General features: G+C 33.8%; 2 protein-coding genes and 1 pseudogene across 6 annotated transcripts; all 3 read left to right on the top strand.

The window, feature by feature from the left end:
• Nucleotides 1-19,707: 19,707 nt before the first annotated feature.
• On the top strand, nucleotides 19,708-28,400 carry LOC142617776 (nudix hydrolase 7-like). Its single transcript, XM_075790732.1, has 9 exons — nucleotides 19,708-19,829; nucleotides 23,136-23,317; nucleotides 23,445-23,510; nucleotides 24,357-24,494; nucleotides 26,265-26,342; nucleotides 26,431-26,481; nucleotides 26,592-26,626; nucleotides 27,110-27,218; nucleotides 28,005-28,400. Exons 2-9 carry the CDS (start codon nucleotides 23,171-23,173, stop codon nucleotides 28,212-28,214), a joined length of 834 nt encoding a protein of 277 aa, XP_075646847.1. The 5' UTR covers nucleotides 19,708-19,829; nucleotides 23,136-23,170; the 3' UTR covers nucleotides 28,215-28,400.
• Nucleotides 28,401-34,210: 5,810 nt separating this feature from the next.
• LOC142617777 (nudix hydrolase 7-like) lies at nucleotides 34,211-42,439 on the top strand. Of its 5 annotated transcripts, none has more exons than XM_075790736.1 (10): nucleotides 34,211-34,518; nucleotides 34,622-34,639; nucleotides 36,656-36,844; nucleotides 36,964-37,029; nucleotides 38,780-38,917; nucleotides 40,574-40,651; nucleotides 40,740-40,790; nucleotides 40,901-40,935; nucleotides 41,189-41,297; nucleotides 42,051-42,439. In XM_075790736.1, the coding sequence occupies exons 3-10, from the start codon at nucleotides 36,698-36,700 to the stop codon at nucleotides 42,258-42,260; spliced, it is 834 nt and encodes a 277-aa protein (XP_075646851.1). In that variant the 5' UTR covers nucleotides 34,211-34,518; nucleotides 34,622-34,639; nucleotides 36,656-36,697; the 3' UTR covers nucleotides 42,261-42,439. The 5 variants fall into 5 exon arrangements, with proteins under 5 accessions (XP_075646851.1, XP_075646850.1, XP_075646852.1 ...); XM_075790735.1 differs by having other exon boundaries at nucleotides 34,606-34,639; XM_075790737.1 differs by lacking the exon at nucleotides 34,622-34,639.
• A 5,584-nt stretch (nucleotides 42,440-48,023) lies between these two features.
• Nucleotides 48,024-55,411, top strand: LOC142617468 (nudix hydrolase 2-like; annotated as a pseudogene).
• The last annotated feature ends 16,678 nt before the right edge of the window (nucleotides 55,412-72,089 follow it).

Below are 72,089 nucleotides of genomic sequence, written 5' to 3'. Positions count from 1 at the left end.
TTTTCTTAGCTATGACAAAACTCAAAAGGGGTATCGGTGTTATGATCCTGTTTCTCATCGTCTTCATATCTTCCGTAATGTTGTCTTTTAGAAACATCGCCTCTTTGTCGAGCTCTCTCACGTGTATAGTGTCATGGGCTTTAGGCCCAACTAGATTACTTGTATAATACACATTCTTGTACTATACCTTTACTTGTACTGCACTCCTATGCCTTCTATATAAAGGCATACATGTATATTCTTTAATTGAGAAATACAATACTATTGAATTCACTATTTCTAACAGTTGTTATTGTGGAAATTATTTGACTTGAATTGTTGTATATATATTGTTGGTGAAACTACATTATTAGTCTTTGAAGTTTATCTTATGTGCGCAATTGGTCCCTCAAGTTTCAAGTAAGCGCAATTAGTCATTCAAGTTTTCAAAATGAACAATATAAATCCTTTGACTAACTTTTGTTAGTGGTGTTGCTTACGTGACTAACGGAATAATGACTTTGCATTTTTTAAATGACGTGGCATTTATTTTTATTAAAAAATTCCAAAATTAAATTTAAAGAATCTAAACCCATTCCAATTCAAATATTTATCCTAACTGGTACAAAGAAATCTCCATTTGCAATCTGATTAACAAACCACAAGAGAGGGGAGAGACAATGAACAGATCCAAGGCCTAGCCGCTGGTGACGCCGCCACCCTCCGCTGGAGATGGTGGCCTATTGCTTCTCACATCCTTCTTCAACCGACAACTACTGATCCACCTCCCTCCTTCTCTCACACAACCACTGACCCACCTCCATGACTGATTCAATGATGGTTTCCTAAAACACGTCCTCTTCAACTTTAGTTTTCGTCCTAAGCAGCCTTGAGACTTCGAATTGAATCAAAAAGCCCATATTGTATGGTGGATGCTCTCATAGTTTGGACCGCTTTGAGCCTCGCAAATTGCTGCCCGTCTCTATCTTTAGTATAAAGCAGTATTCGTCATTAATGATTTTTTGTTTCTCCAATGCACATTGTATCCATAAATCAGTTGGTTGTGGCAGTGGCTCTTGGGTCCAAACCCACCTGAAAAACAAAAAATTTCATAATACAAGTGTTAACTTACAAGTCAAAACAATTCAAATGAATTTATGAATTTGTGCTTCCATTGAAAATCATCAATTTAGCTCTTTCACTATAAATGGAGATTTTTGCAGCAGTTAGGATAAAGATTTGAATTGGAATGGGTTTAGTTTCTTTCTTATCTATAAATTTAATTTTTTAATTTTTAATAAAAAGAAATATCACATCATTTAAGAAATGTCAAGTTATTATTCTATTAGTCACGTAAGCAACACCACTAATAGAAGTTACCCGAAGGACTATTATTGCTCATTTTAAACACTTGAGACACCAATTGCACTTGCTTGAAACTTGAGAGGCCAATTGCGCTTACTTAAGACTTGAGGGTCCAATTGCGCACACAGGATAAACTTCAGGGACTAATAGTGTAGTTTTACTTATATTGTTTTAATCTTGTGAAAGAATAAGGATTTTTTTTGCATGACTTTCTTTTTTTTTTTTCCTTTTTTTTACAAGAATATTGTAAACTTTATTAATAAGAAGATAAATTCAATAAGTCATGAGTAATAACTGACTCAATCAGTGGTCGATTTTCTTCTATTCAAGTTACGAAATTATTAGTATTGACTATCTCTTTGGCATATTTTGCCAAGACATGTGCTTGTTTATTCCCTTGCCATTTCACACAAGTGAAACTGGCTATCGGAAAAAATGAGACTAGCTAACGACACCAATAGAGTAAAATCAAGAGATTAGAGAAAACTTGTCAATGATAGAGAGAGCCAAGGTGTGGACTCAATCCACTGTTCTAAGAAGTGATTTCGCCCCACTAGATGCAATTATCTTTGGTGCAGAAATGGCTTCGGCGATCACCCCCAAGATTCAATGGCAAGCTATGGTTGTGTGCACTCACAAACCAAAGCTTTGAACTCATATTAATGCCCATAAAAGTAGAAAGGAAGAGTAAGACACACGATTATGTGTTAGAATGGCTTGAATTGTCAAATTTGGTGGATTGACATTAGCCAACAAATCATTAAATGCATTAGCCAACAAACCATCAGGAAGTATTTCATGCGTGAAGAAATGCAAGAAGTTGCATTTAATGTTGCAATGACTCATGGCCGAATATATTAACTTCTTTGATAGAAGTCTTGCATTGTTCTCTTCTGTTGGAACACTTGACATGCCATGCTTCATCTTTATGGTCAAAATGTATGACTCATTGGCATTCATGAATTATCAAGGAACTACACTTGAGCAAACCAATTTGTGCTAGCCGAAATGTGTGACTCCATTGGCAATAAATGCTAGCCATATTTGTTGACTTGATAAGTTTCATGATGGTGATATTTTGGCTGAAGTGTAGCTATGAATAGAGGTGGAGAAAATGAGTTCAGAGAGCATGTAAGTTACGGATTGCATAGAAAGTTAGTGTCTTGCAATTTTTCTAAATACAAGAGTTTGTTCTCTATTTATTTGTGAGAGAACCAAGGGTGTATTTAAAGTTTGAGTGGTGAGAAAGTGTCTTTCAAGCTGTTATTGTAATCTTTACAGTTATAGTGAAATTTATTCTGTCGTCTCCCGTGGACGTAAGCATATTGCCGAACTAAGTAAATTCCTTGGGTTATATTTTCTCTCTCTCTCCTTTTAACCTTGTGTAAACAAATTATTTCACCCAATTTTCACAACATTATGAATTTGATTGCTATTTCATATGTATTAAGAGACATCCTTGCCTTTAATTTTATAAGTGTATGAAAAGGTTGACTAACAGATCTTTGTAAATTTGCCGTGACAAACATCCCCCAAAAATTTCTCCTTTTAAACTTTCCTTCAGCATCTACAGAATTAAAGGTTGATTGTTGTGTATTCAGGATTGTGTTGAAGCAAAGGAAATAGCATGTTTTAAGATAAGAGGAATAGATGAGAGAAATCGGTGGATCAAATTACACTACAAAAAAACTGGCCTACTGCGGCGGGCCAAAACCGCCGCTAAAGCCCCAAAAACCGCCGCTATAGGTACATTTCACCTATTGCGGCGGGGGCTATTGCGGCGGTTCTAGCCGCCAGCCTTGTCGCGACGCAGTATCTCTATTGCGGCGGTACAAAAACCCGCCGCTGTAGATACACCTTTTAGCGGCGGTTTTGGTCTATTGCGGCGGGCATAAAACCGCCGCCATATGAGATTGCCATTCGGGTCAAGTGGCCTTTTAGTAGCGGGATAGGCCCGCCGCTATAGGTTGTCACCTATAGCGGCGGTCAATAAGCGCCGCTATAGGGCTTCATGTACAACATACCCTATGTATCTTTTAGCGGCGGTTTCGCCCGCCGCTCTAAGCCTTTTGTTTTTTTGGAATTTGGCTATAGTCGTGTTTTTATAAACGCGGCTATAGTTCTTTTTTATTTTTTATTTCCTGGCTAGATGGTAATGAAGAATCCCTAATACAAATTACCATTAGATTACTAGTGGCATCAAAAGGGTATCCAGATGGGAGAATGCTATATTGATTACATTATTTTCGTAACACCAACAAGAAGTAAACCAAACATAACTTAGTAGTGATTTCTTCTTAATTCTATATATTATATATATCTTTTCTTTTTTCTTTTTTCTTGCACGAAACAATGTTCAGTTTTTATAAATTAAAGTCAAAGTAATTGAAAGATGAAACTCAAGTTCAACATTGAACATGAATGAAAGAGGAAAAGCCACACATATAATAAGAAACTTCCTATTTTTATTTCTTAAGAGTTTCAGACGTACTAATATATTAGCACCATATTCTCTGGACTAGCCAAAATAAATTTATAATCTGCTCATGTTTGGGGAACAAACACATCTACCACATACCCAACTCTTGGCTTGAGAAAATCAAGTGTAAAATTTTCAATACCTTTGTATGATGGACCTCCCCATGGTGGTGCTAAAAACACTATGTCCCCCTAAAAAAAAGAAGAAGAAATAATTAGAATATTAAACTAAACAATATTAAAAGAATAATATTTTCCATCTCAAGTTAAATTATTAACTTTAATGCAACATTATCAAACATGTAATTATAGAAAGCCCCATTATTGTATCACAATATTTAATTGACTTAAGAAAGCCCCATTATTGTATCACAAAAATAACCTCGACTCTAGAAAATTGAATAAAAAAAATACTAATAACCTAATTAACTATTAAGACCTAAAATAAAATCAAGTGGAACAATAAAAAATATACAATTAACTTCTTAAGCTATATAATATAAATTAAAATAAAATTGGCAGATGAACATGACAAGTGGAAAAAAAATACTGTGTACCTACAAAGTTTCCCAAAAGCAAAAAATCATTGACGTAACCAGTCAATTCAATACCTTAAACACTCCCCAGTCCTATAAAACTTACTAACACTTACCCACCTTTGTTAGTGTCTGCAGATGGACATTCTCAAGCCCCTAATATATTCCGAAAAGGTCAACTGCTGAGAAAATGGGGTATATAACAAAAGGTAAACCTGCTTGCAAGCTTCAACATTATGAAAACATTTAAAAGTCAGGAAACCATGGAAGCACAATTTTCTATAATGAATATGATATACATGTCAGGCACAGGTAAAAAAAACATGTAACATTGTTTCTCATATAAATAGGCACCATTCACGTTTACAATTTTATCAATTAATTTTACTCAAATTTAAGACATCAATTTTCAATACCAAGATTTTTATGTTCATTGTATGAATGAGAACCTTTAGTGACAAGCCAATGAAAGTCAATATAATCATTATCAGTACCTAACTGATAACAAACCAATGAGGCAGGATGTTATAATATATTTTAGCACAAGTATAAGCAGACAGTCACACCCTTGTGCAGGTTTTAACATTACTTGGTTTCTAACTGATAATAAGATTTAATTTGACAATATAGTGAGTTCAAAAATACAAATGGGAAGAAAACTTGTGCATATTTTTTTTAGTGATTCATGAATTAAATATTATATCAAATCTAATAGTTAAATCATAAGTAGTGCCATGGTCGTAGGCCAATGCATACAACACCCTCAACTCACTCACTATCTAGACCAAAGTGTGCATATCCATTCAATTTCAAATACAGACCATCATGATCCATAGATTTATAAATAGCACATTACATCTTTAAAAATACCTTTCACATCTCTAATTCGACATTTTTTTTTAATAATCATATACATAACAGCCATCTTACCTCCAAACAAATAAAATTGAAAGTTAATAATATCCATGCTCCTCTGAGCAACAATGGGCATGATTATTTCTAAGCAATCTCCCAACTTGAAAACTCCCCCAGTAGCACTAGTCTCAAATTTTAACAATTTCGATTCCATCCAATGGGCATGCTAATTTTCATGCCAATCGGATGTAATTTACCATTTGATCTTAAAACTCATCTTTTATGCGTTATTTTAAACTACAAAAACTTGAATTTAAACAATTGATTGATGACTATTAATCTTTGATCACCTTAAAATTTTGCAAGCATGAAAAATATATGAAGATAATGTAATCTAACGGTAGATTTGTCAAAATTCACATTGAATTAAGAAATATAGGGTTGGGTTCAAGTTACACTTGATATAACTCTAAAAACTGTTACACCAACCAATAAGTTATTGTTGAATTCGTATTTTGAAAATCCAACCCTTGGATCACATTTTCTATATGTCCTTAACATGCATGCCAATTTTCATGCCAATCAGATGTAATTTACCATTTGATCTTTAAACTCATCTTTTATGCGTTATTTTAAACTACAAAAACTTGAATTTAAACTATATATTAATGACTATTAATCTTTGATCACCTTGAAAGTTTGTAAGCATGAAAAATATATGAAGATAATGTAATCTAACGGTAGATTTGTCAAAATTCACATTGAATTAAGAAATATAAGATTGGATTCAAGTTACACTTAATGTAACTCTAAAAAATGTTACACCAACCAATAAGTTATTGTTTAATTCATATTTTGAAAATCCAACCGTTGGATCACATTTTCTATATGTTCTTAACATGCATGCTAATTTTCATGCCAATCGGATGTAATTTACCATTTGATCTTAAAACTCATCTTTTATGCGTTATTTTAAACTACAAAAACTTGAATTTAAACAATTGATTGATGACTATTAATCTTTGATCACCTTAAAATTTTGCAAGCATGAAAAATATATGAAGATAATGTAATCTAACGGTAGATTTGTCAAAATTCACATTGAATTAAGAAATATAGGGTTGAGTTCAAGTTACACTTGATATAACTCTAAAAACTGTTACACCAACCAATAAGTTATTGTTGAATTCGTATTTTGAAAATCCAACCGTTGGATCACATTTTCTATATGTCCTTAACATGCATACCAATTTTCATGCCAATCGGATGTAATTTACCATTTGATCTTTAAACTCATCTTTTATGCGTTATTTTAAACTACAAAAACTTGAATTTAAACAATATATTAATGACTATTAATCTTTGATCACCTTGAAATTTTGTAAGCATGAAAAATATATGAAGATAATGTAATCTAACGGTAGATTTGTCAAAATTCACATTGAATTAAGAAATATAGGATTGGATTCAAGTTACACTTAATGTAACTCTAAAAAATGTTACACCAACCAATAAGTTATTTTTTAATTCATATTTTAAAAATCCAACCGTTGGATCACATTTTCTATATGTTCTTAACATGCATACTAATTTTTATGTCAATCGGATGTAATTTACCATTTGATCTTAAAACTCATCTTTTATGCGTTATTTTAAACTACAAAAACTTGAATTTAAACAATTGATTGATGACTATTAATCTTTGATCACCTTGAAATTTTGCAAGCATGAAAAATATATGAAGATAATGTAATCTAACGGTAGATTTGTCAAAATTAACATTGAATTAAGAAATATAGGGTTGGGTTCAAGTTACACTTGATGTAACTCTAAAAACTGTTACACCAACCAATAAGTTATTGTTGAATTCGTATTTTGAAAATCCAACCGTTGGATCACATTTTCTATATGTCCTTAACATACATGCCAATTTTCATACCAATCGGATGTAATTTACTGTTCGATCTCAAAACTCATCTTTTATGCGTTATTGTAAACTACAAAAACTTGATTTTATACAAAAGCCTTACCTATAGTGGCGGTCGCAAAAAACGCCGCAATAGATCTCATCTACAGCGGCGGGCCAAAAACATGCCGCAATAGGCGATATATAGCGGCAGCTTTTTGCACCCGCTGCAATAGGCCCACTGCAATTTCAGGGTCTATTGCGGCGGGTCATTGACCTGCCGCTATATCTTAGCCGAAGGCCGCTAAAGTAGGTCTATTACGGCGGATCACTGGCCCGCCACAATAGTACGCCGCAATAGACTAGATCTATTGCGGCGCGGCACTGGCTCGCCGCAATAGATCTCATGTATAGCGGTGGGCCAAAAATGCGCCGCAATAGGCGACTTATAGCGGCAGTTTTCGCACCCACTGCGATAGGCTTGCCGCAATAGGCCAGTTTTCTTGTAGTGTTAGTTTGATGACAAATGGGAGAGTTTACTTCTCACCTACCACCCTCACGTGAAGTCAACTTGGGTCTTAAATGACCTAGCTGTTAATCCTTCATTTTTTTTTCCTAATTTTAATTTGAAACCTTTCCAACACTGGTCACCCGAGAGACTTGGGGTTTCTGCCTTATCCCTTCCAAGATGTTTGAAATGGTAATCCGTGGAACACATCAACCCATGAGGGCATCAGCTACAATTTTCAAATCACATTACCTCACGTAAACCAACATCTATGACAAAGAAATCTCTTCCTACATAGATTTTGCTTCAATCTCCAACAACCATTCAATAGTAACAATACATATTGAATGCAAAAAGATGTGTATCGTATGGGTATCTCCTTTATGCTCATACATTGGTATATGTTGTAAGATTCGTATTATATCATGTGATTAATAATTATGTGAATTTATTTTGGGATAATGCAACTTTGTGAGATTGGCATCTTGTTAAGCCTAACAACTAAGAATATATAGCTTATTAAATTGTTTTCTTTTATTAGAAACTAGCATGTAACTCCATGCAAACACATAGATACATTTAAAATTAAACAAAATTTTTATTATAAAAATATAAATAATTAGTCAAATTTTTTTTAAAAGTATGTAACACATGCATTTATGCATACATATAGATAAATTTAAAATTAAACACAATTTTTATTATAATATATAGATAATTAGTCAATTTTTTAAAGTAAACGTAATTAGTCACATATTAAAATTTTTATCTAAATTTAATACTACTTATGATAATTTTTTTGTAATTTTTAATAAGATAAAGCATGTGGTGATTTTTGTTATGTGGTCATTTTTATTTTATTTATTTTTTGAGAAACATGTGATGATTTTCATTGAGTATATGTGATTTTAAAATTTTTTTTTAAATTTTATAGTTGTAGATGCTCATTTTTTAAGAAAGCCCAGTAGGAGGAAAGGCCAAAGACATGGGCAGAAGAGAGTGGGCTGAAGATGTCATTAAGTTAAGTGGTAGGAATAATGGATAATGGGTCCATAAAGCAAATAAATGGACCCTGAAGAAGTAAATGGGCCTAAAAAGGCTTGGAAGAAAGAAATAACAAACTCATGGGCTGTATGGATGTAGAAAAGTGAGAATGAGCCACGGTTGTTCCAACAGGCCCAAAGCAATGTAAGTAAAGAAAGTAAGGGACAATGAAGAACCCATAAGCCCCAAGAAAAAAAGTGAAAAGCACTTGGGCCAAGGAAGCCCAAGGAGTTAGTAAAAGCTCATGGGAAACATAGAATTAGAAAGGGCAGAAGATGCCCCAAGAAGGCAAATGGACCAAGGATGCTCAAAAGAAAGTAAGTGGGACGAGAGAGCCCGCAAGTAGTAAAGGGCCCAATGAGTTTATTGGGCCTTCAGAGAAAGAATGAATAAGAAAAGCCCGAAGAGGCCCAGCAGACTTAGGTCAAGCAAACCTTACGACAGGCATAGCAGAACGATGCAGCAGGAAACAAATAATAAGGGCTGGAAGCATAAGAACAACCCACAATCAAGCAAGGCCCAACCCCTAAGAGAAGCAAACCATAAATGAGAAATCAGGGAAAGCAGCCCACACCATAAGAAGCCAAAGATGAATGGTAGACAAGGCGAATTGGCATTTAGACCGCTACAGACACGTGAGTAGCGGGCAGAACTTGGATGAGCATGAGGCAAGACACGCGCAAGGCCTAGGCACCACCAGCTTGTACCTAGCCAATATAGGAAATTGTAAGGTCATGGGTCAGAGGTAAAGGGGTATGGTCTGGCGATAGAGAGGGGAAAAAACCCATTTTCGTGCTTCCTACTCAAGTCCTTTTAGAGACAATGTCCTGCTGGGATGACATACCACCCAAAAGAGGCAAAACTGAGTTAGAACCACTAGGTGCATGCCATGAGGGGTAGAGAAAAGGAGAGTATTTACACCGTGGTAGGTAAGAGTGCCACGATGAGCAAGCAAACAAAAAGAGTTTTCTTTGTCTGGTGAAGTAGAATAGCACGGCCAGTGCAGGTAAATGGCGTTGGCTAGGTGACTAACCAATCAGTAATGGTCAGCAAGAACACCCATGCCAGACGAAAAATGGTTAAGGGCTAAAATGGTAAAAACCTGCTACGGCTGGTCCCTATATAAGAGACCTTTACTGTGCATGGCAGGGGGACGGAACCTCTGGGATATGATCACTAGAATCAAAAAGACAATAGGAGTAAGAAAATGAGAAAAAAAGAAAGAAATAATCAGAAAGAATAAAAAAGAGAGGGAAAATGAAAAGAAAGGAAGGAAAGGATTAAGAAATAGAGAGAAGAAGAAAAAAAAAGCAGAGAGAACAGAGTGGTAGGCATGCACCGAATGGGTCAAGCTCCCTCTCCCTCTCCAATCCATGCTCTCTGATAACAAAAAAATACCTCCTTAAACACAAGTCATTCAGGCCTGCCCCTTCAAAGCAGTTAATTTCTCCTTCAGAGAGGTTAATCGCATTAAAGAGGTGATCCCCCTTCTTGACTGAGGTTTGACAATATAACTTGACGTGGCAGATTGACATTCATTCCCTTTTAAGCTTATTGTTATTCATTCAATACCTATTCTCTTGTTATTGTCTTCAAAACACAGGCATCCCTTATCAAAGCCCATTATTTGTTTCTGACTGAATCATAAAAGAATTTATTATTATTATCGTTATTATATCTGTCTGCCGTAATTAACGAAACAGTCCTGCCTACTATGGGCATGTAATCAAAGCCTGATTAATAAGGGCATTGTTTACGCACAAGCCGGACCAAGGAGGTTTGCTCTTGGACCGGTCCCAACTCCTTGATCCAGAAATCTTTGGGCCTAGTGTAGCGGCAGGCGGCTTAGCCCAACACTTCCAAAAAAGGCCCACACAATAGTTTATTAATATTAGATTCTTAGTATTTTGCACTTATTAACTCAGTTGATCACACAAAGATTAAAATACTAAAATAGACACATGGCACAAGCACAAGTGAAAAATTATGTTGTAGTTTTCACATAAATTTAGACACATGGCGCAAAATTGGATTATAATTTCAAATTCTAATTCAATTTTCTCTAAGCTTTACCTATTAATATATATATATATATATATATATATATATATATATATATATATATATATATAGATGACTTATAAATTTAAATTTTTTTTAGTTATATGATTATGTTTTTTATGATTTATTATATTGGACTCATCGTTTTTTACACTAAACTCATTAATTTGACACAAAAATTTAAAAATTTAGATTAAATGAGACACGTGGTACAAAATTAAACTCTAATTGAAATTCAATTTTTACATTAAATTAACTCGCTTGGTACAAAATTCTAAAATTTAGATTAGATGAGACAAGTGGCGCAAAATTAAACTCTAATTAAATTCCAATTTAGAACTTAATTAGATTTTCTTTCTATTTTACCTATTATTATATATAGATATGTTTGGAACTTGTGTATACCTTTCCTATATATGCTCTTTTTGTCCTTCTTCTATTCATGCCTTTTATTTGATTATTCTCTCTCTCTCTCTCTCTCTCTCTCTCTCTCTCTCTCTCTCTCTCTCTCTCTCTCTCTCTCTCTCTCTCTCTTGTTATTTATTCGTGAGAGTCTGAGTCATGAGACCACGACAATATAACTAAGGTATATATTGTTGTATAAGTAATGTTTTTATTTGAACACATGTAGATTCATCACAGGTCCATGCAAAAATAAATGATCTGTTTGGGTAATTTCAACCCCTTTCTTTCTTTGTTCATGTCTTTTTGAATCCTGTGGTTAATTTCAACTCTTATCCGATTATAACTTAAAGTTCTCCAAGTGGGTCAAACTCAAACCCAAGGTTTTGAAACCCAGATCGAACCGTACGGTCTGATCGGAAAAACCTTGAACTGCTTATTTTTGCGGTTCTTTTAGCCTCAGGAACCGCTGATGAGAAAAAAGAAGGGACCCGTGTGAACCATTGTCAAACCTCACGGTTCTGAGAACTATGAACGGTTCTTGCGGTTCTCATAGGTCCCTTTAAAAAATAAAAATAAATTAAAGCCTTAAATATCACCATACTGGAATATTTACTATTTTTGGTCGGAAAAAAAAATTCAAACAGAAAACGTAAAAAGAAATCAGAAAATGTCTGATCTAACCTAGAAAACGTCTGATCTTTGTTTCAGTCTCTTTGCTTCACTCTCAAAAAATGTCTCACAAAACACAAAATAAAATTCAATTCTTACAATAAAGTTGAATCAGAACAAGCAAATATGAAAAAAAAAAAAAAGAAAAAAGAAGAAGAAGAAGAAGAAGAACAAGCCAACCTGACCCAATCTGATAGTGGGGAGGAGGACCACTAGTGGTGGGCGAGGTAGTGCTGCATGGAGGAAGACCGACATGGGTAGCGGACGATCTCCACCGGTTGTCTTTTTGGCGACCTCGATCGTCACCGGCTTTTCAGATTCTCCCCTCTTATTAAGGATATATTTTATGTAGTTGGCTAATTTTTTGACAAAACGCACTTTACTTGTATTTGGATTGATCTAGGATGTGTTTAATACTTCAAAGAACATGTTATTCAAGTCTAGTATTAAAGCCATGAAGATTGGACCAAAAAACAAGTGAAGAAAATGTGTTTACTATTGCTGAACACCTGCGGATAGCTGCTGAACACCTACGGATAGCTGCTGGACACCTGCTCGACAGATAGCTATCTATCGAGGTTTAATGAGGCTCGACAGATGCTATCTATCGAGGTTACAGAAATCGGAATTTTCAGATCTAATTTTTGGGCCAGGCTTTTGTATTTGTGTAGGGTTTCTTTTTTCACAACCCTAGGCATATATAAGACTTATTTTAGAAGCCGTCACATAAGAGAATACAAGGAGAATATATGCAAAATGTGACCAAAGCCTTATTCTCTCTAATAGAAGCCACTGCGTCTTTGCGCCTTAGGGTTTTGTAACCAAATGCTTCTTGATCTTCATTATTGATGAAGTGAAGAATTTTGTAACCAACATCTTCTTCTCTAGTTGGTGATTGAAGTCGCGTACTAGGATTCGCGCAATTGGTTAGTCACATATTGAGATTCGTGCATCAAAGGGTAGCGTTCATATATTGAAGAGTTCAGAGGTTCTGGAGCAGTAGAAGGTTTCTACTGTGAGTTCATCTACGGAAATTGTAGAGTTTAGGGACAAAGGTTTTGTACTAGATTTGAAACTTCTCTTTACTATAGTGAATTACTTTTCAGGAAGGTTTCGCCCTAGGTTTTTTACTGTGAAACTGGTTAGTTTCATTGGTTTTCTTAGGTCATCATATCTAGTCTTATTTATTCTTCCGTTGCATATGATTTTGACATGATATTGATGTTTATTTTTTTTAACAAGTTTATGCATAATAAATCTAATTAACGACTTGGATTTAAAACTTGTTAATTCTATCAATCGGGGTCTAAATTTCTCAACAAGTGGTATCAGAGCAGGTACATTCCAATTAGATTAATTTTCTGAGTGTGATCCATTAACCCCTGTTTGTCATGGATAGAGGTCAGTCTTTTATTATACCTCCATATTGTTTGATGGCACTAATTATGCATACTGGAAAGTTCGTATGAAAGTGTTTTTGCAGGCTCTAGGTGAACAAGTATGGCAAGCTGTTGAAGTTGACTGGATTAAGCCAAAGAAAGCGCTAGTGGATTGAGATGATGCAACAATCACAGCTGCAAATTTCAACAATAGGGCATTGAATGCCTTGTTTTGTGGGGTGACCAATGAGGAATTCAAGAAAATATCATCCACGGAAGTTACCAAGGAAGCATGGATCATTCTTGAGACCACCTATAAAGGTACCATGGCAGTAAAGACTGTGAAGCTTCAAAAACTCATCAGCAGTTTGAAGAAATAAGGGTGGAGGAGGATGAGACCTTTGATGAGTTCTATGCTAAACTCATGAATATTGTGAATTCTGCCTTCAATCTTGGAGAATCTATTATGCAATCCAAAATTGTTAGGAAAATCCTTAGGTCCTTACTTGAAAGATTCCATGCCATGATCACTGCCATTGAAGAAGCAAATGACATTGATCAAATTCCTCTGACTGAGCTTGTAGGGAACCTTCAAACCTATGAGATGGGATTAGGCTCAATAGAAAAAGGTGGAAAGAGTAAAAACTTGGCTCTTAAGGGTATAGAGGAATAGATCGAGGACTTTGAAGATGAAGATGAAGATAAAGATGAGGATGAAGATCTAACCTTCATAACTAATGAGATAATCAAGCTTCTTCAGTTTAGGAAAAAGGATAAGGGCAAGCCTCCTAGGAAATCTAAATCCTTTAGGAAGGGTAAGAATGAGAAGCCCCCCATCCAATGCCATGAATGTAAGGGTTTTGGTCATATAAGGATAGAGTGCCCAAACTACCTTATGAGGGAAAATGCTAAGAAGTCAGAAGATAAATGGTTGGTTCCTACTTAGAGTGACACCAAGAATGACTCTTCTGATGAGTATGTGGATGAATGTAGTCACGTTATGGCCTTTGCTGCCTCAATTGATAAGGTAATTGTGGAGAGTGCTAGTGACAGTGATGATTCTTATGATGATGAAGTATCTAAGAAGTTGACCCTTCAGGAAGCCTATGATAAGCTATGCACTGAATTCATAAAATTTTAAAAGACTTCTCATCTTTGTAGAAAAGAGCTTAATGAGGTAAAAACTAAAAAAGCTGAACTGTTAGTCAAACTAGATGAGACTACAAGATTAGTTGAGACTCTTATTGTGGAGAACACCTCATTAGAAGAGAAGGTCAAGAATCTTGAGGTTGAGCTTAGTCAAGCTAGAACTCAAATAGAGAGGATGTCTAGTGTAAAGCTTGATGAGGTCTTGAGTGCTCAAAAGCTTAGTTCTGATAAGACTGGCTTAGGATATGCTTCTTCCTCCAACCCCTCCTTTTCCACGGCTTCTGGATCAAGGACTGTCTCTGTGCCTCAATCCGAGAAAGGTAATAAAGATATGAAATCCAAAATTGTTTTAGCTAATTCTAAATCTTTTGTTAGACCTCATGTTTGTCACCATTATGGTGTTTCTGGACACATTCGTCCTAATTACTTTAAGTTGTATCCTCAAAAGCAAGTGTCCAAAAGGTCACAGGTTTCCTCTCAAGGACCTACACTTTTGTTTGGAGAGTTATTAAAAGTTTTGAGCTTTTTAACTCAATTTCAGGAGAATCTTAATTCTTCTATATCCTTTAGTAGACATACTAGGACACGTGCCTTTTCATCTCCACGGCCAAAGACTCGTGCTATGTGGGTGAAAAAGGAGCCTAAGACTTAATTATCTTTTCTATTTGTCCTCTGCCTTAATTCTTTCTATCTAGAGTAGGACTCTCTTTGCTTGATTTCTTATCTGCTTTTGGAATCATGCTTTCATGCATTTTCACCATTCTATCATGCTTTCATGCATCTGCATCAATCTATCATGCTTTCATGCATATGCATCTTTCTTCCTGCTTTCATATTGTTTTCCTATTTTTGTTTGGTTGTTTAATTTTTATTTTGTTTTATTTTCAAAATATAAAATTGGAAATTCAGAAAAATACAAAAACAATGTGTGTTTGTGTACATCGGTTCTTGTGAACCTTAAAATGGCCATTGAAACAGAGTTTTTTAAATTTTGTATTCCTTGTAACTTAGATGAACATCTCTATGCACAACTAAGTAAGTGAGCTTTGTGACTCTTTGTTTGTGATGAGTAAGGTTAAGTGAACTCTTGAACTTAACACTCGTATCACTCTTTTTGACGGGTAGAACTAGAAAATCCTAAGAGAAAGGCATAAATAATCATCTCATCACTATTACCCGCCAATCATGAAATGGCATCTGTATGCTTCGGCATAGCAAAAGTGCAATGTCAATGACATCTGTATGCTTCGGCATAGCAAAAGTGTAATGTCAAAAGCTTAACATAATTCAGTATTTCTTCTCTCTTTTATATACCCATGCATGGTTTGCTTAATAAAAAGAAAATATGCAAAGAAAATAAAAGCAAAAAGAACAAAAATGCTTTAAATATGATTGCAAGCGTGTTTTCTAGGAAATGTGGGAGTTATAAGATGTACCTTAAAGGTAATAGTCCCCATCAAACAGTTATAATTGTGTATGAGTTAAAGTGATTTTCTCATATCTCAAATCGTCATAACTTTGAGACACTTAAGCAATCTTGCGATTTTTCTCACACACAACACGCAAAATGCTTTGCTACTCTTGATACATGTGCAGGTACAATGTGATTTGGCCATTACAAGGTTTACATGCATTGATGTATGCTCACTAAACTCTCTTAACTTGTTTTTGAAATATACAATTGGTTAGACTTGTTTAGTATGTGTGTGTTTTTGGGATCTCAAATGCTTAACTCTTTGTTGTTTAAGATATGTTTTGAGAGGTTAAAATGTTGGTTGGATCTTTGACTGAGTTGTATGTTTGATTGCATTCATATCTGTGTTTTTCCCTTCTTGAAAAACTGGTTTTAAGCCATCTCGACACCTCTTGCTACCTGGCTTATCTGTCAAGTTCTTTTGTTGCATCTTATCGCAATCTTGACACATCTCGATAGCTAGGTGGATCGATTGAAAAAGTTTTTGTCCCCTCGATAGTTCCTCGATAGCTCTCAATCCATCAAGATCCTCTGCATGCATTTTTTTCACATGTTTTGCATGTTTCTTTTATCTTATTATCCATAGCATCTTGTTTCATTACATTCATGCATTTATATGGATTCTTTGTACCCCCTTGATCCTTTTTTATCATCTTTATTTTTCTCGAGTGAAGCTTTCTAGCTTCTTGTACACATTGTCAATCGTGATAAAAATGGGGAGAAATTGGAGAATTTGTGATTTCTTTCTTTAAGATTCTACAAGTTGGGGGGAGAAATACATTCCTTTGTAAGGGGGAGATGTGTTTCATCTGGTTAGGGGGAGTGTTTACCTTCTTGTTGTTGTAAAAGCTTCTTTAGCTTCTTGTTCTCGTACCTTAGGTCTTGTGACCATGTTTACATACATTGTGCTTATCTTTGATATATATGTGATGATGTATGTTTTCTTCACCTATCTCTACATGTGTTGTTTCTTTTCTATCTTTATACACATGTTTATTTATTTTGTATGCAATCTATTATTTCTATCTCACACTAAGATGCCTTGATGAGTTTTGTTTAAAGTGTTTCAGAAATACAGGTTGTCAAAGTCTTCCATGCCATGAACTCTCTTCTTGCAAAGTTTTTCAAGAGTTTGTATTAGGGTAGATTTTATGGTATTCAACAAGTGAGTATGAGTTGAGTGATTAATGACTTCTCTCATATGTTCATTTGTTTGTTGTGGTTTTGTCATGGATTGCCAAATGGGGAGATTGTTAAGGACATCTTTTATGTAGTTGGCTAATCCTTTGAAAAAACGCACTTTACTTGTATTTGGATTGATCTAGGATGTGTTTATTACTTCAAAGAACATGTTGTTCAAGTCTAGTATTAAAGTTATGAAGATTGGACCAAGAAACAAGTGAAGAAAAGGTATTTACTATTGCTGGACACCTACGGATAGCTGCTGGAGAGCTGCTCGATGTATAGCTATTTATCGAGGTTTAATGAGGCTCGAAAGATGCTATCTATCAAGGTTACGGATATCAGAATTTTCAAATATGATTTTTGGGTCAGGCTTTTGTATTTGCGTAGGATTTCTTTTCTCATAACTATAGGCATATATAAGGCTTATTTTAAAGGTCGTCACATAAGAGAATACAAGGAGAACATATGCAAAAGGTGACCGAAGCCTTATTCTCTTTAATAGAAGCCACTGCGTCTTTGTGCCTTATGGTTTTGTAACCAAGTGCTTCTTGATCTTCATTGTTAATGAAGTGAAGAACTTTGCAACCAACATCTTCTTTTCTGGTTGGTGATTGAAGTCGCATACTAGGATCCACGCAATTGGTTAGTCACATATTGGGATTCATGCATCAAGGGGTGGCGTTCATATATTGAAGAGTTCAGAGGTTCTGGAGCAGTAGAAGGTTTCTGCTGTGAGTTCATCTACGAGGATTGTAGAGTCTGGGGACAAAGATTTTGTACTAGATCTGAAACTTCTCTTTACTATAGTAAATTGCTTTTCAGAAAAGTTTCCCCCCAGGTTTTTTACTGTGAAACTGGTTGGTTTCATTGGTTTTCCTGAGTTATCATATCTTGTCTTATTTATTCTTCCGCTACATATGATTTTGACATGATATTGGTGTTTATTTTTTTTAACAAGTTTATGCATAATAAATCTAATTAACAACTTGAATTTAAAATTTGTTAATTCTATCAATCGGGGTCTAAATTTTCCAACACCTCTCTCTCTCTCTCTCTCTCCCTCTCTCTCTCTCTCTCTCTCTCTCTGATGTGAATACTGACTTACGGAGTATGTGATAAATGTGAAGGTTGAGAGTAATAAATTGTTTTTTTGAGAATCAAGACTTGAAGATTAAGAGTAATAAATTGGGTATGAAAAATGTGTGGTGGATATTTATCACATACGTTGGTAGCTTTTCCCTTAGTGTGTGGTGATTATTCACATACTCAGTTATAAGATTTCGTCCTTATCCCTTAGCTTTTTTTTTAAATGTAATTGCATTGTTTTGTTTTTGATTCAAATGTGTGGTATTTAATATTAAGAGATGGCAATTAAGAAATGTTACCACAATATTTTCACAATAAATTTTAAGTAATAGATTGCTATTAGTTAATATTGGTGAGTAAAAAAATAATTTCAGTGGTGGGTTCAAATTAGAATTAGTAACAACTTTCCACATAAGATTTTGACGTGATTCTTGTGAAAATAATGCGAAAAATATTGTGGATATAATATTGCAAAAAATGTTGTTTGTATTGCTTTTTTATCTCTTCCTTTAATTTCATTCACTTTTGTTTTTAGTACATTTTTAGGTTTGTGAATGTGAGCTAGACAGTTGGTTACATGGGCATTGGAAAGTGGAAAATAGAAAGACAATCTAATGCCTTTAATTTTCTTTTTATAAAAAATGGTTATTATTATTATTATTGTTGGATAGATATTTCATCTTTGGGTTTGAGATGGATATATTAGACATAGTTAAAATATGGATTTATAGTTTTAATTGGACTATTTGAGTTAATTTTTATATTTTTTACTAATTTAATATTTTTATATATATTTAAAATAATTATTAAATTAATTATGACGTCATCACGGTTCGACACCGGTTCGATCTCAAAAACCTTGAACCTCTCCTTTTTACGGTTCAATGAATGGTCCGGGTCTAAAAGCCATGCTTAAACCTAACCTAAACCCATGTAATTGCAAAGTTGATACCAATTGCATGATTATCCTCTCAACTTCCCTCATACCTCTCTTCCAAAAAAATATAATAAAAGAATACTGTAAACATTTAGGACCAGTCTGGTGAAGCTTGTTGCCAAAGTTACCTTAAGACTTAAGAAAAACAAAAGGAACTTTTATGTTTCAAATGTGAAAACAAATTCTTTTTTTGATACAAAGTAGAATTTACTTGCTGCCAAAGTTACCTTAGGACGTAAGGAAAACAAAAGGAATTTTTATGTTTCAAATGTGAAAACATTTTTTTAAAAATTTTTTTTATACAAGATAGAATTTTTACTATTTCTTAATCTAAGTGTATATGTATGTGAAGCTCCCTCTTGGAGACTTTAATCTCGGCTCTTGCTCCCACACCCTATGAACATTTATATTTGTGGAGTGACTACCGCACTAAGAGTACACAATGGTGTGAAAAATTAAGACCGAGAAGAATATAGTCAGGAAGTGTGGCAATAAATACTTTTCAAACTCTTGGTCACTTTCTTGGAATTTGAAATTCAATTTAATCGAAATTTAACTACAATTGCCAACAAAAACCATTGAAAGTCCTAAACCAACAAAGCTGCCGCGCGCCGGGAAATTGTCATCCTGATTCTGAGTTACGACTCTATATAATCAGCTCTATATAATCAGCTATCAGTACGTCTTTCTAATTCATGTTGCTTTGATACCTTAAAAAACCTGTGTTTATATATCTATTAGCTCTACGAAGTTCAAATTAACATCTTCATTTGCGGCAGTCCCTCCCTTCCAAAGAGGCCTTGTCTCGACTTGGTATGTCATCTCATCTTTCTGATTCTTCAAATATTAGGACTCGGTTTGAGTTCAATGCATTCAACGCATTGAACTCATTGAAATAATGACATGTAGCAAAAAAATAAATGTGCCATTATTGTGACGGTTCAATATAACTATAGGATCCAATCAAAGCTTTGCCCATTCTTATATATTTTCTTTAATCTGTTTTATTCATGTGGATTTGTTTGGAATTGGAGGTACGTTGCCAAATATTATAATTACTTTGATTGTCATATTTCTTTTTTAATGTTTCATTATTTTCTAACTACTTTGTATTAGTTTCATATTCATTTGTGCAATTTTCATTTCAGTTTTATGTTAGTAATAACAAATTTATCCAAAAATTCTATTTAAAATTCAAGTAAATTTTCTATTCTTTTTTTTTTATATTAAGTTTTTATGTTTTCTAGTAGACATTTTCAATCTTAAAATATTTACAAACAAAGAAACAAATCTTCTTTCAAAAAAAAAAAAAGAAAAAGAAACAATATCTATAATATATAACTATAACATGAAAAAAAAAAATTTAAGCGTAAAACAATAAAATTTAACTTATCAAAGACTCTATTGCAATTTCACTTAACATTAGAATTACCTAATAACCTGAACATGCAAAAGAAAAAAAAGAATTCAATACATAACTCAATTAATTAATACTAGCCCGTTCAAGTTTAGTTTCATAAATAGAACTAGTTGTCATGGTTTAAGCATAAAATATACAATATATATATATATGTGTGTATATATATATATATATATTATTTTACAAAATTTTACTTTACCTTAAGGCAATTGAATGGTATTTCCCATTTTGATTTTGGGGAAAGGGAGAGGAATAGGGAGAGAGTGCTTAGTGTTTGATTGTGTCAAAGATTATGTCGTTAATGTAGACAATTTTTTAGCTTATAAAACTTAAAGTTTTCAAATTTTAGAGGAAATTGAAACTTAATGATGACTACATAAAGTGGCGAGCCTTGGAATATTTTTTAGACTAATTATTAAGAAACTTAAATTATAAAAGTTAACAAAAAGAAAACTTGAATATATCAACACCACTAAAAAGAAAAACCTTTTAATACATAAAGTTTAAAAATTCCCTTTACTAATAAAATTAAAAGACCAAAGGGGCTAATAAGAGATATAGTGAAAATAGAAATTGCTGATATGAGAGTTATAAAGTGAGAGAGAGATTGAAATGATGAGAGATAAGAGAGAGAGAGAGAGAGAGAGAGAGAGTTGAGCCAAGTCGTCAAGGAGAGTAGAGTTATTGACATCGTTGAAGAGAACTCATGACTAGATTATCTTTGCTGGTATAGTTTTTTAGGGAAAAAAATTTGAAATTATGATTTTTTTAATGTAATGGATTGAACAAGTCATGAATTTGAATGATTATTATTATTATTATTATTATTATTTTTTTTGAATAAGCTCTTTGTTGAATATTTTGTTCATTTGTTATTGTTTTGCCTAATCTTATTGTTGTTTGGGCTATATTTGTTGTTATTTGGGCCAATTTTTATTGTTGTTATTTTGACTTTTAATTTATTGTTTAAGGGGTTGAGGATTATAACATGTTTGGTAGGTTAAGACTATTTTGTGGTTAATGCTAAAAACACAACATTTTTACAATATTTTAAAATTAGTATTCCAAAAAAACTAAATTAAATTATAAAATGAAAACGAAATTAAATTAATGATTGTGGTGGGCCCATGTATTAGCTAGCATGTTAATTTAGAAATATTGTAAAATTGTTATGACATTTTGTTGTATTCAATATTTCTAGCATTACTTTTATTTTTGCTAAATTCAAATTCTTGGATTTTTCAAGTTAGAGTGTTCAATATTTTTTTAGGGTAGTCAAAATAATTATAATTCTGTACATAGAATTTTTTTATTCTTTATGCAAGTATATATATATATATATTTTTGACAAGTTAAGGTGTTGTGTGAAATATACATCCTGGCTTCAATGGCGCTTGAATTGATACATCCATAACATCGTGGTGACTCGTGACATGGTTAACACAATATTATTATTATTATTATTTTATTATTATGACGACAAAATAAACAATGCCCTTGAAGTACTTCAATGTTAAGCTCATTTAATGTTGTAACAAAAGTTGCAACCTAAATTTCAGCCACTAGTCATGCATCAACAACTTCATTAACTTCATTGAAATTGGGAGTGACTTACTTTCAATATTTTTTAATTAGATATACCATTTTATTTTAAATACACAATAATAAATGGTAATGAATTTTAACTTCAATTGTTTTTTAAAAATTAGTAGGTGATATTAAGAAAGAAGATTCCTTCTTCAGCATCAGCATTATAAACTCCATTGCCTTTTTAATTTTGATAATGAGATCTACTTTTATAGTGGGACGGGTGGCTGGCAATTTTTGAATAGTGGAGGAGGTCAATTTTCAAGCACAACCCAGTTGAATAATAAATCTAAAGAAAAAACTACCCAAAAAAAAAAAAAAAAAAAGTCTGATTCGATGGGTGACCTACGTTGAGGAGGTCATTTGTAAGAACGGTTCAATTTGCAAACTTATATTAGTTTTAGGTTAAAATGTAAAATTAACTCTTTAACTTTTTCAAATTTTATTTTAGCCTTTTAACTTTGCTTTTATTCATTTCAGTCCTCTAAGTTTCAAATTTATTCAATTACGGCATTTTCGTTAACTTTTGTTAACTTTTTTTGAAGAAAGAAATATGGAAATTAAATTTTTATTAATTTAAAAAATTAGAAGAAAAATTTATAAAATTAAAAAATTAATCATAACATATAACAAAAGTTGATGAAAAAACCTTAATTGAAAAATTTTAAAAGTTAAAAGATCGAAATGAAAAAAAAAAAAAATTAAAAGATTGAAATGAAATATGAAAAAATTTAAAAAGTCAACTTTACCCTAGTTTATCTAAATTTATCAACAATATTAGTTTTTTTTATTATTTATATCTACCATTAATAATCTGTTACGTAGTGAACAATTTTTTATGAAATTTTGTGTTTATAAATTTTTTTTAAAGATAATATATATTAAATGAGGTCAATGGGGCTCACATATCACCTACCCCGTTCATGATATGAATTTTCTATCGGTAATATCTGCGTTGAATCCTTCAAAAATAAAAAACTGCGTTGAATTTTCTATAGATAATATCTGTTCAATTTTCTATATATTTATGAAAGTTGTTTACTATTGGGTGAATTCTTCTGCTTAACTCGGTGCATAATTGCTTTTCTTTTTGTTATTCGTTCGGGAGATAGATTTTCATTCTTAATCAGAAGCAGAGAAGCAAGTCATGTCTGAAAATAGAGTTGAACAGGTTGAGCTACTAAGTTCAGATAATGATTCATATGGAGGAGTTGTAGTGAAGATCGATCATTCCATAGATTCTAAGATCTTTCCTTCTTTGCTTAGAGCTTCAATATCGCAATGGAGGCAACAGGTATATATATATATATAGTATCTTTTAATCTCATCAGTTTATCTTCGTGCGTCTAGTATCCACTTGATGTAGAATTTGTCGACAGTACCTCCTATTATATGTTATAAACTTGAGATGTAATTTGCAGGGGAAGAAAGGTGTTTGGATCAAATTGCCAATTGAACTTGCAAATCTTGTTGAAGCTACAGTTAAGGTAAACACACTTTTCCAGATTTATTATTATTATTTTACAACAAATTGGCTAATACTTAAAGGAGGTTTTTATTTATTTAATTTATATTTACTATTATTTTTTTAAAAAAATTTCAACTTATATATCCAATAGATAGATTTTAGTTTTGGCTAATATGACCTGTAGCTATCACTGATGCACTGTGCTTTTATTTCATAACAAGCTAACTTATTTCATCCTAAGAAGCTATGATACAACAATTCCTGAAAAACGACATCGTCCTCAGAAATATGCAAAAAAGGCATTAATATACCGTAGGACCCACGGGGCTTATGATAAGACTTGTTCAAACCAGGACCTTAACAATAGGGTCCGGCCACTGGACGACACGTCCTAACGGACACGTGTCAAGTCTTGGACCGTGTATATTGGGAATCACTTTCTGAAAAGGAAGCAAATTTTGTGACCCTTTTGCATACGCGCTATTGCAGAAACCGCAAATCCATGGGCCACAACCTTAGCCACTGAATCTAAATGGCGCATGCTACATATATTGCTTCAGAATCCAATCCTTACTCCCCTATAAATATCATAACCTGTGGAACACTAAAGGAATAAAAAAAAAAAAAGAGTAAATTTAGAGAGAGATAGGTTGAGGAAGAAAAGAGATAGAAGGTGGCTTCTCTAATAAAAAACTAATAAATTCATTGTGCTAAGTTAGATTTATAATTCTCATTCTTACCCACCGCATTACCAATAAGAAATTTAACCATCTATTTATTGGTTTCATATTAAAATGTACCGACAATCAATCGATGTATAGTCTTCCTAAATCAAGATTTATAATCTCGTATGTTGATTTTACAGGAAGGATTTCGGTATCACCATGCTGAACCAGATTACTTAATGCTTGTATGTTGGCTTCCTGAAACTGCTGATACTATTCCTCCAAATGCTTCACATCGAGTAGGTGTTGGTTCTTTCGTCATGAACAGTAAAAGAGAGGTATGTGTTTTGGATTAATTTCTGGCTTTCGCTTACCATGATTGGGGTCGGCCTTTAGGCTAGGCTATATGGGCCAACGCCTAAGGCCTAACAAGACCTCTTATTATTATTTTTACTCAAAATAATTATTAAATTTTTTTCATAAATAGGTTATTTATTCTTTTCTCTGCCCCAATATGACCACGATATTGATGACAAAAAGAAAATCTAACCCAATTGAAAATCTAAAATGTTTAGAAAGATATGTCGTAAATATGAATCATATGATGATGACGATGATGATGGTGTCATTATTTTCCGTTAACAAATTCAAGTTTGAACTTTTGTATAAAAAAAAAACTACCACATCATGCATCGCCTTATCCCAATTAAATGAAAAGTCATTAATTTAAAAGGAAAAAAAAATTTATGTTTGAACCATGACATCTGATTTTTAATATAAAATTTGTCTTGGTTTGATTGGTATTAATTGATTCATTGAGTTACATGATATATAAATTTGAGTGATTCTATGATCTAAAATCTATCTTTGTTTGAGTAGATTGATGTTGTTAGGTGATTCTACATTTTTAAAATTATTATTTTTTGTTATCTTCATACTATAATTTTATATTTTAGATATTTATTTTATTTATAAAATATTTTTTAATTACAAATTATTACTAATATCAATTTGGATATGAAAAACTTCTGAAAAAAATGAAAAAAGAATAAAAATTAATTGACTCCTAAAAAGGATCCTTGATAAAGCTGTTACTCTGGAAAAAAAAAAAAACATATAATAGAAAACTTATATAAAATCTCATATATCAATGAGAAATTCATAAAAACTACTTCAAAGATTATCTCATAGTATAAAGGAAATAACAATGAAAATAATCATAATGATGTTCAAACATGTAATATAATATGACAATTCTTGATTATCGAAAATAAAAAATTCCTTTCAAATGCATTTATCACTTTTACAATTTTATTAACAAAGCTTGTTACAGTTGTTTTTAAAACAAACAAACAAGAAAAATATCAAAATTAAAACTTACAAAATCACACCCAAAATGGGATATGTGATAAGAAGATTAAGTGGACTAATCATATTATTAATTGAAAAGTAGATGTTAATAGAACCTAAATAAACATACTTAGTAATTAATTTTGCATTTGAAACAGTAAGAAGAATAGATAATAATAATAATAATAATAATAATAATAACAATAATAATAGATTTTAAATATAAAAAAGCCCCACCAATAATGTCTCCTTAGGCCTAAAATGGTATTGTGCAGGCCTTGACCATGAAATCAAGGACGAAGCGGTAATTTGGAAATTCTGGTTTTGCTCTTGTTATTCCAAAAACATAAGCCATATATTGATAGTATAGTCCAAAAAAATTAGTCAAATTTCTTCAAAAAATAAAAAAAAATACTAGTCAAATTAAAATTAGTACTACTTGTAATCACTTATGCAACCTAGATCAACTTAATACATATCCAATGTGAGATTCAACACATGCCCACACAACCCACACTTATATCCAATCCAGTAAGAATTTAGGCAATCCAGTAATTGTGTCTGATCTTCTAAAAATTTATAAATCACATTGTACATGTTCATACTTCGTCTAGCTATTTCTATTAAGCAAAACAACTTGCTCTAGTGTATTTGACTTGACTATTTCAATACTTAAATACCAAAAATTGAATGGCCTTGTTATGATGGCTTAAAAAAACTAGTTACTACTTACTAAAATGGAATTTATCTTGTGGCAGGTGCTTGTAGTTCAGGAGATTAGTGGCAAATTCAAAGGAACAGGGGTGTGGAAGTTTCCTACCGGGGTTGTTAATGAAGTGAGTATGCCCCAAGTGCAATTGTTTACCAAATTCTTTAGAAAATTTTAGGAAGTGTTCACCCTGGATTGAAATTTTTCATACGTAGGGTGAGGATTTTTGTACAGCAGCGATTAGGGAAGTCAAAGAAGAGACAGGAGTAAGTGATAAAAATGCAATTTGTGGATTCAAATGAGTATGATATATACCTACATGTAGGTTTACACGTTTCAATGTAAATCTAAGACCATTACTTTTATTTTGTTTCAGATTGACACAGAGTTTGTGGAAGTTTTAGCATTCAGGTAAGAAAATTGCTTAGAGTCCGTTTGGATAGAATTTATTGCTGAAAACTGAAAACTGAAAACTGAAAACACTATACAAAAATAAATTTTTAATGTGTAAAAATTACTGTTCATCTCAAAAAGTACTGTTAATTGGCCTAAAATCACTGTTCATGGCCAATGAACAGTGACATATGCGCGTGGAAAAAAAAAAAAAAAAAAAAACGTGGACGCAGCTGGAAAACGCTGCATCCAAACGTATTCTTAATATTATCTAGTTCACATGCATTTGTAGATATTATTGTCTTAGATGTATGAATAAACAATAAATAGTCTTCACTGTAAAAGCAAGTTTACTAATGCTGCATTATGAAAAATTTGTAGCAACTTGTTACACAAAAACTAATATTATTATATTAATTGTTTTCAATATAGTTTACATGTTCCACAATCTCCTTTTGGTGTTTCATTCTAATCTCTCTCTCTCACACACACAATATACAGGCAAAGCCACAAGTCATTCTTTAGCAAATCAGATTTGCTCTTCATTTGCATGTTAAAACCACGAAACTTTGACATTGAGAAGCAGAACTTAGAGATTGAAGCAGCAAAGGTAATTTTTTTTTTATTTTATAGCAATACTACTACAAAGACTGCTTTTCTTTGCATCAACTTGTTTAGGGCTTTAAGAATAAAATTGCATTAGTTTTGTTAATCAAAATAATGTAGGAGTTGAGCAACCCTCAATGTGGAAATAGGCAAATATTTTTCAAACTTCTATCAATCATACTAGCTGCTTATATTCTTTCAATTAACTTTTCAAAATCATACTAGCTGGATGCAAGACCATAAGCCAATCTAATTCATATGTTGTAGACAGGTTCTAGTAAATAAGTCCTATTGGGAACTTTTTAAGCAGGTCCTATGGATTGATCTTTAGTACTTGTATGATGGTTGCATTTGTGCTTAATCTTAATTCAAAAGATATTTGTTGAAATCTTCATATCTATGGTACTGACTAGCATGAAGTATTTTGCATCTCCCATTCTTGAAATCCTCCTCTAATTCATATATCTTTAAGGCAATATGCCTTTACAATTTGAACTTGAAACGTATTCTGAGGAAAGAAAATGCATTTAGAGCCAATGTAAAACCATTAAAAAAATAAAAAAAATTAAAAAAAAAAAGCGAAAAATATCTACCTTTCAAGACCATTTGGTGGCAGAAGACATTAACTTATTATGTCCTATTTTCCCAGTTTGGCTTGGCATGGCATAACTTAATATTAAAGCAATGTCAAATTCAAGAATTTTGATTCATATTGGACCTTCTATAATTACCGAACTATGGCAACATGGTTTTCTTATGTACATTTTTTCTTTTCCAATTCTTAATTTAGTGGATGCCAATTGAGGACTATGCAGCGCAACCTTTTAACCAAAAACAAGGGCTCTTCAATCATGTTGCCAAAATATGCTTATCAAAGTCACAAAAGAATTATACTGGCTTTTCTCCACTGGCTTCAACTACAGGCTCTGGCAAAGTAAGCTACCTCTACTTCAACAATCAGGATAATAACCACCTTGTAACTTCTGATAATCAGCCATAGAAAGTCTGATGTGATGTTTAAAAAAACTATATAATATTTGCATGAGTTGTGATAATAAGAACTCTATGATAGAAACGCTTGAAGGGTTGGTCATACTGTATAGACGTACATTTCTTTTTTCTTTTTGAAGAATAGATGATGTACATTTCTTTACGGTGATATAATTCAAAATGTGGATTTCTTCTCAGTAGAGTGAGACAATATAGTTGTAATTTTCTTATTTTTTGGGGTGGAGGGGGGTTGGGGGCTAATAATAAAGATGTAATTTGATATTTATTTAATACAAAGTGTGATAATAAAGATTCAATTTCTTTCCGTTTTCCATAAATCTTGCAATGAACAAGAGTACAAAATACACTCAATTTTATGCCCCTATAAAAATAAAATAAAAATATAAACAATGTATATAATGTATTGATCAAGAATTTATGGTTTAGTAACATTATCCAATTCTTCTTATGAGAATAACTTGTAAGGGAAAAAAAAAGAAAAGACAAGAATCACTTGTGAAGCGCTTTTTTTTTTTTTTTTAATATAAATTTTACGATTCAATTATTCTAGACTTTTTAGTTTTTGTATTTAATAATTCACTTGGATAAATATTTATAATGTAGTCCTACATTTAATTTTAAAATTAAGAAATAAAACTCTTTAAGAATAAATAATTTAGGACACATGGCCCAAAATTGGAACTCTAATTTAGAATTCTAATTTGAGTTTCTCTCAACTTAACCAATTATTATTATTATTATTATTATTATTATTATTATATCAAACAAGCTAAACTAATGGTATTGGACCAGGCGCTATTGTACAACCCCACAACCCACAAGATATTATCAACTTTAAGTGAATGCTTGTGTGTGCATTAGGGGTGTCCAGTGTACCCGAAGACCTGCCGGACCCAATCAGCTCAACCGGACCGACACCTCCAACGGGTCGGTGACGGGTCCCAGTCTTCAGAACCCGACCCCAGCGGGTCGAGTGGCGGGTTTCATCCTCAAAAACCTGATCTACCCAACCCGCACAACAAAACCTCCAAAAGAAGCTGAAATTCGGTGACGTTTGGGCTTCTTAGCTCCGATCCGGCCACGTTTGGCCTTCCTTTACTCAAATCCGCTCAAATGCTCACTCATAGACACTTAAATCCGGTGAATCTAGCCCAGATCTACTCAAACCCTGTACCCACCTGCTCGACAAAACCTCAAAAAGAAGCTGAAATCCGGCGACGTTTGGGCTTCTCAGCTCCGATCCGGCCACGTTTGGCCTTCCTTTACTCAAATCTGCCCAAATTCTCACTCATAAATGCTTAAATCCGGCGAATCTAGCCTAGATCTACTGAAAATCCGGCGAAATCACTTCAACCCGAAACCGACCAATTTCAATCCAAAACCTGAAGAGACCCGACTCGATTGATCTGAAACTTCCCACGGGTCGGTTGCGGGTCGAAATCTTCCCCACCCGAGAAGGTCGGGTCGAGTCTGGGTTGGGCACAAACCCGACTCGTGGACACCCCTAGTGTGCATAATGGCATGCACTACTTCTAAGCAAAAAGGAAAATGACTATTCACATTTCTTTTTGGTTAGGTTCTCTTCCTTCAAGTTTTCATTTATATTTTTACCAAATATAGAAGAAGGAAGAACAATATTGTGTACATTTTACATATTTACAAAGGAGTAATACTACAAGCACAAACTATTTTACAACATTTTTACAAAATGTTGATGTGACCAACTTTTTATTAGTTTTCATCTAGTCCCACCATTAATATCACATTTTCATTTACTAATAATCACTCACTACATTAACAGTTTGTAAATTTTTTTGTATATCTAACATTATTCTTTAAAAAAAGTGGACAATGTTATAAATTTTACATTGCAATTACAATGTAAACTAATAATTTTCTTATATAAAATGGTCATATCTCACTCTATTACATGAGTAAAATAAAAAATGATGCAAACAGTTTGCGCCCATAGATATTAGATACCAGTCTCTGGTTTTGGCTATGGTGAATTGTTTTGAGTTAAATTATAATTTCTTTATATATGTGTCGTTATCTGTATCCTAAAATGAGATAAACTAAAAAAAGCATATCTTTTTAGATAAAGAAGAAATCAACAGAGGCACCAGCACAATTGTTTTCATATAAGAAAATAAATTTCTGGGGTAAAAACCTTAATTTCATTGTCATATTACAAGTACTTTTTTTTTTTCTTTGCTGAATATATTACAAGTACCTTTGATATCAAAGTCCAACTACACTTGATATTCACAAGGCAAGTCTAATACCATTTGTTCGGTTAAGATAGCTTGATCCCGGTTAATTAATTTGATTACCCAAATTGATTAATTAGGTCAAATTATATACAAATCAAAGAGCGCCAAAAAATCACAAAATAAACTAAATGCAGTGAAAATTAAATTGACACAGTGCGGTGATTTGTTGACAAATGAGGAAAACCTTTTGTAAGGCAAAATTCCCACTAGGTGAATTTAAGGTCACCATTCGTAAGAATCCACTAATCAATAATCAAACGGTTACAAGTATGAGAAATCTTACCATTACCTTGGCTTATCTCAAAATACCATCTTACAGTTGAACTTTCGCTCCAATACCCAATTAGACTTGATCTTATAGTAGCATTCTTTCCTTTGATGCACAAATCTCCAATTTGTGACTACTTCTTTTGCATGGATCCCAGTACGTGACTAACTCTAGCAACTTAAATGATTATTGTTGGCTGCAAAATTCTTCACTTATTGAATAATGAAGATTATGAAGCAATTAGTTAAAAAACACTAAGGCGTACAAACACAATAGTTTCTCACAGAGAAAATTAAGCTCTTGGTCTCTGGATCCGTATATGACGGCTTTTAAAATAAGCCTTATATAGATCTAAGGTTGTGAGAAAAAAACCCTAAACAAATACATCAACATGGGCCGAATTTCAGATCTGAAAATTCTAAAATCATAGTTCTCGATAGATCGAGCTTGTGTTGAGCTATGTCTCGAGCTTCCCATTAATTCTCGATAGCAATTATTTGTCAAGCTATTTGTTGAGCTTTAGTAAAACAACTTTTCTTCACTTGTTTTTTGGATCAATCTTTATGTCTTTAATACTTCCACTTGATATGTATCAAGCCCAACTTAGATCTAACCAATTTACAAGTGAAGTGTGTTTTGTTGAAGGATTAGCCATTTACATAGAAAATATGACCTAACAAGAATGATGCATGAGGCAATGAGAAGACAAATTTATTATATTTTATTTGATTTTAAGTATCAAGGGCAATTTTGTAATTTCATAATATTTGAATGGGCTATGCCAACTGTCCATTAGATCTTCTTTTAGGTTTTATTTAAGTTTGGTCATTTAGTTAGGCTTAGTAGTAAAAGCCTAAGGAGTCCAAGTCCAAGTTTTATTAGGGTTTTAAGAAATCCTAGTTCAATTAGGATTGGGTATTAGTCTTCTATTCAAAGAGTTGTAGTGCTTTCTATTGAGTTGATTATTAATGAATATTTTTAGAATTTAAGAGCTATGAAGCTTTCTTTTATGGTTTGTGTGATGCAATTTTCCCTGAGGTGTGATGCTAAGGAACCCTAGGTGTGATGCTTCGGAAGTCTAGGTGTGATTCCTAGAATTTATATATTTTCTTTAATTTTAGTATTCATGGTTACCGTTTACAGCAATCCAAATCTTGATTTTTCACCTTTGTTTTCATTCCCAAACCCTATTAATCCTTGTCCCCTTTGAAAACCCTATAATCCCTTTTATTTTCTAGCCTGTTCCCCACTAAAACCTAACCCTAATTCTTCAAAACCCAAGCTAAACCAGATCTGTCCTGGTGTTCTAAATCAGATTTTGTTGTTCCCCCTTGTCCTACGTCAATATGCTTAGACAAGTTCAAGTTGATATAAGTCCTATTGGAAACTTCTTAAGCAAGGCTGGTGAGTTGGATTTTAGTACTTTTATGATGGCTCCATTTGTGCTTAATCTTAATTCAAAAGATATTTAGTGAACTCTTTATATTTATATCCCTAACTAGCATGAACTATTTCACATCTCCAATTCTTGAAAAAACCTCCTTTTATTCATGTATCTTTCATGCAATATACTTTTTCAATTTAAACTTGAAACACATTTAGAGCCAATTAAAAACCATTAAAGATGAAATGACACAACACATGGTCTGACAATTTCATTACTCCCTCGGATACATTGACAAGAAAACTAGCATATTTTAGGTTGGGAGGGGGGGGGGGGGGTTAATAGGGTTGAAACTTTAAAGGATTTTTTTTTTTTTTTTTTTTTTTTTTTTTTTTTTTTGTGTGTGTGTGTGTGTGTGTGTGTGGGGGAACTTTAAAGGATTAGAAGCACTCTTTAGAACATCATAAACTAACTAAATATGTAAACTTTAGGGTATGTTTCCATTAGATATTGTTGTAAAAAGTGGAACTTTGATTTTAAACTATTTGCAATAGAGTTTTTTTATTTTTTATTTTTATTTTTTCCCTTTTTTATATAGAGCTTTAACTAAAAGTCAATTTAGTGTTTTAAGTAATTTGCAAATTATAGTGAACGGTATTTCCAGATTCTGAATTTAAAGCATGTACAATAAATTGTAGAGTTCCTCTAAAAATCTACATTTCAATTTCTTTTTATTAAAAATGATTTTCCCCAGTTTTACCAAACACCCTTTTGTTTGATTTTGTTTATTCTTTATTTGTTTTTTTTTTTCTTCCAAAAAGTGCAATAGATTAAAGCTCTCTTTTGCAAGCCATATATTACACAAATAGACTTGGCAAAATTGGACTTTGAACAAGTTAATTTGCTTGAACTTGAAGTAAAAAAAGAATATGTGTAGGGAGATTTCTGAACCGTGGAAAAACAAGTCAACTTGAAATCCGAATCAAGAAATTACAAGTTAAATATGTGTTTGACCTAGTGATTTGATAGGTTAAAACTTTTTTTTTTTTTGTAAACTTAAAATGTCAATTAGTCAAAGTATTTGTATGCGAATATTTAGAAAGATATGAGTATGGTTAGAGTGGTTTTTTGCCTTTGGTATAATGGTTGACTTGAAATCTGACTTAGGGAACTTGATAGGTTTTTTGAGAGATAATTACAACATATTGTTAACTCCGTAGCTCGAACTCTTTTCCCTCTAAATTCTTAAACACTTTGTACATAGGGAGGTGTCAATTCAACTACAAGGCCTTTGGCAGAGGTCTTTGGCAGGAAACTTGATAGGTTAAAACACAATTTTCTATAAAATTTTTAAAAAAAAATTAGTGGGCAAAAGTATTTTGTATGAGTGACATTTAGGAAAAATTGAGCATGAGTAGAGAGGTTTTTGGGTTGCAGAAAAAGTGGTCAACTTGAAATCTGACTTAGGAAAAACGAGCTAGATATATGTTTGATCCATTAACTTTATAGGTTAAAATGCAATTTTTTGTAAACTTAAAAAATCAATATACAATACGATCTGCATTTTAATAGCAATATTTTCGCAGATATTTAAGACAATCTTTTTATTTTGGTTGTAATACGAGTTAAAATTATTTGATTTAAATGGTCATGAGCCATTCTAATTTTGGGATAAACAGCCTACTAACTCAAATATTTGATGTTTTATTATTTTCTTATTATATATTAATTGATTAATTAATTAAATTTTAATGTTTTTATCTGAACACATGTAGACTCATCACGGGTCCAAAAATAATGATCTGTTTAAATTTGGGTAATTTTAAAGTGTTTTTTATTTTTATTTATTTTTCATTTCTTTTTGAATCCTGAGGGTAATTTCAACTTTTATCCGATTATAACGCCTAAAGTTACCCAAGTGGATCAAACTCATACCTAACCTAAACCCAACGAATTGCCAAGTTTATATAATCAAGTTCATACCTACTGTTGACTCTTCTCAAAAGTTCATACCTACTGCATGATTATCCTCTCAACTTCCCTCATATCTCTCTTTCAAAAAAAAAAAAATTTAGGACTGGTTTTTGCAGCTTGCTTCCAAAGTTACCTTAATACTTCAGGCAAAACAAAGAAGGAATGTTTCCATTTCAAACGTGGAAACAAAAGCGCTGAGAATTGAGGAAGCGTGGCAAGAAATACTTTTTAAAGTATTGGTTGGTTTTAGAGGTGGTCAATGGTCACTTTGTTGGGAATTTCAATTCAATTTAATGGATCTTTCAATGCAATTTCCAACAAAATCCATAAAAAGTCCCAAACCAGCAAGCCGCCTGGAAATCGTCATCCGGTTTCTGAGTTACGACTCTATCAGGTAAAAGAGTTATATATATAATCAGCTATCAGTACGTCTTTCTAATTCAGTAGCCCTTCAAAGTTCAAACTTCTTCATTTGCTGCAGCCCCTCCCTCCCAAAGAGGCCTTGTCTCGACTTGGTATGTCATCTCATCTTTCTGATTCTTCAAATACTAAGATTTGGGTTGGATTCAATGCATCTAGTGTTAATCTCATTAAGATAATGACATGTGACAAAAAAATGAATGTGTTATCATCTTGACGATTCACTGTAACTAGACATTAAATTCAAAACTTTGCCCATTCGTATATATGTTCTTTAATCTGTTTCATTCATATGGGTCTTTTTTGGAATTGATGGTACGTTGCCAAATATTATAATGACTTGGATTGTCATCTTTCTTTTATAATATTTCACTATTTTGTAACTACTTTGTATTAGTTTCATATTCATTTGTGAAATTTTCATTTCAGTTTTATGTTATATCTTTTATATTTCTAGTATTTATAAATTTATCCAAAAATTCTATTTAAAATTATTCAAGTAAATTTTCTATTCTATTTTTTTAAAAATTTTTTATGTTTTCTTGAAGACATTTTCAATCTTAAAATATTTACAAACAAAGAAAAAATATATATAATATATATCTATAATATGGAAAAAATAAAATAAAATTTAAAGCGTAAAACAACAAAATTTAACTTATCAAAGATACTATTGCAATTTCACTCAACATTAGAATTACCTTCTTTTTTTTTTCTTTTTTTTTTTTGAGAAGGAACATTAGAACTACCTAATAACCTTAATATGCAAAAGAAATAAAATGAATTCAATACATAACTCAATTAATTAATACTAGCCCATTCAAGTTTAGTTACATAAATAGAACCAGTTATAATGGTTTAAGCATAAAATAACCACCGTGCACTCTTGGTGCGTTAATCACTCCACAAGTATAAGTGCTTGTGGGGTGTGAGGGGTAAGGGTCGAGGTTCAAGTCTTCAGGAGGGAGTTTCACACACATATATATTTAGATTAGTCCCGAGTAGAATTTCTATCTTATATAAAAAAAAAAATATATATACAAATATATATATATATATATATATTATTTTACAAGATTTTACTTCACTTTAAGTAAGGCAAGTGAATGGTATTTCCCATTTTGATTTTGGGAGAGGGAGAGGAATAGGGAATGGTATTTCCCATTAGAGCATTTAGTGTCTAATCGTGTCAAAGATTACATTGTTAATGTAGACAATTTTTTAGCTTACAAAAATTAAAGTCTTTCATATTTTAGAGGAAATTGAAACTTAATGATGACTTCATATAGTAGTGAGCCTAGGAATATTTTCTAACATTATTATTAAGATATTTAAATTATAAAAGTTAATAAAAAGAAAAGTTGAATATATCAACATCACTAAAAAAAATACCCTTTAATACATGAAGTTTTACAATTCCCTTTACTAATAAAATTAAAAGACCATAGTGAGAACGAAAATTGCTGAGATGAGGGTAATAAAGTGAGAGAGAGAGAGAGAGAGAGAGAGAGAGAGAGAGAGACATATAATACATGTTGCGAATATGAGTTGAGCCATCAAGGACAGTATAGCTGCCGACATCATTGAAGAGAACTCACAACCAGATTATCTCTCGGTACAATTTTTTAGAAAAAAAAATGAAATTATGAATTTTTTTTTATTGTAATGGGTTGAACAAGTTATGAATCCGAATTATTAGGGGATTTTTTTTAATGAGCTTTTTGTTGAATATTTTGTTCATTTGTTATTGTTTGGCTTAATCTTATTGTTGTTTGGGCTATGTTCGTTGTTATTTGGCTAGCAAATTTTTATTGTTGTTATTTTGAGTTTTAATTTATTGTTTAAGGGGTTGATGATTATGTTTGGTGGGCTAAGATTATTTGTGTAGTTGCCAAATCCCATATATTGCTCCGTTTCTCTATTAAAGTAATAAGTCTACCCAATATGAATTTTCAAATACTATGTAACATCTTTCGCAAAAAAAAAAAATACTAGGTAACATCTGTAGAATTTTCTATCGTTTTTTTCTTATATGTAAAAGCTGTTTACTACTGGATGAATTCTTCAGCTTAACTCGGTGCATAATTGCTTTCTTTTTGTTATTCGTTCAGGAGATAGATTTTCATTCTTAATCAGAAGCAGAGAAGCAAGTCATGTCCGAAAATAGAGTTGAACAGGTTGAGCTACTAAGTTCTGATAATGATTCATATGGAGGAGTTGTAGTGAAGATAGAGCAGCCCATAGATTCTAAGATCTTTCCTTCTTTGCTTAGAGCTTCAATATCGCAATGGAGGCAACAGGTATATATATGGTATCTTTTAATCTTATCAGTTTATCTTCCTACGTCTAGTATCCATTTGATGTAGAAGTTGCTACTAGTACCTCCCATTATGTTACAAATTTGGGATGTAATTTGCAGGGGAAGAATGGTGTTTGGATCAAATTGCCTATCGAACATGCAAATCTTGTTGAAGCTACAGTTAAGGTAAACACAGGTTTCCAGATTTATTATTATTATTTTACAACAAATTGGCTAATACTTAAAAGGAGGTGTTTATTTATTTATTTTTTAACATTTTAAAAAAATTCAACTTATAAATCCAATAGATAGAGTTTTGTTTTGACACATATACCTGGTAGTTATAACTGCGCTTTTATTTCATAATTAGCTAACCTATTCATCCTAAAAGGCATGGGTACACAATGATACAACAATTTCTGAAAAAGTAAGATACAATACAAGAGGACATGTTCTAATTTCACAAACATGGTATTTTTTTTTTTAGTTAAAATCCAAAACTAATCCTTTAAGTTTTCTAAGTTTCAAATTTTGTCAATTAAGTATTCCGTTAGGCTTTTGTTAACTCTTTCGGTTTATTAACCAAAACAACTTCATCTTAGGTTTTTTTTTTTTTTTAATTCAATTTTGTAATTAAGGAAAACGAAAAACTTAAAAAATTAAAAAAAAATAGGGGCAGAAAAGGGGAACGCGGCCGTTTATTGCCAATGAAAAAAAAATCACAATACAATTGGGCCCTACCTGAGGAATTGAGGGAGAAAGAAATGGGGAAGGAGAAAGGGTTAGTTTTTTTTTAGTTGTAAATTGTTTTTGCTATTTTAAAATTTAAAAAGCTTTTCTATTTTTATTTTTTGTGAACTATATTAGTTGCTTGTAGTTGTAGATCTGTGTTTTTGCGCTATTGAGCTATATTTATTATTTGAATTTGTGTGCTGTGCTACTTTGAACTTTGAATTTTACACAGGGATCCATATCGTAATTTTTTGTTCTGTTTTCAGGGGCAGGGTCATTCCCCTTAGCTGCCTTTTTTTTTTTGTTTTTTTTCAATAACAGTTTTTCATTTTTATTAATTACGAAATTTTTTTAAAAAAAACCCCAAAACGGTGTCATTTTGGTGAGTAAACGGAAAGAGTTAATAGAAGCCTAATGGAATACTTAAATGACAAAATTTGCAACTTAGAGAACTGAAATGACAAAACTAAAATTTAGAGGACGGATATGACAAAATGTGAAATTTAAAGGGTTAGTTTTGAATTTTAGCTTTTTTTTTTTTTTTTTTTCATGGTGTAGTATGTAAGGAAATGACTTAAGGAGACTCATAAGATTCAATTGGCAGTACCCTAATATTTTTTATAATTTTCATTTTTTGATGAAATTGAAATATATATGTGTGTGTGTGTGTATTTCTAAGATTCAACTTAGTTTAAACACTTAGGATTTCTAAAATCAATTCTCAGGACTTACTAAACACTGAAATTTCATTTCTCATGAATTCAAACAACCAATAATTTATACTCATAAGAATCTTAAATTCTTAGTAATCAAAAATCATGTTAACCGAGCACTACCTACCTTATAGTTGCTAGTTATAATTACGAGAATTTCTAATGTAAAATGAAGCTAATTAGATTGGGACGTGTAATTCGCTTTCTCTTTGAGAAAATTTAAGCACTTTGCGGTTGGAAAATCCCATAAACTGGTTATTGCATGTCCTCTCATCAGAATTGTAAACCTTGGGCTTTTCCTAAAGGTGGCCTCTCTAATAAAAATAACAAATTCATTGTGCTAAGTTAGATCCTTAATTCTCATTCTTACCCACCACAGTACCAATAAGAAATTTAACCATCTATTTATTGGTTTCATATTAAAATGTACCAACAATCGATGTATAGTCTTTCTAAATTGTGATTTATAATATTGTTTGTTGATTTTACAGGAAGGATTTCGGTATCACCATGCTGAACCAGATTACTTAATGCTTGTATGTTGGCTTCCTGAAACTACTGATACTATTCCTCGAAATGCTTCACATCGAATAGGTGTTGGTTCTTTTGTCATGAACAATAAGAGAGAGGTATGTGTTTTGGATTAATTTCTGGCTTTCCCTTACCATGACTGGGGTCGGCCTTTAGGCTAGGCTATTCGGGCCAATGCCTAAGGCCCTATTATAAAAAGACCTCTTATTATTATTTTAATAATTATTATTTTTACTAAAAAGAATTATTAAAAAAATTTCATAGATAGGTTGTTTATTCTTTTCTCCACCCCAATATGACCACGATATGGATGACAAAAAGAAAATCTAACCCAATTGAAAATCTAAAATGTTTAGAAAGATATGTCGTAAATATGATGATGATGATGATGGTGTCATTATTTTCCTATAACAATTTCAAGTTTGAACTTTTGTGATAAAAAAGAAAAAAAAAATCTACTGCATCATGGATCGCCTTATCCAAATTAAATGAAAAGTCATTAATTTAAAATACAAAATATAATAGATTTTATGTTTGAAACATGATATCTGATTTTTAATATAAAATTTGTCTTGGTTTGATTAGTATTGATTCATTGAGTTACATGATAGATAAATTCGAGTGATTCTATGCTCTAAAATCTATCTTTGATTGAATAGATTGATGTTGTTAGGTGATTTTACATTTTTAAATTTATTTTTTGTTATCGTCATATTATAACTTTATATTGTAGATATTTATTTTATTTATAAAATATTTATTAATTACAAATTATTACTAATATTAATTTAAATATGAAAAACTTATAAAAAAATGAAAAAATAATAAAAATTGATTTACGCCATATTACTCGAAAAAATGAAACATATAATAGAAAACTTAGATAATATCTCATAGATCAATGAGAAATTCATAAAAAAAATACTCCGAAGATTATGTCATGGTATAAAGGAAATAACAATAAAAATAATCATAATGATGTTCAAACATGTAATATAATTTTACAATTCTCGATTATAGAAAAGAATAAATTCCTTTCAAATGCATTTATCTCTTATACAATTTTATTAACAAAAATTGTTACATTTGTTTCTAAAATAAACAAACAAAATATTAGAATTAAAGCCTACAAAATCATACCTTATCAATTGAAAAGTAGATGTTAACAAAACCTAAATAAACAAACTTAGTAAGTAATTTTAAATTTTAAATAGTAAGAAGAATGGATTTTAAATTAAAAATGATAAAGATAATATATTTTAAATAAAAAAAAGCCCCACCAATAATGTCTCCTTAGGCCTAAAATTGTATTATGCAAGCCTTGACCACGAAATCAAGGACGAAGAAGTAATTTGGAAATTCTGGTTTTGCTCTTGTTATTCCAAAAACATTAGCCATATATTGATAGTATACTCCAAAAAGACTAGTCGAATTAAAATTAGTACTACTCATAATCACTTATGCAACCTAGATCAACTTAATACATATCTAATGTGAGATTCAACACATGCCCACACAACCCACACTTATATCCAATCCAATAACAATTTAGACAATCCATTATTTGTGTTTGATCTAATTCTTAAAATTTATCAGTCACTTTGTTCATACTTCAGCAATTTCTATTAAGCAAAACAACTTGCTCTAGTGTATTTGACTTGACTAATTCAATACTTAAATGCCAAAAATTGAATGGCCTTGTTATGATGGCATAATAAATCTAGCTACTAAAATGGAATTTTACCTTATGGCAGGTGCTTGTAGTTCAGGAGATTAGTGGAAAATTCAAAGGAACAGGGGTGTGGAAGTTTCCTACCGGGGTTGTTAATGAAGTGAGTATGCCCCAAGTGCAATTGTTTATCAAATTCGTTAGAAAATTTTGGAAAATGTTCACCCTGGATTGAAATTTTTCATACGCAGGGTGAGGATATTTGTACAGCTGCAATCAGGGAAGTCAAAGAAGAGACAGGAGTAAGTGATAAAAATGCAATTGGTGGATTCAAATGAGTATGATATTTACCTACATGAAGGTTTACACGTTTCAATGTAAATCTAAGACCATTACTTTTATTTTGTTTCAGATTGACACAGAGTTTGTGGAAGTTTTAGCATTCAGGTAAGAAAATTGCTTAATATTATCTAGTTCACATGCATTTGTAGATATTATTGTCTTAGATGTATGAATAAACAATAAATAGTCTTCCCTGTAAAAGCAAGTTTACTAATGTTGCATTATGAAAATTTTATAGCAACTTGTTACACTAAAACTAATATTATTATATTAATTGATTTCAATATAGTTTACATGTTCCTCAATCTCCTTTTGGTGTTTCATTCTAATCTCTCTCTCTCACATACACAATATACAGGCAAAGCCACAAGTCATTCTTTAGCAAATCAGATTTGCTCTTCATTTGCATGTTAAAACCACGAAACTTTGACATTGAGAAGCAGAATTTAGAGATTGAAGCAGCAAAGGTAATTTTTTTTATAGCAATACTACTACAAAGACTGCTTTTCTTTGCATCAACTTGTTTAGGGCTTTAAGAATAAAATTGCATTAGTTTTGTTAATCAAAATAATGTTGGAGTTGAGCAACCCTCAATATGGAAATAGGCACATATTTTTCAAAATTCTATCAATCATACTAGCTGCTTATATTCTTTCAATTAACTTTTCAAAATCATACTAGCTGGACGCAAGACCATAAGCCAATCTAATTCATATGTTGTAGTCAGGTTCTAGTAAATAAGTCCTATTGGGAACTTTTTAAGCAGAGGTCCTATGGATTGATCTTTAGTACTTGTATGATGGTTGCATTTGTGCTTAATCTTAATTCAAAAGATATTTTTTGAAATCTTTATATCTATGGTACTGACTAGAATGAATTATTTTGCGTCTCCCATTCTTGAAATCCTCCTCTAACTCATATATCTTTAAGGCAATATGCCTTTTCAATTTGAACTTGAAACGTATTCTGAGGAGAGAAAATGCATTTAGAGCCAATTTAAAAACATAAAAAGGCCAAAAATATCTACCTTTCAAGACCATTTGGTGGCAGAAGGCATTAACTTATTATGTCCTATTTTCCCATTTTGGCTTGGCATGGCATAACTTAATATTAAAGCAATGTAAAATTCAAGAGTTTTGATTCATATTGGACCTTCTATAATTACCGAACTATGGCAACATGGTTTTCTTATGTTCATTTTTTCTTTTCCAATTCTTTAGTGGATGCCAATTGAGGACTATGCAGCGCAACCTTTTAACCAAAAACAAGAGCTCTTCAATTATGTTGCCAAAATATGCTTATCAAAGTCACAAAAGAATTATACTGGCTTTTCTCCACTGGCTACAACTACAGGCTCTGGCAAAGTAAGCTACCTCTACTTCAACAATCAGGATAATAACCACCTTGTAACTTCTGATAATCAGCCATAGAAAGTCTGATGTGATGTTTAAAAAAACTATATACTATTTGCATGAGTTGTGATAATAAGAACTCTATGATAGAAACGCTTGAAGGGTTGGTCATACTGTATAGATGTACATTTCTTCTCATTAGAGTGAGTCAATAAAGTTGTAATTTTCTTATGTTTTTTGGGTGGAGGGGGTTTGGGGGCTCATAATAAAGATGTAATTTGATATTTATTTAATACAAAGTGTGATAATAAAGATTCAATTTCTTTCCGTTTTCCATAAATCTTGCAATGAACAAGAGTACAAAATACACTCAATTTTATGCCCCTATAAAAAAAAATAAATAAATAAAAACAATGTATATAATGTATTGATCAAGAATCTTATGGTTCAGTAACATTATCCAATTCTTCTTATGAGAATCACTTGTAAGGGAAAAAAAGAAGAAAAGACAAGAATCACTTGTGAAGCACCCTTTCTTTTTCTTTTCTTTTTTTCTTTCTTTTTTTTACGATTCAATTATTTTAGACTCTTTGATTTTTGTATTTAATAACTCACTTGGATGAATATTTATAATGTAGTCCCACATTTGATTCTAAAATTAAGAAATAAAACTCTTTAAGAATAAATAATTTAGGATACATGGCGCAAAATTGAAACTCTAATTTAGAATTCTAATTTGAGTTTCTCTCAACTTAACCTACTACTACTATTATTATTATTATTATTATTATTATTATTATAATTATATATATATATATATATATAGATGATATCCCGGCAAACAAGCTAAACTAATGGTACTGGACCAGGTGCTATTGTACAACCCCACAACCCACAAGATATTATCAACTTTAAGTGAATGCATAATGGCATGCACTACTTCTAAGCAAAAAGAAAAATGATTATTCACATTTCTTTTTGGTTAGGTTCTCTTCCTTCAAGTTTTCATTTATATTTTTACCAAGCATAGAAGAAGGGAGAACAATATTGTGTACATTTTACATATTTACAAAAGAGTAATGCTACAAGCACAAACTATTTTACAACATATTACAAAATGTTGATGTGGCCAACTTTTTATTAGTTTTCATCTAGTCCCACCATTAATATTACATTTTCATTTACTAATAATCACTCACCACATTAGCAGTTTATAAATTTTTTTTATAAAATAATTTGTATCTCTAACATTATTCTTTACAAAAAGTGAACAATGTTATAAATTTTACATTGCAATTACAATGTAAACTAATAATTTTCTTAAATAAAATGGTCATATCTCACTCTATTACATGAGTAAAATAAAAAATGATGCAAACAGTTTGCGCCCATAGATATTAGATACCAGTCTCTGGTTTTGGCTATAGTGAACTGTTTTGACTTAAATTATAATTTCTTTATATATGTGTCGTTATCTATATCCTAAAATGAGATAAACTAAAAAAAGCATCTCTTGTTAGATAAAGAAGAAATCAACAGATGCACCAGCACAATTGTTTTTATATAAGAACATAAATTTCTGGGGTAGGTAATACCGAGCAAAGATTGAGTTTGATATTATAAAAACCTTAGTTTCATGGCCATATTACAAGTACTTTTTTTTTTTTTTTGCTGAATATATTACAAGTACCTTTGATGTCAGAGTCCAACAACACTTGATATTCGCCAGGCAAATTTAATACTACTTGTTGGGTTAAGATAGCTTGATCCCGGTTAATTAATTTGATTACCCAAATTGATTAATTAGGTCAAATTATATACAAATCATGGAGGCGCCAAAAAATCACCAAATAAACTAAATGCAGTGGAAATTAAATTGACACAGTGCGGTGATTTGTTGACAAATGAGGAAAACCTTTCGCAAGGTAAAATTCTCACTAGGTGAATTTAAGGTCACCATTCCCAATAATCCACTAATCAATAATCAAACGGTTACAAGTATGAGAAATCTTACCATTACCTTGGCTTATCCCAAAATACCATCTTACAGTTGAACCTTCGCTCCAATACCCAATTAGACTTGATCTTATAATAGCATTCTTTCCTTTGGTGCACAAATCTCCAATTTATGACTAATTCTTTTGCACGGATCTCAGTACGTGACTAACTCTAGCAACTTAAATAATTATTGTCGGCTGCAAAATTCTTCACTTTTTGAATAACGAAGATTAGGAAGCAATTAGTTAAAAAACACTAAGGCGTACAAACAGAATAATCTCTCACAGAGAAAGTTAAGCTTTTGGTTTCTGTATCCGTATATGATGGCTTTTAAAATAAGCCTTATATAGGTCTAGGGTTGTCAGAAAAAAAAAAAAAAAAATCAACATGGGCCGAATTTCAGAGTTGGAAATTTCAAAATCATAGTTCTCGATAGATCGAGCTTGTGTTGAGCTATGTCTCGAGCTTCCCATTAATTCTCAATAGCAATTATTTGTCAAGCTATCTATTGAGCTTTAGTAAAACAACTTTTCTTCACTTGTTTCTTGGATCAATCTTCATGTTTTTAATACTTCCACTTGATATGTATCAAATCCAACTTAGATCTAACCAATTTACAAGTGAAGTGCGTTTTGTTGAAGGATTAGCTATTTACATAAAAAATATGACCTAACAAGAATGATGCATGAGGCAATGAGAAGACAAATTTATTATATTTTATTTGATTTTAAGTATCAAGGGCAATTTTGTAATTTCATAATACTTGAATGGGCTATGCCAACTGTCCATTAGATCTTCTTTTAGTTTTTATTTAAGTTTGGTTATTTAGTTGGGCTTAGTGGTAAAAGCCTAAGGAGTCTAAGTCCAAGTCTTATTAGGGTTTTAAGAAATCCTAATTCAATTAGTATTAGGTATTAGTCTTCTATTCAAAGAGTTGCAGTACTTTCTATTGAGTTGATTATTAATGAATATTTTTAGAATTTAAGAGCTATGAAGCTTTCTTTTATGGTTTGTGTGATGCAATTTTTCCTGAGGTGTGATGCTTAGGAAGTCTAGGTGTGATTCTTAGAATTTATCTATTTTCTTTAATTTTACTATTCATGGTTATCGTTCACAGCAATCCAAATCTTGATTTTTCACCTTTGTTTTCATTCCCAAACCCTATTAATCCTTGTCCCCTTTGAAAACCCTACAATCCCTTTTATTTTCTAGTCTATTCCCCACCAAAACCTAACCCTAATTCTTCAAAACCCAAGCTAAACCAAGTCTTATTAGGGTTTTAAGAAATCCTAATTCAATTAGTATTAAGTATTAGTCTTCTATTCAAAGAGTTGCAGTATTTTCTATTGAGTTGATTATTAATGAATATTTTTAGAATTTAAGAGCTATGAAGCTTTCTTTTATGGTTTGTGTGATGCAATTTTCCCTGAGGTGTGATGCTAAGCAACCCTAGGTGTGATGCTTAGGAAGTCTAGGTATGATTCTTAAAATTTATCTATTTTCTTTAATTTTACTATTCATGGTTACCGTTCACAGCAATCCAAATCTTGATTTTTCACCTTTGTTTTCATTCCCAAACTCTATTAATCCTTGTCCCCTTTGAAAACCCTTCCCTTTTATTTTCTAGTCTATTCCCCACCAAAACCTAACCCTAATTCTTCAAAACCCAAGCTAAACCAAATCTGCCCTGGTGTTCTAAATCAGATTTTGTTGTTCCCCCTTGTCCTACGTCAATATGCTTAGACAAGTTCTAGTTAATATAAGTCCTATTGGAAACTTCTTAAGCAAGGCTGGCGAGTTGGATTTTAGTACTTTTATGATGGCTCCATTTGTGCTTAATCTTAATTCACAAGATATTTAGTGAACTCTTTATATTTATATCCCTAACTAGCATGAACTATTTCACATCTCCAGTTCTTGAAAAAACCTCCTCTTATTCATATATCTTTGATGCAATATACTTTTTCAATTTAAACTTGAAACACATTTAGAGCCAATTAAAAACCATTAAAGATGAAATGACATAGCGCATGGTCCGACAATTTCATTACTCCCTCAAATACATTGACAAGAAAACTAACATATTTTAGATTGGGGGGGGGGGGGCGCTAATAGGCACTCATGTTTTAAACTTTAAAGTTTTTTTTTTGTTTTTTTGAGGGGAAACTTTAAAGGATTAGAAGCACTCTTTAGAACATCATAAACTAACTAAATATGTAAACTTTAGGGTATGTTTCCATTAGATATTGTTGTAAAAAGTGGAACTTTGATTTTAAACTATTTGCAATAGAGTTTTTTTATTTTTTTCCCTTTTTTATATAGAGCTTTAACTAAAATTCAATTTAGTGTTTTAAGTAATTTGCAAATTATAGTGAACGGTATTTCAAGATTGAATTTAAAGCATGTACAATAAATTGTAGAGTTCCTCTAAAAATCTATATTTCAATTTCTTTTTATTAAAAATGATTTTCCCCAGTTTTAGCAAACACCCTTTTGTTTGATTTTGTTTATTCTTTATTTGTTTTTTCCAAAAAGTGCAATAGATTAATGCTCTCTTTTGCAAGCCATATCTTACACAAATAGACTTGGCAAAATTGGACTTTAAACAAGTTAGTTTGCTTGAACCTGAAGTAAAAAAAGAATATGCGTAGGGAGATTTCTGAACCGTGGAAAAACAGGTCAACTTGAAATCCGAATCAAGTAATTACAAGTTAAATTTGTGTTTGACCCAGTGATTTAATAGGTTAAAACTTTTTTTTTTTTTTTTGCAAAACTTAAAAAATCAGTTAGTCAAAGTATTTGTATGAAATGTTTAGAAAGATATGAGTATGGTTAGAGTGGTTTTTTGCCTTTGGTATAATGGTTAACTTGAAATCTGACTTAGGGAACTTGATAGGTTTTTTGAGAGATAATTACAACATGTTGTTAAGCCCGCAGTTCGAACCCTTTCCCCTTAAACTCCCAAGCACTTTGTACATAGGGAGGTGTCAATTCAACTATAAGGCCTTTGGCAGAGGCCTTTGGCAGGAAACTTGATAGGTTAAAACACAATTTTCTATAAAATTAAAATAAATAAAAAATTAGTGGGCAAAAGTATTTTGTATGAGTGATATTTTGGAAAAATTGAGTATGAGTAGAGAGGTTTTTGGGTTGCAGAAAAAGAGGTCAACATGAAAATTGAAATCTGACTTAGGAAAAACGAGCTAGATATATGTTTGATCCATTAACTTTATAGGTTAAAATGCAATTTTTTGTAAACTTAAAAAATCAATATACAATACGATTTCCATTTTAATAGCAATATTTTCGCAAATATTTAAGACAATCTTTTTATTTTGGTTGTAATACGAGTTAAAATTATTTGATTTAAATGGTCATAAGCCATTCTAATTTTGGGATAAACAGCCTACTAACTCAAATATTTGATGTTTTATTATTTTCTTATTATATATTAATTGATTAATTAATTAACTTTTAATGTTTTTATCTGAACACATGTAGACTCATCACGGGTCCAAAAATAATGATCTGTTTAAATTTGGGTAATTTTAAAGTGTTTTTTTATTTTTATTTAATTTTCATTTCTTTTTGAATCCTGAGGGTAATTTCAACTTTTATCCAATTATAACCTAAAGTTACCCAAGTAGATCAAACTCATACCTGACCTAAATCCAACGAATTGCCAAGTTTATATAATCAAGTTCATTCCTACTGTTGACTCTTCTCAAAAGTTCATACCTACAACATGATTATCCTCTCAAATTCCCTCATATCTCTCTTTCAAAAAAATAAAAATTTAGGACTGGTTTTTGCAGCTTGTTTCCAAAGTTACCTTAATACTTAAGGCAAAACAAAGAAGGAATGTTTGCGTTTCAAACGAGGAAACAAAAGTGCTGAGAATTGAGGAAGCTTGGCAAGAAATACTTTTTAAAGTATTGGTTGGTTTTAGAGGTGGTCAATGGTCACTTTGTTGGGAATTTCAATTCAATTTAATGGATCTTTCAATGCAATTTCCAACAAAATCCATAAAAAGTCCCAAACCAGCAAGCCGCCTGGAAATCGTCATCCGGTTTCTGAGTTACGACTCTATGAGGTAAAAGAGTTATATATATATATATAATCAGCTATCAGTACGTCTTTCTAATTCATTAGCCCTTCAAAGTTCAAACTTCTTCATTTGCTGCAGCCCCTCCCTCCCAAAGAGGCCTTGTCTCGACGTGGTATGTCATCTCATCTTTCTGATTCTTCAAATACTAGGATTTGGGTTGGATTCAATGCATCTAGTGTTAATCCCATTGAGATAATGATATGTGACAAAAAAATGAATGTGTTATCATCTTGACGATTCAGTGTAACTAGACATTAAATCCAAAACTTTGCCCATTCGTATGTATGTTCTCTAATCTGTATCATTCATATGGGTTTGTTTGAAATTGATGGTACGTTGCCAAATATTATGATGACTTTGATTGTCATCTTTCTTTTATAATATTTCACTATTTTCTAACTACTTTGTATTTGTTTCATATTCATTTGTGAAATTTTCATTTCAGTTTTATGTTATATCTTTTATACTTCTACTAATTATAAATTTATCCAAAATTTCTATTTAAAATTATTCAAGTAAATTTTCTATTCTATTTTTAAAAAAAGTTTTTATGTTTTCTAGAAGACATTTTCAATCTTAAAATATTTACAAACAAAGAAAAAATATATATAATATATAACTATAATATGGAAAAAAAAAATTTAACTTATCAAAGGTACTATAGCAATTTCACTTAACATTAGAATTACCTTTTTTTTTTCTTTTTTTTGAGAAGGAACATTAGAACTACCTAATAACCTTAACATGCAAAAGAAAAAAAAAGAATTCAATACATAACTCAATTAATTAATACTAGCCCATTTAAGTTTAGTTACATAAATAGAACCAGTTGTAATGGTTTAAGCATAAAATAACCACCGTGCACCCTTAGTGTGGTAATCACTCCACAAGTATAAGTGCTTGTAGGGTATGGGGTGTGGGGGGTAAAGGCCGAAGTTCAAGTCTTTAAGAAAGAGTTTTACATTTGATGAATTTTCTATCATTTTTTTTTTAAATGTAAAAGCTGTTTACTACTGGATGAATTCTTCAGCTTAACTCGGTGCATAATTGCTTTCTTTTTGTTATTCGTTCAGGCGATATATTTTCATTCTTAATCAGAAGCAGAGAAGCAAGTCATGTCCGCAAAAGGAGTTGAACAGGTTGAGCTACTAAGTTCAGATAATGATTCATATGGAGGAGTTGTAGTGAAGATAGAGCAGCCCATAGATTCTAAGATCTTTCCTTCTTTGCTTTGAGCTTCAATATCGCAATGGAGGCAACAGGTATATATATATATAGTATCTTTTAATCTTATTAGTTTATCTTCCTACGTCTAGTATCCATTTGATGTAGAAGTTGCCACTAGTACCTCCTATTCTGTTACAAATTTGGGATGTAATTGGCAGGGGAAGAATGGTGTTTGGATCAAATTGCCTATCGAACATGCAAATCTTGTTGAAGCTACAGTTAAGGTAAACACAGGTTTCCAGATTTATTATTATTATTTTACAACAAATTGTCTAATACTTAAAAGGAGGTGTTTATTTATTTATTTTTTAACATTTAAAAAAGAATTCAACTTATAAATCCAATAGATAGAGTTTTGTTTTGACACATATACCTGGTAGTTATTATAACTGCGCTTTTATTTCATAATAAGCTAACCTATTTCATCCTAAAAAGCATGGGTACACAATGATACAACAATTTCTGAAAAAAGTAAGATACAATATGAGAGGACATGTTCTAATTTCACAAACATGGCATTTTTTTTTTTTAAGTTAAAATCCAAAAGTAACCCTTTAAGTTTTACCTTTTGTTATTTCAATCCTCTAAGTTTCAAATTTTGTCAATTAAGTATTCCGTTAAACTTTTGTTAACTCTTTCGGTTTACTAACCAAAACAACTTCATTTTGGGTTTTTTTTTATTCAATTTGTAATTAAGAAAAATGAAAAACTTAAAAAAAAAAAAAAATAGGGGCGGCGAAGGGGAACGCCGTCGTTTCTTGCCCCTGAAAACAAAACAAAAATATTACGATTGGGCCCTACCTCAAGAATTGAGGGAGAAAGAAAGGGGGAAGGAGAAAGAGTTAGTCTTTTTTTTTTTTTTGTAAAATTTTTTTGCTATTTTAAAATTTAAAAAGCTTTTCTATTTTTATTTTTTGTGAAGTATATTTGTTGCTTGTAGTTGTAGATCTGTGTTTTTGTGCTTGTGAGCTATAGTTATTATTTGAATTGTGTGTTGTGCTACTTTGAACTTTGGATTTTATACAGCAATCCATATCGTGATTTTTTGTTTTGTTTTCAAGGGCAGGGTCGTTCCCCTTAGCTGCCTCTTTTTGTTTTGTTTTTTTTTTTTTTTCAATAACAGTTTTTCATTTTTATTAATTATGATTTTTTTTTTTTTAAAAACCCAAAACGGTGTCGTTTTGGTTAGTAAACAGAAAGAGTTAACAGAAGCCTAACAGAATACTTAATTGACAAAATTTGCAACTTAGATAACTGAAATGACAAAACTAAAACTTAAAGGACTGATATGACAAAAGGTGAAACTTAAAGGGTCAGTTTTGAATTTTAGCCTTTTTTTTTTTTTCATGGTGTAGTATGTAAGGAAATGACTTAATGAGACTCATAAGATTCAATTGGCACCCTAATATTTTTTATAATTTTTTGATGAAATTGAAATATATATATATATATATATATATATATATATATTTCTAAGATTCAACTTAGTTTAAACACTTTGGATTTCTAAAATCAATTCTCAGGACTTACTAAACACTGAAATTTCATTTCTCATGAATTCAAACACCCAATAATTTATACTCATAAGAATCTTAAATTCTCAGTAATCAAAAATCATGTTAACCGAGCACTACCTACCTTATAGTTGCTAGTTATAATTACGAGAATTTCTAATGTAAAATGAAGCTGATTAAATTGGGACGTGAAATTCGCTTTCTCTTTGAGAAAATTTAGGCACTTTGCGGTTGGAAAATCCCATAAACTGGTTATTGCATGTCCTCTCATCAGAATTGTAAACTTTGGGCTTTTCCTAAAGGTGGCTTCTCTATTAAAAATAATAAATTCATTGTGCTAAGTTAGATCCTTAATTCTCATTCTTACCCACCACAGTACCAATAAGAAACTTAACCATCTATTTATTGGTTTCATATTAAAATGTACCAACAATCGATGTATAGTCTTTCTAAATTGTGATTTATAATCTTGTTTGTTGATTTTACAGGAAGGATTTCGGTATCACTATGCTGAACCAGATTACTTAATGCTTGTATGTTGGCTTCCTGAAACTACTGATACTATTCCTCGAAATGCTTCACATCGAGTAGGTGTTGGTTCTTTTGTCATGAATAATAAGAGAGAGGTATGTGTTTTGGATTAATTTCTGGCTTTCCCTTACCATGACTGGGGTCGGCCTTTAGGCTAGGCTATTCGGGCCAATGCCTAAGGCCCTATTATAACAAGACCTCTTATTATTATTTTAATAATTATTATTTTTACTAAAAACAATTATTAAAAAAAATTTCATAAATAGGTTTTTTATTCTTTTCTCCACCCCAATATGACCACGATATTGATGACAAAAAGAAAATCTAACCCAATTGAAAATCTAAAATGTTTTGAAAGATATGTTGTAAATATGATGATGATGATGATGATGATGTCATTATTTTCTTATAATAATTTCAAGTTTGAACTTTTGTAATAAAAATAAAAATAAAAATCGACTGCATCATACATCGCCTTATCCAAATTAAATGAAAAGTCATTAATTTAAAAAAAAAAAAACATAATAGATTTTATGGTTGAAACATGATATCTGATTTTTAATATAAAATTTGTCTTGGTTTGATTAGTATTGATTCATTGAGTTACATGATAGATAAATTCGAGTGATTCTATGCTCTAAAATCTATCTTTGATTGAGTAGATTGGTGTTGTTAGGTGATTGTAAATTTTTAAATTTATTTTTTGTTATCGTCATATTATAACTTTATATTGTAGATATTTATTTTATTTATAAAATATTTTTTAATTACAAATTATTACTAATATCAATTTAAATATGAAAAACTTATAAAAAAAATGAGAAAAGAATAAAAATTAATTGACTCCCTATTACTCGAAAAAAAAAATGAAACATATAATAGAAAACTTAGATAAAATCTCATAGATCAATGAGAAATTCATAAAAAAATACTTCAAAGATTATGTCATAGTATAAAGGAAATAACAATGAAAATAATCATAATGATGTTCAAACATGTAATATAATATTACAATTCTCAATTATAGAAAAGAATAAATTCCTTTCAAATGCATTTATCTGTTATACAATTTTATTAACACAACTTGTTACAGTTGTTTCTAAAATAAACAAACAAAATATCAGAATTAAAGATTAAAAAATCATACCTTATCAATTGAAAAGTAGATGTTAACAGAACCTAAATAAACAAGTAACTAATTTTAAATAGTAAGAAGAATAGATTTTAAATTAAAAATGATAATAACAATATATTTTAAATATAAAAAAGCCCCACCAATAATGTCTCCTTTGGCCTAAAATTGTATTGTGCAAACCTTGACCATGAAATCAAGGACGAAGAAGTAATTTGGAAATTCTGGTTTTGCTCTTGTTATTACAAAAACATTAGCCAAATATTGATAGTATACCCCAAAAAGACTAGTTGAATTAAAATTAGTACTACTCGTAATCACTTATGCAACCTAGATCAACTTCATACATATCTAATATGAGATTCAACACATGCCCACACAGCCCACACTTATATCCAATCCAATAACAATTTAGACAATCCATTATTTATGTTTGATCCTCTTAAAATTTATAGGTCACTTTGTTCATACTTCAGCAATTTCTATTAAGATCCAAAAAAAAAAGAAAAAAGAAAAAAAGAAGCAATTTCTATTAAGCAAAACAACTTGCTCTAGTGTATTTGAATGGCCTTCTATCCAAAAAAAAAAAAAAAAATTTTGAATGGCCTCCTATCAAAAAAAATGAATGGCCTTGTTATGATGGCTTAATAAATCTAGCTGCTAAAATGGAATTTATCTTATGGCAGGTGCTTGTAGTTCAGGAGATTAGTGGAAAATTCAAAGGAACAGGGGTGTGGAAGTTTCCTACCGGGGTTGTTAATGAAGTGAGTATGCCTTAAGTGCAATTGTTTATCAAATTCTTTAGAAAACTATAGAAAATGTTCACCCTGGATTGAAATTTTTCATACGCAGGGTGAGGATATTTGTACAGCTGCAATTAGGGAAGTCAAAGAAGAGACAGGAGTAGGTGATAAAAATGCAATTTGTGGATTCAAATGAGTATGATATTTACCTACATGTAGGTTTACACATTACAATGTAAATCTAAGACCATTAATTTTATTTTGTTTCAGATCGACACAGAGTTTGTGGAAGTTTTAGCATTTAGGTAAGAAAATTGCCTAATATTATCCAGTTCACATGCATTTGTAGATATTATTGTTTTAGATGTATGAATAAACAATAAATAGTCTTCCCTGTAAAGCAAGTTTACTAATGTTGCATTATTAAAAATTTACTGCAACTTGTTACACTAACAAAACTAATATTATTATATTAATTGTTTTCAATATAGTTTACATGTTCCTCAATCTCCTTTTGGTGTTTCATTCTAATCTCTCTCTCACACACACACAATATACAGGCAAAGCCACAAGTCATTCTTTAGCAAATCAGATTTGCTCTTCATTTGCATGTTAAAACCACTTAACTTTGACATTGAGAAGCAGAATTCAGAGATTGAAGGAGCACAGGTAATTTTTTTTTACCGCAATACTACTACAAAGACTGTTTTTCTTTGCATCAACTTGTTTAGGGCTTTAAGAATAAAATTGCATTAGTTTTGTTAATCAAAATAATGTTGGAGTTGAGCAATCCTCTGTGGAAATAGGCATTTATTTTTAAAACGTCTATCAATCAAACTAGCTGCTTATATTCTTTGAATTAACTTTTCAAAATCATACTAGCTGGATGCAAGACCATAAGCCAATTTAATTCATGTTCTTGTTTGATAAAAGAAAAGACTTTACATAGAGAATAATCAATTATGTCTACAAGGCTCGTGTCCGGATTGGAGCATCAGAATACAATGTTTTTTTTAGCATATGTTGTAGTGAGGTTCTAGTAAATAAGTCCTGATTCTCAAAAAAAAAAAAAAAAAGTAAATAAGTCCAATTGGGAACTTTTTAAGCAGATCCTATGGATTGATTTTTAGTACTTGTATGATGGTTGCATTTGTGCTTAATCTTAATTCAAAAGATATTTGTTGAAATCTTTATATCTACGGTACTGACTAGTGTGAATTATTTGGCATCTCCCATTCTTGAAATCCTCCTCTAATTCATATATCTTTAAGGCAATATGCATTTTCAATTTGAATTTGAAACGTATTCTGAGGAAAGAAAATGCATTTAGAGCCAATGTAAAACCATAAAAAGGCGAAAAATATCTACCTTTCATGACCATTTGGTGGCAGAAGACATTAACTTATTATGTCCTATTTTCCCATTTTGGCTTGGCATGGCATAACTTAATATTAAAGCAATGTAAAATTCAAGAATTTTGATTCATATTGGACCTTCTATAATTACTGAATAATGGCATCATGGTTTTCTTATGTTCGTCTTTCCTTTTCCAATTCTTTAGTGGATGCCAATTGAGGACTATGCAGCGCAACCTTTTAACCAAAAACAAGAGCTCTTCAATTATGTTGCCAAAATATGCTTATCAAAGTCACAAAAGAATTATAATGGCTTCTCTCCACTGGCTACAACTACAGGCTCTGGCAAAGTAAGCTACCTCTACTTCAACAATCAGGATAATATATAACCACCTTGTAACTTCTGATAATCAGCCATAGAAAGTCTGATGTGATGTTTAAAAAACACTATATACTATTTGCATGAGTTGTGACAATAAGAACTCTATGACAGAAACGCTTGATGGGTTAATCATACTGTATAGATTTACATTTCTTTACAGTGATATAATTCAAAATGTGGATTTCTTCTCAGCAGAGTGAGTCAATAAAGTTGTAATTTGCTCTTCTTCTTCTTCTTTTTTTTTTTTTTTTGGGGGGGGGGGGGGGGGGGGTGGGGGGGGGTTGGAGAACTAATAATAAAGATGTAATTTGATATTTATTTAATACAAAGTGTGATAATAAAGATTCAATTTCTTTTCGTTTATGCCATATATCTTGCAATGAACAAGAGTACGAAATACACTCAATTTTATGCTCCAAAAAAAAAAAACAATATATGTTGCTAGAGATATATTAGCCCATTAGTATAAGTCCAAACTTAATTCTATTTTGTATGCAAGCGAAGTCTCCTACTTGTACTAGAAGACTATTAGTCTAGGGTTTAGTCTACTATATATACACATGTTATGGTTCATTATAACACAGGATTTGTACTACACTCTAATATATTATTGATGTAGCCCTTTAGAGACTCCTCTATAGATGTAGGCCGTTAGGCTGAACCACGTAACTCTCGTGTGTTATTGTGTTCTATACTTTATGCTTTCGCTTTTGCATTCATACTAGCATATTCAAAATGGTATATTAATGCTAATATTTAACATTTGTAATGTATTGATCAAGAATCTTATGGTTTAGTAACATTATCCAATTTTTCTTATGAGAATCACTTGTAAGGAAAAAAAGAAAAAAGAGAAAGAAAGAAAGAACTGCAACGTACCGATAAACAAGTTGCATTACTTTAGAATTAATGAAGGTCCTTGATAATATTTGATAAATTCTGTTTCACAAACTAAAAACATGTCGTTTTCTCATATTGAGATACTGATAAATGCTTATTCATTATGGTATATGAGATCCAGCCAAGCAAGCTAAACTAATGGTATTGGACCAGGAGCTATTGTACAACCCCACAACCCACAAGACATTATCAACTTTAAGTGAATGCTTGCGGGAACGCGTGTGCATAATGGCATGCACTACTTCTAAACAAAAAGGAAAATAAATTATTCACATTTCTTTTTTTGTTAGGTTCTTCCTTTAGGTTTATCAATCTGCACCCACTACCCAAATCTTATGCACCCTTTTATCACCTAAAAATAAAAGATAATTATAGGTTTATATTATACTAGCAATGTAAGTCTTATATTATGGACTAAATAAGTGTATAAAATCAATGGCAGAGCTAGAAAATTTCCTCAAGGGGGCCAAGCTAAATATATATGAAAAGTTTAATCCAAAGAATTACATCTATGATAATAATAATAATAATAATAATAATAATAATAATAATAATAATAATTGATGATACACGAAAATCAGTAGGCTAGAATGCTTCGGGCTATGATGATAGTTGTGAGTTCTGAAAAGAAAGAAAGAATTGTCAAGGGTGACTGGTGTAGCTCGGCCAAGAACTCTCCGATGGTTAAGTCAGTTTTCTCTCTAAAACACAATGAAGGGAAAATAGTGAATGGAGATACTTACCTTGGCTGAATAGGACTTGTTCCTTTTATAGAAAATTAAAAGTGGGTCTACTTGTTCGGATTCACCACCATCATGGATGATGTGAGTAGTTAATGGAGAAAATAGGCAATTGGAATACGTGGAGCGAATTACGAGGAACTCCTTTCACATTTTGAGAGTAGTACACTATGATCAAATCATAAGGGAGTTTATGAGAAGTCCTTTTGTAGAATTCACCAAGTATTATTTGGTCTTCCTTATATTTGTATTATGGACGACCCACCTAGTCTTGTTACAAAGGGACTTGTATTGTTTCCTAAGTACAATGTTCTTGTTCTCCTCTTCTTAAGGTTTCATGGACGTGGTGACTATGGATGATCATCATGGACAAACATCCTTAACTTAGTCCCCATCAGTTGCCCCTTTGTCCTTGTGTTGTCCACACCATTATCTTTTTCTTCAACTATTAATTATTTTTAAAATACTATTCGGGGAATGTACCAAGGAAGTTGACACGTGGCGCAATCTTAGAGGCCTTTAGGTCGCGTAGCTTCATTTTTAAAAAATGTGCCATGTGGCGCATTTTAATTGGTCTGTGTCACTTCAGTGTCCCAACTTGGCTATAAATAGGAGAATACCCCTCTTACCCTCTCACATTTTTCATATTTCCTTTCTTGACATCAGTCGTCCTGCGCATCATCTGGAAGTTTCCTGCCATCCTTAGTTGTCTTCATCTAGAATCAGGTATCCTCATTTCTTCGTCTATAGGTTTTCTTAAGTTATTCTTTTACAAAATGGCTATCGTAGTGTCCTCGTCTAGCAACAACGATGAGAGAGAGATAGATGGATATCATGATGAGAGTAATAATAGTAGTAGTAGTAGTGGAAGTGACGGTAGTTCAAGTAATTTTTTAGACGAGCACTACTTGTCTAAGGTTCCTGGGTCCCATTAGAGGTTTTCCAAGAAGAGTTAAGGCAGAAGACGGTGTCAAGTTTGTCAGCTGGCCCGTCCTTTCACATACCAACATCCATCCCCTCTTTAGATGAAAAGGAGGATATCTTATATTGTTGTGCTGTAAGTATTCCTTCTAAGACAGACGAAAAAAAAAAAAACTAGGTTCCATTAGGAGTTGGTATCAGATCGCAGACGATCTGAATCCTCGTCTAACTGTCCAAGGTGAATGGTGTTGTTCCCCTTGTCTTGGAGTTGGAATTTACGAAGCTTATTTGTTGGGGGAGGTCTTAGGTTGCCTCTCAACTCTTTTGCTAGGGAAATTCTTCACAAGCTGGGTATAGGTATAAACCAACTTAACCCTAATGCATGGAGGCTCATTGTGTTTATGCAAGTGTTGTGGAGAGAATTTTTTGAGAGAAACCGTCCTCTTTCTATGGACGAGTTTCTTTACTGTTATAAGCCCTCTGAGATTAGTCAGTCTTCGGGCTTTTATCAGTTTTCAGCGAGGAGTTCCAACTGTAGGTTGGTTAGGTCTCTCCCCACATCTGATAGGAGGTGGAAGACGGAGTTTTTCTTCGTCTCTAGGATTTAGGAAAAGAACCCTGATGAAGTAGGTAAGGATCCATTTCCTCCCTATACTGGCAAAATAGGTCATCTTTGTCCAAAGAGTATATTATTTCTCACCCTTTGCTTTATTTCTCTTTATCATACTTGTCTCTCTCTCATTTTTTTATTTTTTTTTTACAATTGTGAGACGACTTGCTCTGTCCAAATTCCACCTAGACCGCGTCCAGCGAGCTTGTTCTTTTGCAGATAGGACGTTTCACTACTTAGTGACACTTCACCGTCTTGCGAGTTGGGGACTTGGCCTTGAACCCACTAAAGAAGCGCTTGCCCATGAGCTTACCACCCAAAAACGTAAGTTTTTTCCTTTTCTCTTTTCTTTTTATATTTAATTCGTCCCAATACTGAACCCCTTTTTCTTTTTTTCTTTTATTTTCTTTTTTTAAAATGGCAACCATGAAGGAGAACAAAGGGAAGGGCGTTACTAGAGGCGAGATTGAGGAGGAGGCTATTAACCAGTCTCGTCCTCCAGTTTCGTCCACGATGAAGGTCATCCCTCATGCTTCGTCAGAGCTGAAGAAGACGGTGTCCAAAAGAGCGGATACTGGTAACCTTCCTAGTTGTTGGGGCAACAAGAAGCAAAAGGTTGACCCTTCAACAAAGTCCACCCTTGTTGTGGTTCTTGACCACCCTACCCCCACGACCAAATATAGAGCTGGCACTTCTCCTTCTCGTCCTGGTGTTAACGTACCTAAGCCTTCCAACGCTGCCCCTATGACTCTTCTTGAAAGTGAATGCTTGGCTTGGGAGAAATTTAATTAGGCAGTCACTAATGAAGACATTGCCATTTGCTACAACATGTCCATGAAAGAGTTTGAACATTCCATTGTTCATGATCTCTTCAAGGTACTGTAATTCGTCCTTAGCTTGATTTTTGTTTCTTTCGGTCTAAGTTTCATCACTTTCTTTTGTCTATATTCCTTTGATGCAAGTTATGCCAAAGTTTATGGCAGCGTCTAGGTAGGCCTATGAATTGGACCACGCCAGGGTTAGGCTTGAGGCAAAAATCTGTGATATGGAGAAGGAGTCAAGCAGCAGGATGGGGGAAAGGATGAAGCTTGAGGCTGAGGTGGAGGAGTTGAAGAATTTAGTAGAATAATTAAGGATGGACATTATGGAAAAGGACACTCGTCTGGACCATCTGTAGAAGCAAAATGTAGAGCTCAAATCGTCCTTGAGTCAAGCCAAAGACGGAGTGATCAGGGAATTCAAGTCGTCCAAAGCGTCACTGATCTTTTGGACACGAACTATGCAGTAGGCTTTGAAGATTTTCGTATGGACGCTCTTGAGTTGTTCCTTGAAATGAAATTTGATTCCATCAAGCTTCGTACTATAGCTGAAAGTTCCCTGCTTCAAAAAAGTTCAAAAGATTTGAATGTTGAAGATGATGCTTCCACTCCTTTTACTGCTATAGACAGCTCTAAGTCTGGTGGCGATGCCCCCTGTGGTTTATCCCCTTGAAATGATTTCTATTTTATCTATTTTCTTGTTCGTTGTTTTGCTTTTGTCTTTTTTTTTTAGGGGGTCCATTGTTTTGGTCCATTTTAATTTTCTACAAGTACATTAACGCATCCATGTTTAAGGACGAGTATTTTATACAATTGCCTTTTTTTGGCTTGATACAGTAGGTTTTTGGACGGTAGTTGTTTACCTTTTTATTTATGAACATGCTTTTGTCCATATTTTTATTGCCAACTTCAATTCCAAGTATTCTTCGTCTATAGATAAGACTTTATTTTGGAATATGAATATTTTCCTCGTCCTTAGACTTGTTCTTGGAGTGGTACTTAGCTATATATTTTCTTAAAGCTTGGATTACCCAGCAAATTGGATGTGTCGTCCATATAAGATGTATTGCATGCATGCTTTTTTTCGTCCTTTATTTTTGGACAAATGTATTGGGAGGTTTATTCCTTCCCTTTGCACTTATCATTATTGCCTTAGGTTTTATGGCAATTTGCCTTTTCCTCTTCTAAAGATGGCTCATGATGATACATCTCCACATTCAGAGATTTTAAACGCTTTTAATTTAATATGGACATTAATTTCACAATCAACACTTAAATTAGAGAATTCAAATTATTTTATATACAATAACTGTACATAACATTGTCCATAAACATCAGAGAACTTGGTACGTAGCATTGTGCAAAGACATCGTCCATGCCAGCACTTAGTCCTTTTTTTGGGGAATTCAAATTGCTTTATATACAAGGACTTTGTTCATGACATCGTCCATAGCACATATTAGTAGCTATTTCTTTTTAGGGAATTCAAATGCTAGAAAACATAAGATACTGTTGAAAAACATAAGTGCTGAAAGATAACATAAATAAACTACTAGAAATCACTAGCAATCTTTAGACTAGTCCACGCCGACCTTCCCGACGAATCTTCTTTACTGGTAGTACTTCCTCAAATGCTCCACATTCCACGGGTGCTCTAGCTTTCGTCCATCCAAGACTTCCAAGTAGTATGAACCTCGTCTTTTGGAATTGATGACTCTAAATGGTCCTTCCTAATTAGGCCCTAACTTTCCATGAGCGGGGTCCTTTGTAGCCAATGATACCCTTTTCAGGACGAGATCTCCAATATTGAACTGTCATGGCTTCACCAGCGCATCATGATGCTTGGCCATCAAGTTTTTGTAACAAGCCACCCTCTATTCTGCATCCATCCTCACCTCGTCCACAAGGTCAAGGCTCAAACGAAGTTGTTTTACATTCTCCTCATTGTTGTAATGAGCCACCCTGTAGCTAGTTAGATTGACCTCTACGGGTATGACCGCATCATTTCCATATGCCAATTTAAAAGGAGTCTATTTAGTTGAAGTCCTTACTATCGTCCTTTACGCCTAAAGGATGCTGGATAACTCATCCAACCATATCCCTTTTGCCCTCTTAAGCCGAGTCTTGATGATCTTCAACAAAGATTGGTTTGCAACTTTAGCTTGCCCATTTGCTTGTGGATGGGAAGGTGAAGAGTAATGATTCTTGACTCCTAACTGCTTATAAAATTCTTTGAATGGTGTATTATCAAATTGGCGTTCGTTGTTTGAGACGAGCACCCTAAGAATTCTAAAGCGGCAAATTATGTTTTTCCAGACGAAATTTCTGACATTTCATTTAGTGACCACGAGCTCTGCTTCCACCCATTTAGTAAAGTAATCAATCCCTACTATCAAGAACCTCATTTGTCTCGTCCCCATGGGGAAGGGACCGAGGATGTCAAGTCCCCACTAGGCAAAGGGCCAAGGGGCCACCATTGGAGTAAGATACTCTAATGGTTGCCTAGGTATGTTGTTGTATCTTTGAGACTTATCACATGCTTTAACATCTGCTTGCATAAACGACCAGTAATATCCTACACGGATCATCTTATAGATGAGGTATTTGGCCCCTGAATGGTTTCCATAAGCCCCTTCATGGACGTCTCTCAGGAAATAAAGAAACTTGTCTAGATTTAAACACCTCAAATAGAGTTAAGTACCTCGTCCATAAGGACAAACTTCGCCGCCCTGACCTTTAGTTTTCTTGCCTCTATCTTATCATCTGGGAGAACTCTTTCCTTGAGATAAGACATAATTAGGGTGGTTCAACTGGTAACTCCATCTACTTGATTCACTTCCAGCATGTCTATGCTCAGAATGTATTGGATTTTAAATTGATCACCCACTATCTCGTCCGCAGATGCCGTCTTGGCTAAAACGTCAGCTTCTGTATTTTCTTCCCTTGGTATTTGTTGGAACTGGACTGTTGCGAAGCTTTTTATGCATTTCTTAACTTTTCCTAAGTACTTCTTCATACGTTCTTCATTGGCTTCACATGTCCCATTTACATGGCCTATCACCAATTGAGAGTCTCCTTGGACAAGGACTGAGTCTACTCCAAGTGATTTCACTAACTGCAAACCGTGAAATAGGGCTTTATATTCTGTTTCATTATTGGTTGTCTACAACTGTGGATGGACTGCATACTCCAAATGATCTCCTTCTAGTGAGTGTAGAACAAGCCCAATTCCTCCTGCATGCTGCATGGATGAGCCATCTACACAAACGATCCACTGCTTTGCCCCTATCCCTCACTGTGTTGCTCCTTGGAAGGAGTGAATTCAACAATGAAATATGCTAGGAATTGAGCTTTTATTGCGTCTCTTGGTTTGTACCGCACATCAAACTCACTAAGATCCACTTGTTCTTGGCCTTCTTTAATTGGTGATCTGTTAGAACGTTGGTTATATGAGCTTGAGAATAAGGCCTAAGCTTTTTTGCTGCTGTCACCAATGAAAATGTGAGCTTTTCCATGGCTGGGTATCGTCCTTTAGCTCCTCTTAAAGCTTTGTTGGTGTAGTAGACAGGCTTTTGTACTTTTTCTTCCTCCCTAATTAAAGCTGAACTTACTACATGAGGAGACACCGCTAGATAGAGATACAACTCTTCTCTTGGTAGATAATAGCAGAGTTGAAGTAAGATAAGCCTTCAAGTCTTCAAATGCTTGTTGGCACTCATCTGTCCATTCAAATACTTTTCTTAACACTTTGAAAAATGGAAAAAATTTGTCATTAGCTTTTGAAACAAGCATGTTAAGGGTAGCTACTTGTCCAGTGAGGCTCTGGACGTCCTTGGTATTCTTTGGGGGCTCCATGTTCAAAATCGCTTGGATCTTATCAAGGTTTGCTTCATTCCCTCTTTGTGAAACCATAAAACCAAGGAATTTCCTCGACACAACTCTGAAGGAACATTTGCTTGGATTCAACTTCATCTTATATAGCCTAAATGTATCAAAGGTTTCTTGAAGGTCGTCCAAATGCTGCATCTCCTTCGCGCTCTTAACCAACATGTCGTCCATATATACTTTAACGTTTCGCCCAATTTGTGGACGAAACATATAGTTAACTAGCCTCTGGTAGGTAGCTCCTGCATTTTTCAGACCAAAGGGCATTACTTTGTAACAAAACAAACCTTGGCTTATGATGAAGGATGTTTTCTTCTGGTCTGCCTCGTCCATCTTAATCTGTTGTACCTTAAGAACACATCCATGAAGCTTAGCAACTGATGTCTAGTTGTTAAATCCACCAACTAATCAATGCATGGAAGAGGATAGCTGTCCTTAAGACATGCCTTGTTTAAATCTATGAAATCCACGCATATCCTCCATTTGTCATTGGCCTTTTTTACCATTACTACATTAGCTAGTTAGTTAGGGTAGTAAATTTCGTGGATGAACTCTGCGGTAACTAATCAACTTCTTCTTTGATGGCATTATCTCGTTCTGGGGCAAACACTCTCTTCTTCTGACGGATAGGCTTGTAAGACGAGGACACGTTTAAACGGTGAGTGATCACACTTGGGTCAATTTCAAGCATGTCTTTATGACTCCAAGCAAAAACATATGTGCTCTTTTTGAGGAATCTAACGAGATCCTACTTCATCTTCTCCCCCATACTTGTTCCAATCCTGGTAAATTTCTCTAGGTTGGACTCGTCTAATGGTACATCTTCCAATGGCTAACATGGCTAAGTAACATTCTCTAGCAGCTAATTGATCTCCTTGTACTTCTCTAATGCCATACTCTGTTGGAAACTTGACAAATAAGTGGTAAGTGGACATTGCAGCCTTCCAACTGTTCAAAGTTGGTCGTCCAATAATGACATTATACGAGGACGAACAGTGTACAACAAAGAAATTCACTTCCTTATTGATTTGCTAGGGATAAGACTTAAGAGCCAACCACGACTGGCAAAGAGATGGTGCCTACCGGTAAAACCTTCATTCCTCCAAACCTGATCAATGGCACATTTATTGGATGAAGTAATTCTTTGTTAATCCTCATTTGCTGGAAGGTTGGATAGTAGAGGATGTCTGCTGAACTCCCATTATCTATTAACACCCTTCTAGTTGTATAATTTGCAATCATCAAAGTAATGACAATCGCATCATCATGAGGATGTGCAATCATCTTGCATCTTCGCCTGTAAAAATAATGGCAGGCTCATCTTCTCTAATCCTTGGTGGTCGTCCAAATTTGAACATTCTAGACTTCCTGTAGGTAGGTCTTCTTGGTTTTGGACAAGCTTCCTATTGATGTACCCTCTACAATGATCCTTATTTCTCCAAGTGGTGAATATGTTGGTTCCTCTGCTTTGCTTTCATTAGCTATCTCTTGTCCTTGTGGTCTCGCCCAAGAAATTTTTTCAAATTTCCTTGGTTAATACGAGCTTAAATCTACTGCTTCAAGTCATAGCATTCGTTCGTATCATGTCCATGGTCTCAGTGAAAATGACAGTACTTGCTTTTGTTCCGCTTGCTAGGATCTCCTTTCATCCTCTTAGGCCACTTCAAGGATGGATCTTCTTTGATCTGCATTAATACTTGATCAAGCGGAGTATTCAAGGGAGTGTAGTTGGAGTATCATCATAAAGACGACCCTGCTTTCTTGTTGTCGCGATCCCTTTTCTCCCCTATTTTGGCTTTCTTTGGACGAGAACCTTGCTTTGGATGGTGTAATAGCCACTTTCCAGTCGTTCACATTTCTTCTTCTCCTTGACAATAATTGCATCTTCTGCATTCATGAAACTTTGGGCTGAATGTATTAATTCTGCCACCGTCTGAGGCTCCTGATTGTATAGCTTGTGAATGAACAGGTCTGAACTAACTCCATTGTAGAAAGCTGCAAAGAGGATCTTGTCATCCATCTCGTCCACCAATAGAGCTTCTCTATTAAAATGGCTAATAAAAGTACGCAGGCTTTCATTTTCTCCTTGTTCTATGTTCAACAAGCTGGACGAGAAATGCTTTTGCCTTTGTCCCCCAACAAAATTATTGACGAACAACTTACTTAACTCCTAAAATGAAGTTATGGTATTTGGCGGTAGCTTACTAAACCATGCTTTGGCTGGGCCTTTCAAGGTGGTAGTAGAGACTCTACACATGATTTCGTCTAGAACACCTTGGGGATGCATGGTTGTTTTGAACGTGGCAATATAATCACAAGGATCACGCGCCCCATCATATGAGTCTAGGGTATGCATTTGGAACTTGGAAGTCAAGGGATGACTTGTGATGGACGCAATGAAGGGAGAATCAATCATGTGGACAAGATCATCCACATGGTTTGCTCCTCATGGAATCCTTCATCTCTTCAATGGCTCTTTTCATCTGATCCATCTCCCTCTCTAAATGTCTCCTTTAGCATTGTTCTCAACCCCTTCATTTTCTAAATTTTGGCCTTATTCTCCACCATGTTGCTGATGACGTTGTCTATTAACTTCTCTAGTTAACTCTTGATTCTGTTGTGTCAGTTTTGCCATTGCAAATGCCATGGACTGTAACTGTTGTTGGACGATCATGGCGGTGGTGGGGCACGATTTGGGTGACTAGAGGCGTTTCCACTCTCCTAGTGTCCTGGACTGATGGCCATTGACCTAGTCTGAACCACGCAACCATTTTTCTTGGAAAGAGCAAAGAAGTTAACACTTAGAAACTTTTTTCATTATGTTTCCCCACAGATGGCGCCAACTGATTATACACATAAATTAGTAGGCTAGAATGCTTCGGGCTATGGTGATGGTTGTGAGTCCTAAAAAGAAAGAAAGAACTGTCAAAGGTGACTGGTGTAACTCGGCTGATGATGCCGAAAATATCACCAGTGAGTTGCAAGCACTCCTCAAACTAAAGCAACACCTGCAAAAAGAAAATAAATGACCTAAAAGAGAGCACCGGTGTGGTGCCGGCCAAAAACCCTCTGAAGGTCAAGTTAGAATCTTGTTTCTTTAACCCTAGAATGCCAGAGTTAAGAATATTGTGCGTACCTTCATATCTAGGGTTTCTAGGGTATTTATATTGAGTGGAATTGCCTTTCTTTTAGGATACAACTTCCTTCTCAAGTTCCTCTCCATATAGGAGTCTTCTCAAACGTGTGTCGCAAGAAGTCCAAGTGTGCACGTTTGCGTGGGGATAAAGCAAAAGTTCATTTGAAACATATCAAATGACATGCAACCTGGAATCTACAATTAATTCATACCTGACGGATACTTAGCAAAATTTAACCGTCATAGTCGCGTCACCTACGGTGTCGATCCATCTTCATGCTTTCTGTCCCTTTAAGTTTTATGGGAATATCCATCTCCTATTTTTATCCCCTTCAGTTGCCCCCTTCAGTCCTTGGATTTGTCTTTGAAACTTGATGGATTCATGGAATGACTTAAAGCAATGTATTGAGATGGGACGGTCTTAGTGTACAATGACGGAGGATACGTGGCCTGTACTTCTGACGAAGGACACATGGTTGTTACAAATTGGCAGTTCCCCCAAAACGAGGCGATGCTTCGTATTCCGTGCTCATTGCTCTATAAAAGCCTACCATTTCTCCCTTCATTATCTATTCTTATCAAAAATTTATGAGCAGAGCGCTACCGTCATTATTATTGTGCATTCCTGTCATCCAACTAATCTCATCCATCATCTCGCACTGGGAGCCACCTCAATTTGGTATGTACTCCAAACCCTTCTCCCGTCATTTTTATTTATTTTATTATTTTTGTTATATATACATGTGCACTTTAGACCCGTCAGTGTCTTAGGTTATACCGTCATAAATGTAGGTCATGTCTAGTGCGTCAAGTAATCAGTCGTTTGTTCGCGACGGGGCGAGCTACGATGAAAAATTCCCGTCAGGTCCAAGAGATCCTGACGCTTCAAGTGAAGAAAGGAATCCGTCCAGTACCTCTTCTTCCCAAGACGAAGGTCTGGAGACGGATAGCTCAGAGTCATCGAGTAGTGATTTAGACGGTGTGGATCCCCCCGTTCAATCTACGATTGGACCGGATGGTCTGAGAGAGTTCGTCATGCTGCCCCTTTGGACGGTAAATGACTTTAGGTCCACAATCATTGAATCCCACCTCAGAACACTTAGAACCAAGTACCAAATCCCAGACAACATCCGTCTACGTCTTCCCCAACCATCAGAAAAATGTTACTACAGGGGAGTCAACGGTGTTGGGATCTATGAGCAAGCCTTAAAGGTGGGGCTTAGATTTCCCTTAAGTTCTCTCCACCATCGTCTTCTTTAGTACCTTGGCCTATCCGTCACCCAAATCTCCCCAAACGCCTGGAGGGTGTTCATTGGGGTAGAAGTTTTATATGGAGCAATGTCTGACGGTGCCCGAAGGTTGACGGTGGAAGAATTCTTCCACTGCTATCGTCCAACAGAGATCGTCAAGTCAAAAGGTATGTACAGTTTTGCTGCTAGAAGCAAATTGTTGAGGCTCGTCAATGACACACCGGACTCAAATAGAGACTAGAAGAGTCGGTATTTCTTTTTAGAGGGGGACGAATGGATGTGTCGTCCAGGGGATAGGACACATATGCCCGTCGACACTACATGGGGCATAATGCCTCCGTCGGGTATGTCATTGCTTTTGTTTCCGTCAACTTAATCTTTGAAAACTTTTTATGTTTTAAGGTGTAACCGTCTTTTTCACAGCTCGAGACCGTCCACAAGTTAACTTAGAACAGTGGAGTTTTCTGGAAAAAATTTTCAACAAGACAAAACTGCAAGAGAGGACGTGGGCACAGCTCGTCACTTTTGATACGCTACACTGGTATTGTGACGGACCCGAACCTTCATCTTCCGCCCGTCACTACGATAACAGAATTCGAAAACGTAAGTCCGTCACAACCATCTCCGTCTTTTTAAAGTGTTTTTAACTTTGGCTTTCTCATCCGTCTTTGATTTACAGAGATGGACACTGCCAAGAGGAGGGCCTTCATCAAATAACAGGCAGCGAAGAAAAAATAGGAGGGGGTCAAGCAAAGGAGACGGCCCCAACCGTTCCGTCAAAGCGGAATCAACCAGAAAAAATTGACCATCCTCCAAAGAAACAAAAGGCCACACCAGAGCCCGTCGTGGCATTGGGAGCCGAGAAAATACCCTTCAAGCATGGAAAGGGCAAAGGCTTGATGAAGGGTCCCGTCCCTACTGTGGAGAAACCACCCGTTCTCTTTCGGGAAGACTCTAGCTATGCCCTTGAAAAGATATCGTCCATGTTGACGGTTGACGATTACGCGGACCTCGGCAACCACACAACGGAGGCAATGGGTGAGACGGGCCTTTTCACCCTTGCACAGGTAACTTTGAATCCGTCTACTAGTTTTGCGAAGTTCTTTTCCACCCGTCATTACCATAACGTTGTATTTTGCTTCCAGGCCATGTTGATGATGAAAGGCTTATTTGGCCGTTGTCTCAATCATGAGACAACCATGGACCGTCTGAGAAAGAAGAACCAGACGGTGGAGGATAAGCTGCACGAGCTGAAGACCTACAAGATCAATGTGGACAGAAAACTCAAATACTCGAAGCAAGTCAGAGGGGAGGTGGAAAAGGAGAATGAACACTTGCGCGAGATTTTGAAGGACAAAGAGAAGGAGTTGACGGAGAAAAAGTCTAAACTCAATAACGCGAAAGAGATAGCCGTCCAGGAGTATCGTGACTCCGACCTCCTTCTGTCAGAGCTTGGGAGTTCTTTCGCTGACGGATTCGACGACGCCATCCGTCAGCTGAAGTCGTCGTATCCTGATTTGGACGTGTCCCATATTTCAATCGATGCTCAAGGGCAAACACTTGCACAATCCGTCAGGTCAGAGAGTACCAATGAAGTGTTTGCTGTCACGGCTCCAGTTGATGAAGGTCAAGCCCATCCTCCAAGTCAGCCTGACGACGGTCAAATTGATAACTCGCAAAAGAATGCGTAGTACTTGTAAAAAATTTTATAAAAAATTCTTGTCGTTGTAAACAAACTTGTTGAACCGTCGTTTGTAATTTTACATCTTAACTTATCGAATCTTTTATTGCTCGTTTGCTTTGATTATTATCCATCGCATGTTTATCTTATTTTGGTAACCCGTCTCCAGTGAAAATTTTTAGACGTCCGTCCTTTATTCGGACTTTCAGATGTATTTTTGATACCCGTCCACCTTGTGAACTAGGTTTTCTAATCTTTTGTATGGTCCGTCTACTTTATGGAGTTGTAAAATTTTCATCCTTCAGATGATCCGTCCACCATGTGGACTAGTAGAATTTCATCCTTAGGATTATCCGTCCACTTTGTGGACTTAGGTTTTCATCCTTGGGATGATCGGTCCACTTTGTGGACTTCTAGATTTTTCACCCTTTGGGTGATCCGTCCACTTTGTGGACTTGTAGGTTTTTCATCCTTTGGATGATCCATCCACTTTGTGGACTTGTAGGTTTTTCATCCTTTGGATGATTCGTCCACTTTATGGACTTCGTAGACTCTTCACATTTTGGGTGATCCGTCCACTTTGTGGGCTTCATACTCTTTTCACCTTTTGGGTGATCCGTCCACTTTGTGGACTTGTAGATTTTCATACTTTGGATGATCTGTCCACTTTGTGGACTCGTAGGTTTTTCACCCCTTTAGGATGATCCTTCCACTTTGTGGACTCGTAGGTTTTTCACCCATTTGGGATGATCTGTCCACTTTGTGGACTCGTAGGTTTTTCACCCCTTTAGGATGATCCTTCCACTTTGTGGACTCGTAGGTTTTTCAACAGCATGCACTTCGTATTTTCTAAATAAAAATTCCTCTCATAAGTTCAACAAACCAAATTGTCAATGGAAAACAAAACTTGAGTCCTAAAAAGTAAAAGCTATGACTGTCTAAAATTAAACTGAAAATAAGGCAGTAGGTATCGTTTTGTGACTGCTGCACTACTGGTAGTACTTCTTCAGGTGCTCCGTGTTCCAAGGATGGCCCAACTTCCTTCCGTCTAATGTCTCCAAGTAGTACGTTCCTTTCCTGCGCCATGAGATGATTCTGTATGGGCCTTCCCAGTTAGGACCCAACTTTCCCAGGGATGCATCCTTTGTAGCGCCAAGCACTTTTTGTAACACTAGATCTCCAACCTTGAAGTCTCGGTGCCGGACCTTGGAGTTGTAATGTTTTGCCATCATGTCTTGGTACCGCGCCAGTCTCTGGGCTACTGCTGCCCTAACTTCATCCATAAGGTCAAGCTCTAGACGTAACGCTTCAACATTCTTGCTTTCGTCGTAGCTTTGCACACGGTAGCTCGTCAATCCCACTTCTGCCGGTATGAGGGCCTCAGTATCGAATGCCTATCGAAACGATGTCTCTCCTGTTGGTGTTCTTGCCATTGTTCTGTATGCCCATAGCACACTTGGTAGTTCGTCTGGCCATATGCCTTTTGCCCCCTCGAGCTGGGTCTTGATAATCTTTAACAAGGACCGGTTTGTGACTTCAACTTGTCCATTGGCTTGTGGATGAGCGGGCAACGAGTAGTGATTCTTGATTCCCAGCTGAGAGCAAAAGTCTTGGAATGCATCATTGTCGAATTGCTTCCCCTTGTCTGAAACAAGCACTCTCGAGATCCCATATAGGCAAATAATACTTCTCCATACAAAGTTGCGAATGTTTTTCTCTGTGATAGTAGCAAGAGCTTCTGCTTCCACCCACTTGGTGAAGTAGTCGATACTAACTACCAAGAACTTCAGTTGTCTTGCCGCTATTGGAAATGGACCCATGATGTCTAACCCCCATTGTGCGAACGGCCATGGGGCCGTCATGGGTGTGCGTTCCTCCGTTGGTTGTCTAATAAGATTGCCAAACCGTTGACACTTATCGCAGGCTCTAACGTACATATGGGCATCCTTCTGCATTGTCGGCCAATAATACCCTGCTCGGAGTAGCTTGTGTACCAGAGACCTTGATCCCGAGTGGTTTTCACAAATTCCTTCATGAACTTCCCTCATCACGTAGTCTGCTTCGTCATGGCCCAAGCATCTTAGATATGGTCGGGAGAATCCTCTTTTGTAGAGGATGCCTTTAATTAGTGTGAATCGGGCAGCCCTAACCTTCAATTTCCTTGCGTCTACCTTGCTGTCTGGCAGCTTGCCGTCCTTAAGGTACACCACAATTGGAACTGTCCAATCGTCCTTAGTGCTTAATTCCTGCATTCGAACGTTATTTAGTAGCGATGAATGTTGGACAAAGGACAATACCTATTCTGGAGCGATCATGGGTTCGGCCGAAGCAACCTTTGCGAGTCGGTCCGCCTCTTGATTCTCTTCTCTTGGGATTCGAGCTATCGTGAATTGGAGGTCGCTCGTTAGACCCTTCACTTCTCCGAGGTACCTTCTCATTTGTTCATTCCTGCAATCATAGCTCCCATTAACTTGGCTGGTTACGATTTGAGAATCGGAGTAGACTACTACCTTCCTGGCCCCGGCCGCTATTGCAAGTTCCAATCCTGCCACCAGGGCCTCATACTCCGCTTCGTTATTTGTAGTGGGGAACTCCAGACAGATCATGCATTCAACCTTATCTCCTTCCGCGGTGCGGAGTACAACCCCGACTCCTCTTGCATGCTTATTTGAGGATCCGTCTATGTGAATTCTCCATGTGGGCGTCTCTTCTGCCCCCTTCTCGTCAGGTGTAGTGAATTCCGCGATGAAGTCTGCCAGTATTTGTCCTTTCAAAGCTGTTTGTGGCTGGTATTGGATATCGTACTCACTCAGCTCGATAGCCCACAAAGCCATCCGTCTGGCAGTTTCAGGATTGTTCATTGCTCTTCGCAAGGGCTGATCCGTCAGGACTATTATTGTATGTGCTTGAAAATATGGCTTCAGTTTTCGAGCTGCAGTTACGAGTGCGAAGGCGAGTTTCTCCATCCGTGGGTAT

This window comes from Castanea sativa, chromosome 11 (assembly GCF_040712315.1).
Source record: "Castanea sativa cultivar Marrone di Chiusa Pesio chromosome 11, ASM4071231v1".
In the NCBI taxonomy this organism is placed as follows: domain Eukaryota; kingdom Viridiplantae; phylum Streptophyta; class Magnoliopsida; order Fagales; family Fagaceae; genus Castanea; species Castanea sativa.
This window is presented reverse-complemented; position numbering and strand designations above follow the sequence as displayed.

Excerpts from the sequence above, each read along its gene's own strand:
- LOC142617777 (XM_075790737.1), top strand. The coding sequence starts at position 36,698 with ATGTCCGAAAATAGAGTTGAACAGGTTGAGCTACTAAGTTCTGATAAT. Across the intron at positions 36,845-36,963 it reads TATCGCAATGGAGGCAACAG|GGGAAGAATGGTGTTTGGAT; the intron begins GTATATATATGG and ends TGTAATTTGCAG. Across the intron at positions 40,652-40,739 it reads CTACCGGGGTTGTTAATGAA|GGTGAGGATATTTGTACAGC; the intron begins GTGAGTATGCCC and ends TTTCATACGCAG.
- LOC142617776 (XM_075790732.1), top strand. The coding sequence starts at position 23,171 with ATGTCTGAAAATAGAGTTGAACAGGTTGAGCTACTAAGTTCAGATAAT. Across the intron at positions 23,318-23,444 it reads TATCGCAATGGAGGCAACAG|GGGAAGAAAGGTGTTTGGAT; the intron begins GTATATATATAT and ends TGTAATTTGCAG. Across the intron at positions 27,219-28,004 it reads TAGAGATTGAAGCAGCAAAG|TGGATGCCAATTGAGGACTA; the intron begins GTAATTTTTTTT and ends TTCTTAATTTAG.